The following is a 72,089-nucleotide window of genomic DNA, read 5'->3' as shown; positions in this document are numbered from 1 at the left end:
ACTTGACAGGTCTAAAACTTACCTTTTACTACATGTAAGTCAGCCCTAAGGTAGGCCCTCGGTAGCCCCATGGGCAGGTGCAGTGTATTTAAAAGATAGGACATGTACTGGTGTGTTTTACATGTCCTGATAGTGAAATACTGTCAAATTCGGTTTTCACTATTGCAAGGCCTATCTCTCCCGTAGGTTAACATGGTGACTGCTTTGGTGTGTGCCTGGGGCCAGGCCTGGGCAAGGCAGGATCTTGTGAACAACAGTGACTTTCCTTTGAATTTTGCTCACTTCAAAGGCAGAAATGAGCATGAGAAGTGGACCCAAAACCCCAGATTTTTAGAATACCTCTGGATCAAGAGGAATCTCTGCCAAGGGCATTAGCTGAAGAGATGGGTGAGGAGTACTGCCTCTTTGCTGTGTGTGCTTTGCTGGGTTGGCCTGCAGTTGCTGCTTCTGCCTTAAAGAGGATAAAGACTGGACTTTGCTGTGTATCCTGCTTGTGAAGTTTCTCCAAGGGCTTGGACTGGGCTTGTCTCCTGTTAAGACGTCTCAGGGACAGCAAATAATTCACCTACCAGCCTCTGGGTTCACTTGCTGTGGACTCTATTTCGTCAGGTGGTGCCTAGTCCAGTTTCTGGGCCCTTAGGAGTGAAAGCTGGCCTAAAAACAAGAAGAACCCGGTGCACCGACTCCGGGCGACTCCAGGACCAACGCTGCTGTCTGACTCCGTGACACCGCCTGCACCTGAAGCTGTGGTCCCCGCTGGAGTGCGACAACCACAACTGACTCCACAGACCCTATGCAGCCGCAGCCCCGCTGACATCCTGTGACTTTATGAGTCCTGAGTGCCGTGTCACCAACGTTAGTGACACCTAACTTCACCGTGGCACCTGCAGTCCTGTGGCGTGACCACGACCCCGTGAGGTCACTCCACCACGTCTTGACCCGCCGGATTCAGCGACTTTGCAGGAATGTAAGGAACCGACGATCTACACTGACGCCACATCATCTCCCCTGCTCTGCAGTAAGAAACCGCTGTCGCACTGGATCCAGCGACGCCTCACCTCCCCGACTCATTGCACTGGGTTGTTTCCTCGTTACCAAAGGTACTGTACCTGGGGGTCTGTGCGACTCCGTGACCAGCGCCATTGTCGTCAGATTGTTGGGAACGAGTTCGTCACGACGTCGTGTAGCACCAAATTGAAGCATTTGTTTCTAAGGGCTATATTGAAGTTTAACCTTTGAAAATTCATATCTTTGCCTGTGTATGTTTGATTTTTGTAGTTTTCGTCTTGTTTTACTCACATAAATATTGGCTATTTTTCTAAACTGGTGTGCATTGCTTTTGTGGTGTTTTCACTGTGTTACTGTGTATGTTTGTACAAATACTTTACTCATTGCCTCTGAGATAAGCCTGACTGCTTGTGCCAAACTATCAAGTGGGTAAGCAAGGGTTATCTGAGCTCTGCATCTCTCTTACCCTGACTAGAGTGAGGGTCCCTGCCAGAACAGAATGCAAACTGATTGCCAACCAGATACCCCATTTCTAACACCAGGCAACAGGGCAACAAAAGAGAGCAGTCCAGATGAGTCCTTTGTGCAGTCCAGCAGTCCTTCTGACAGAGGTTCGGTCCCAGTAGCAGAAGTGCTCTAAATATTAGGGGGCTACAGCCCCTGTACTTATACTTCTAGGGCCAGATTTACAAGGCCCTAGCACCACCGGAAAATCACTTTTTGTGTTGTTCCGGTGGTGCTGTGCAGTACGCCACATTTACAAAGCCACGTTTTGTTCTTAACGGCACCTTGTAAATATGGGCCCCCAACACAGTTTTCTGCATCAGAGGGGCGTGCAATGGGTGTTGCTGTGGGTGTTCCACTGCAACACCCTCGCTTTAGACACTGCCACAGATTTATAAGAAGGTGTAAATCCGTGACAGCGCTGAAAACTAATGCCACCCCAGGGGTGGAGTTAGCATGGCGCAATGAGGAGTAATACTTTTATTCCTTCTCATTTTTGCTTTTTCCATGTGTGCTGCATTTTGCAACACACATAGAAAGAGCAAAAGTCCACAAATAATTGTTTATGTGCAGGAAGGTGTCCCTTCCTGCACATAAATAATAATTCAAAAATTACAGTTTTGTACGTCTATGTGTGCTGCATGATGCAGCACTCATAGAAGTGCCAAATCGCTATTGTAGATTGTTTATGTGCAAAAAGGGACACCTTTCTGCACATAAACAATTATTCGGGGACTTTTGCACGTTGGTTTAAAGACGTAAAAACTAGACCACATAATGATCAAATTTTATGGTAGCTTGGTTAAGCAGTTAAGCTAATTTTGGAGAAGTGCAAAGTATTTGTTGGATTCATAGTATTAATAAGCAAGACACACATTCAAAAGAATAACTTGAGACCAATTTACAAACATACTTTAGATTTAAATAACATTTTTAAGACCAAGGTCATCAAAATCGGGTAAGTACTTTTTAAGATTTGAATTTTTGAAGTTTAATCAAATTAGTCTTTTTATGCGTTACTACGCACCATAGGAATCAATGGTGGATAACCTGTAAAAATGCATATAAAATCAGGCAGTGAGTTTACCAAGTTCTTCTATTACAGGTATGTCAAGGTTGTCGGTGGCCACTTTGTGCCAGCTGGAGAAATTCGGCGGCTTCCGGTTCTGGCAGAAGCAATGGGAGAAAGTCTCTGGAGCTGGCGCCAGACCGCTGCGTGGGACCACTTGGAAACGTGCTGTACAGGTAAACTTAGAGGTAAGTCTTGTAGGTCCCCTTGGAGTGTCAAGGTCACAAGGGGAGGGGGACCCTTAAAGCAAAGTGGATCTTCAGTGCAGGGCACAGGGTAACCAAGTGCAAAGCAAATCGGTGAGCCAGGAACTGTGTGCAAAGATGCCCTTGGAAGCAGGAGGTTGGTCTCTTTGAGGGTTGCTTGCAGGTCAGCATGGGCACTCTGTTGGGAGGTACTGATGTTTTCTGAAGTCTCTCAACTAGGGCTTCCTCCTGGTCCTTTTCCTGTCCGGAGTAGACTGTTTTTCTTGGTGTCTGATGTGTAGTGACCACTGTCAAGGGCAATGGTACGGTTTGGCCACTGGAGGGCACAGTGCTACCAAACTTGAGACACTAGGAGGGTTTATCCTAATGGTTTGTGGTGTGGAGTTTGGTTTAGCAGTGGTGTCCAGTTTGGTGATCAGCAGCAAGTCAGTGAAGTGGACCTCACTGGCTTGTTGGTTTCTTGGGGTTACAGAGTGATGTCTTCACTCTGGAGGAAGATCTTTGGTGATTTGTGAAGAGGGGAGCTCCTCTGAGGATTTCTAGAGTCCTCCCAGTGTCCAAGCAACCCCTCAGTGGTGATTGTCGAGTCATAGGTGCAGCAGGCGGGGTTTGGCGACTTTTCTGTGTGCAGCAGGTGTTCAGTTCTCGTACCTTGGGTCTTTTTTGTTTCTGATCTTCTTGTGTCCTTAGAATCTGATTTCTTCGTCTAGGGATGCCCACTAAATACTAAATTTAGTGGGCATTTTAGGGGATACCTAGTAGTGATCAATGAGTCAGCTACCTTAGGGTGGCTACACCCACTAACTGACCCCTTCCGGTGGGTAGAGGTCACTTCAGTAAACCTGATTGGCTATTTTCCTTCCATGCAAGATGGAGGAAAATAAAATGGAGAGGTCACCTCACATGCAACACCTTAGGGGTGGTGCAAGCCAGGACTGACCACTCCTCCTGCCCTTTGTCTGGTTTCCTGCTGTTGCTCACGCCAAAAAGGGGGGTTTGCGACAGCGATGGCTAATTGCTTCTAGCAGCAGGCCTTGGGGTCGAGTTCCAAGGCGGTAAGCCTTTTGAAGCTCACCGCAAGGGCAGTGCACATTCCTGAGTAAGGGGAAGACGGTACAACACCTCCACCCAAGAAGGGCTTTGTTCTGAGTCCCAGAGAGCAGGATCTCTCACCCCAGGGGCTCAGATTTTTTGTTTTGTGGTGGGAGGCGGGTTGGGTATGAAGATACCTGAAGAAATGTTCACAAGATATTGAGTTTAGGAACAGTGGTTATTTGTAGATCTGAGAATGTGTCAAATGATTCAGAAGGCATTTTGCATAATGTATTCTTTCTTGCACACAGGCTTAGGTTTGGAAGCCAAAAATAGAGAGAAGTCCAGCTGATAATAACAAGCATTCTGTTATTCGACTATCATTCCATTATTTACACTTCTCACAGTAAAAATGCTATTCGCTTGCGTGGCTCGGCCTGGCACGCATGACAGAAAAGGCCCCAAAACACAATGTAGAAATATTGCATTTTTATCATGAAAAGTTACCCATTTTGATAATGTGGGTAGCGCCTAATTTATGCATTTTTCTATAATTCCTGTGAGGGGAAGTTCCAGAATATCAGGAGATCCACAAAACTCCTACCATCCAGAGTTCCCACACTTCTTAAAATAAAAAACAACAAAACAGTTATGAACCCATTATGGGTGGAAACCCCCACAACATCTTTTGTTTTTGGCCATTTTCCCTGGTGTTTAGTGGGTTTTCTGACCTCATGGGGGGGGACAGAAATATCCCCATGGATGGGGTCAAAAAGACTGCTTAGGGGCAAAGTTATGGCGACCCACCTAATGGCACAGTCTGCTTTTACTGTGTTTTGCTGTAACATCTGCACCTTGTGCATGCACACATCACAACAAACCAATAACAAGCTAATTTGGAACATAAGCAAGCCTTTTCTTCATGTTCCAACGTTGATTTCTAAAAAGAAAACCCTTCTAGTGCTCGCAGCAGAAACAAGTTCTTTCATGATGCCTCGGACGATTGATTGACATCCTTTGCAAACGAGTGGATGTGAATGGACCATCCACTGCACTTAAGTGGATAATTACTCACTGTGAGATGAGTGTAGGAGGCTGGCCTGGTTTGTAGTGGGTACCAAGGGGTACTTACACTCTGCACCAGGTCCAGTTATCCTTTATTAGTGTATAAGAGGTGTTTCTAGCAGCTTAGGCTGATAGAAGGTAGCTATAGCTGAGCAGCTTAGGCTGAAATAGGAGACATGCAAAGCTCCTACTATACCACTGGTGTCATATGCACAATAGCATAAGAAAACACAATACACAGATATACTAAAAATAAAGGTACTTTATTTTTATGACAATATGCCAAAAGTATCTCAGTGAGTACCCTCAGTATGAGGATAGCAAATATACACAAGATATATGTACACAATACCAAAAATATGCAGTAACAGCAAAAGGAAGTAATGCAAGCAATGTATAGTCACAATAGATTGCAATGAAAGCACATAGGTATAGGGGCAACACAAACCATATACTCCAAAAGTGGAATGCGAACCACGAATGGACCCCAAACCTATGTGAGCTTGTAGAGGGTTGCTGGGACTGTAAGAAAACAGTGAGGGTTAGAAAAATAGCCCACCCCAAGACCCTGAAAAGTAGGTGTAAAGTACACCTATATTCCCCAGAGAGCACAGAAGTCGTGATAGGGGAATTCTGCAAGGAAGAACAACACCAGCAATGCAACCAAAGTGGACTTCCGGACGAGAGTACCTGTGGAACAAGGGGACCAAGTCCAAGAGTCACGACAAAGTCAGGATTGGGCAGATGCCCAGGAAATGCCAGCTGAGGATGCAAAGAAGCTGCCACTGGATGGTAGAAGCTGTGGATTCTGCAAGAACAAAGAGGACTAGGAACTTCCCCTTTGGAGGATGGATGTCCCACGTCGTGAAGAAGCTTGCAGAGGTGTTCCCATGCAGAAAGACCGCAAACAAGCCTTGCTATCTGCAAGGGTCGCGGTTAGGGTTTTTGGATGCTGCTGTGGCCCAGGAGGGACCAGGATGTCACCAATTGTGTGAGGAGACAGAGGGGGCGCCCAGCAAGATAGGGAGCCCTCACAGAAGCAGGCAGCACCCGCAGAAGTGCCGGAACAGGCACTACAAAGAAGAGTGAACCGGAGCTCACCCGAAGTCACAAAAGGAGATCCCACGACGCCGGAGGACAACTCAGGAGGTTGTGCACTGCAGATTAGAGTGTCGGGGACCCAGGCTTGGCTGTGCACAAATGAAATCCTGGAAGAGTGCACAGGAGCCGGAGCAGCTGCAAATCACGCGGTACCCAGCAATGCAGTCTAGCGTGGGGAGGCAAGGACTTACCTCCACCAAACTTGGACTGAAGAGTCACTGCACTGTGGGAGTCACTTGGACAGGGTTACTGAGTTCCAGGGACCACACTCGTCGTGCTGAGAGGGGACCCAGAGGACCGGTGATGCAGTTCTTTTGGTGCCTGCGGTTGCAGGGGGAGGATTCCGTCGTCCAACGGGAGATTTCTTCGGAGCTTCTAGTGCAGAGAGGAGGCAGACTACCCCCACAGCATGCACCACCAGGAAAACAGTTGAGAAGGCGGCAGGATCAGCAATACAAGATTGCAGTAGTCGTCTTTGCTACTTTGTTGCGCTTTTGCAGGCGTCCTGAGCAGTCAGCGGTCGATTCCTTGGCAGAAGGTGAAGAGAGAGATGCAGAGGAACTCTGATGAGCTCTTGCATTCGTTATCTAAAGAATTCCCCAAAGCAGAGACCCTGAATAGCCAGAAAAGGCGGTTTGGCTACCTAGGAAGGAGGATAGGCTAGCAACACAGGTAAGAGCCTATCAGAAGGGGTCTCTGACGTCACCTGCTGGCACTGGCCACTCAGAGCAGTCCAGTGTGCCAGCAGCACCTCTGTTTCCAAGATGGCAGAGGTCTGGAGCACACTGGAGGAGCTCTGGAGACCGCCCCTGGGAGGTGCAGGTCAGGGGAGTGGTCACTCCCCTTTCCTTTGTCCAGTTTTGCGCCAGAGCAGGGCTGGGGGATCCCTGAACCGGTGTAGACTGGCTTATGCAGAGATGGGCACCATCTGTGCCCATCAAAGCATTTCCAGAGGCTGGGGGAGGCTACTCCTCCCCAGCCCTGACACCTTTTTCCAAAGGGAGAGGGTGTAACACCCTCTCTCTCAGGAAGTCCTTTGTTCTGCCTTCCTGGGCCAGGCCTGGCTGGACCCCAGGAGGGCAGAAACCTGTCTGAGGGGTTGGCAGCAGCTGCAGTGAAACCCCGGGAAAGGTAGTTTTGGCAGTACCCAGGTCTGTGCTAGAGACTCGGGGGATCATGGAACCGTCTCCCCAATGGCATTGGGGTGACGATTCCATGATCTTAGACATGTTACATGGCCATGTTCGGAGTTACCATTGTGACGCTGTACATAGGTAGTGACCTATGTACAGTGCACACGTGTAATGGTGTCCCCGCACTCACAAAGTCTGGGGAATTTGCCCTGAACGATGTGGGGGCACCTTGGCTAGTGCCAGGGTGCCCACACACTAAGTAACTTAGCACCCAACCTTTACCAGGTAAAGGTTAGACATATAGGTGACTTATAAGTTACTTAAGTGCAGTGGTAAATGGCTGTGAAATAACGTGGACGTTATTTCACTCAGGCTGCAGTGGCAGGCCTGTGTAAGAATTGTCAGAGCTCCCTAGGGGTGGCAAAAGAAATGCTGCAGCCCATAGGGATCTCCTGGAACCCCAATACCCTGGGTACCTCAGTACCATATGCTAGGGAATTATAAGGGTGTTCCAGTATGCCAATGTGAATTGGTGAAATTGGTCACTAGCCTGTTAGTGACAATTTGGAAAGCAAAGAGAGAGCATAACCACTGAGGTTCTGGTTAGCAGAGCCTCAGTGAGACAGTTAGTCATAACACAGGTAACACATTCAGGGCACACTTATGAGCACTGGGGCCCTGGCTGGCAGGGTCCCAGTGACACATACAACTAAAACAACATATATACAGTGAAATATGGGGGTAACATGCCAGGCAAGATGGTACTTTCCTACCATGAGGGTCAGCATCATGTATGGAAGCATGTGACTGTAGATCCAGGAGCAATTCCTACACTGCATTTTTGTTCCTATCAGTGGTGCAGGGACCTGTAGGCAGGTTGCCAGATGAAGAGCGTGGGGCTGTTGCACAGTTTCTGCTGGAGCTAAGATCTGAAATGGTAACTCCTCCCACCTGACACTATGTTGCAGGGGTGTGTATAGAATATCTTCCAGAAGAACACTTCTAAATGACTGTGAAATTTGTCCAATGCCTATTTTAGTTTTTGAGCTGCTGTGTCTGGATTCCTGATTTCTGGAATGTATTCAGCATACACCATCCTCGCAGGAGAAGCCCTCTAATGAGCAAATCAGAAGTGGAATCAGCATTAGTAAAAGTCAAAAATTAGTCTAATGTGGTTTCATATCTATTGTTATACTATACTTTGTGATGGGATTTCTGGTACAGTTTCTTCAGATATTTATTTAATTCTGCAGTCAAATTTTCACTCACAGGAACAGTCTGTGAACATTCTGACTGAATCCTGTGAGTTGTCAATACTGAACACCACTAAATGCTTGCTAAGTTCATTGTATTATTATGGAGACGGTGCAGAGGGCAAGATTGCTTTATTATTGCTCATTTCGGTGCCTGTTAATCTGTGCTAGGACCTGGTTGGTCTCTAAGGGGTTCGGACTGGGAGATGCTGTAAAGAAGTCAATCACCCCTTCAACCATCACATGGTTGAAGTGAGTCTTCCCAGCTCTATGTCCTTCCCAGCCTGGTTCACATCTCATCAGTTCTCATTCCCAGGTTCTGGAATGTGATTATCTATACTCATGACATAGCACCTACTCCTAACCCCCAATATAAGATCCCACACATGTTCTTTCACATAGTCAACAGGTGCGTGGTCCGCGGTGACTTTGGACGTTGCACTGGTCTGCTGTATAAGATGGGCCACATGGTACGGCCCATCTTATTGTATTAATGGGCACCACCGACCTTCTTGTCCTCACAGCCAGGAGTGGTAAAATCACTGTTCTTATCAGTGGTGTAAAGAAACTTGAGGGGGCTCCCCAGCAAAGTGGATGGAGAGGGGACCCCTGCCCTGGCCCACCACCTACCACTTTTGTTGAGGGCCCCCCACTCCACAGAGGATGTGGGGGCTTATGTTACGCCACTGGTTCTCATTGCTTTAATTTCTAATATCAGCACAGGCTCTCGATAGACAGGTCCAAACTCTTCCATCAGTCCCTGTCCCTCTACCACGTCCTTGGTAATCTTTGATAACCAGCCTGTCACAGGATAAAACACTAGGGTCCTCATTTATGAGCACCTAGCTGCACACTGCCCACAGGAGTGTCATTGTTTTACGCTCTGGTAGTGCAGTGTGCTGGGCCACATTTGCAAGGCCACCCATAGCCACCTTACGTGGCTTTTCACGGCCTTGTAAATATAGACCCCTTTCACGCAACACACTGCGTGAAAGGGGTGTTGCTGTGGGTGTTCCCATGCAACACCCATGAAATCTGATGCATTCCCAGATTTACCAGGTTGGGAATGCATCAGATTCCAAGGCCACCTCCGGGGTGGCGTTAAAGTGGCGCAGCATGGAGAAATAACATTATTACTTATTAGAAATGTCATTAATGATTGTTTATGTGCAGGAAGGTGTTCCTTCCTGCACATAAACAATCATCCCTGCAACACAGACACTTGTACACTGTGGTGCAAGGGTGCCTGCATTGGCGCTAGGCAGCAGATTGTGCGCCAGTGCAGAGGAAAGTACAGGGATGCGTCACATTTCTGTAAATACAACGCATCCCTGCACTTTCCTAATGGCTCAGCTTGTCAGCAAGCTGGTTTGCGCTGCTACTCTGCGCCATTTTTTGTAAATGAGCCCCTAGAATTGTAGTCGGATTTACACTATTCCAGGTGAGCTAAACATCCTGTAACAGGCCAGAATGTCACTGTTCATACAGATCCTTCCAGCTTGGAAGGTCCATTACATGCATTTCTACACTGAACAGCGCTTCATACAGAGTACAGTTCAAAAAACATCTCAGTATTTCTTGGTACTGTGTACGTTACTAAGCCGAGGTGCATCATCATTCAAAACTCTCACAGTCAAGCCTTGTTTTAGCACACAGTTTGCTCTCTCGACGACTGGAGGCTTACTCCCACCTAAGCAAGTGCATCTGCTAATAGCCAGCTGTGCACCAGGATTATCGAAACCAGAATATCGATCGCACAGATTATCAAGGACTAGGGGCCTGATTGATGAAAAGTTAGCGTCACCGTTACGTCATTTTTTTATGCAAAAGCGGCGCAAACTTACAAAATATGCCGCTTTTGCATCAAAAAATGACGTGAAGGCGGCGCTAACTTTTCATAAATCAGGCCGTAAATATCAAAACCGAAATGCCAATAAATAATTAAGTATAGATTTTCCCCCCACCCCTCCTCAGCGCCTTGAGACCCTCACGGGTGAGTAGTGCGCTTTACAAATTCCTGATTGATTGATTGATATACCTAGAGCCACATATATGTACCTTGTTGCTATATATATATATATACATATATATATATATATATCTATCTTCAAGGTATATTAAAGTGGAGTTAGAAATAAGAAATCTATACTTCCCTACATGCACTTCCTATATGCACTTATCTTTTGATATTTTGTCCAACACAGTCTTGTAGGTTGATATTTTGGGGGTCAGTATTCAGCAGAACAACCTAATAGCCTAAAAGTAAACGTTGACACTTGATGGGAGTGTGTGAACTCCACACATAACTACTAAGCTTAACAAGACTTTTGGGACAACAGGGGTCCTGACTTGGTTCTCAAATATGATTTGGAAGGGGTGCAATGTCTTCTTCAAGGTAGTTGGTGCTGGCATTACGATTGTGGAGTATTTCATTTGTTGGCAGAGTTTGCATAGTAATCCTGACTTCTTTACTTGCTTAGACATGAAAGGACACCAATATTGTTCCTGCAAAAAATGCAGAGTAGCTGAGGTTCCAGTATGTGTAAGTCCTATCCTTTCGTGAGCAGCTTTCATCAATTTCAAATGGTCAGACTAATTGGAAATACTGGGCCCCAACCATCTTGTCCCAGGAAGTAGTTGTACTTCTGTGGAAAGCCAGGAGGGTCCTTCCTAGTGTGGTGTGATTGAACTGATGAGTTTATTTCAAGGTGGATCTTAGTTTGGGACTGGGCTACTGCTGCTACTATACAAACCTGCATATGCACTGCTGATTATACAGTTTGATCAGTCACTGAAGAGTGGTTTCTGGAGTCAATTCCCTCCTCCTGGGGTGCCAGTGTTTGCTGCAGGTCCACCCATGGAAACAGCGACATTCTTCACACCCGGGTTTAGCAGCTCATGTGAGGGTGAGTGCCACTACGTAGAGTGTGTAACAAAACCTCCTTTGATTGGAAACACTAAAGAGAAGCTAAAAAATATCACTGCAAGAGAATAGAAGGATACAGCTGAGGAGTGGAGAAATAAAACTAACCAGAGAGCACAGAAGGGAGGGAGAGAAGAAGTAAGAAAGAGAAGGATGGAGAAACAAAAGGTCAGGTGGCACGAATGACGGATGGATGGGTGGGCAGATGGAAGGTTGGGTGGATGGATTGAAGGACTGATGGATGGACAGGCAGAATAGTCAATGGAAGGATGGATGGATGGACGGTCAGACGGATGAGTGGGTGGATAGATGGATGGATAGACAGACAGGTGGATTGATGGGGATGGATGGATAGATAGATTAAAAGAAGACTGGAATGGTGAGTGGATGAAGAAAAGGATGGGTGCATGGAGAGAAGAATATAGAAGGATAAATGGATGGATGACCAAATTCACTGCGAACTGCGGTGCAAAATATTCCATTTAGTGTCCTCATAATTCCTCTGAGGGAGCATCTGGATGAGTGCCAGGTTCGCTCACCTCACTTGCTCACTCATTGTCATTCGGGATATGGTTGAAATGAGGCTGGTTTCTATTCCTGGCTGCATCCTTGTTTAGAGGACAGCTGTGTAAACCGTAAGATGTCTCTCTGTCTTTAATGTCTCCCAATGCCTTAAATCAACATTATATCCCTGAACACAACATGTGGAGTTGGACACAATGGAAGTAGGAAGTGAGCTGTCATTCCTTTTGCTGTATGTGGAGGGCAGCATTCAGTTCAGTCATTTGAGTGGCTGAGTCACCTGAGGGCTTCACGTGTATGTGCTTAATGTTGACTTCTAAATGCTCATGTTTAACAGAACAGACATACAATGGACTCAGTGGTACTAGCTCTTGGTGGTGTAAAACTCCTGTATTTGCATTGTATGGTCATACTCAAGTTGTACATCTGATGTGGCCTAAGGCGTGTTCCATTGCTCCTTGTATACATGTAGCACACATCATTGGGAATGCATGCTTTGGTAACAGCATCTAATAAATATATCAGTGTTCCTGTAACTGATTTCTTCCCTCCTGCAGTGGCTCACTTCAGATGATAGCAGTCTTCACAGCAGTGACAATGAGTTCCTTTGCAGTGAACTGCTGTCTGCTGCAGCACACTAGATGTATATGGAGTTGGCTTTGTCTCTCCTTCATTACATAGAATGCAGCTGAACCCTGGCTGACAAGGTAGGGACTATTCTCATCACAAACTAGGTGTATTGTCCTGTATTTACAAATGTGCTGCTGTGATCATGTCTTAGGAGGAATCAATTGTTATAACGCTCCTACTCTCTCTGCAGAATCTAGAAGATGTGTCCTCTAAAGTTCAGGAGCCCTGTTAATGTTTGCAATGTTTTAAGAGTCTCAGAGGGTTCAAGAGTGAAGGTAAAGTTTATGCTACATCCTGCTTGCAAAGTAAACATGTTGCACAGGACTAACTTTGAGGGAATTCAGGTCTTCAGAAACAAGTCTCTGCAAAGGGATTCAGTCTTGGAACAGGTGGTCACCGCTGAGGTAAGACTAAGGGCCTGATTTGGAGTTTGGCAGATGGGAATACTCCTACACAAACGTGATGGATATCCCATCCACTGTATTACGATCTATTGTATCCTACGGTAATCATTACATGGTGGACGTGAATACTCTGTCACAAACGTGATGGCTATCCCATCCACTGTATTACGATCCATTGTATCCTACGGGAATCATAATATGGTGGATGGGATATCTGTCTCTTTAGAGACGGAGTAAGCCTTCGGCCAAGCTTTAAATCTAGACAGTGCTTGCTCTGGGGGAACCCATTCATTCTAGGGTCCCCTCAGTAGAGAGGATTGCCAGGGAAAGGGGGGGGGGCTGGTAGCTGGGAGGCCAAGACTGTGGCACAGCAAAGGGGAGGATGGTTGTTATTGAAGTTAAGGGGGCTGCTGTGGGGCCCCAGACAAAGACACTGTCTCTCTGCCTCTATGCACTTCATCAAGCCCCGCTTATGCTCAACTGCCCACAGACTGTAGGTAGTCTGCCAGCTTTACACCATGTGCTCTGTGTGCCAGTCTTCCACTGGGGCAGGTACAGGGTACCGCCTGTAGACATGGTGCAGCATAGTGGTGACATCCATGTTTCCACCTCCACTGTTCCTTACTTGCTTGATGATTTGGAAGCCAAGCCCAGAGCTCTGATGGTCACTTCTTGCTGAACTTGTCTCCACATTCTGGGGTGTCTGCCTCATGTCTCCTGACCCAACAGAGGGTGGGCCAGTCCAAGCTGTGGTAGCACCATGGCATCTGCATCCATGGCACCCCTTGAATGACTGGTGATTGTTTTATCTTCAGAGCCACTCCCTAGTGTTACCCGTAAGGCCTGAGGATGACTCTGATTCTATCTGTGGTCCCTGAGCCCATAGATCAGGGGGTCCTGGCTTCCCAGAAGACTCCCTGACAACCCGTCTTCATAAATTACAACCCACCCCACCCCGGGGGACATGGGTAAAGGGTGGAGTAACTTCAAACTCCTTTGAGAAGGTCCATAGGAAGCCACCGGTAAAAGACCTTTGCGACTCCGAATGATTGAGTTGGAAACATTGTTCATATGAAGCTCAAGGCAGGGAAGTTTACTCAGCCAGAAGAATCATTAGTAGCACAAAGGAGCAGCTCATTTCTAGGTTTATCCTGACCATGGGAAGACAGCAAGGACATTCCTAGGACTCTTATGCTGAAGTACAGAGGTCACAAGAACTCAAAATAACTCAAAATAAAACAGCAGAACAACGAAGTTAGACTTCCTTATGATTAACTGTGATGACATAGTCAATATTTTACGTAATTGGCTCTTTGATGTAGAACTTCATCAAATATGAGTTTAAACCACCTGAAGATGACCCCAAAGGGTACAGGGGGGTACTGGGATGTTTTAAGACTTTGCAGGAGTTTGAGGAACTCAGTCTATCAGCAGCCTTTTGGCCCTGGTTGGAAATGTACTTTGGCTAAACAGGTGACGACCCATCGGATGACAATGTGTGAACCTTCTTCTCTGAGACTTGTAAGACCTACTCAGTTTGACATACCTTTAACCCATCCTTTTCTATACATCTCTCATCTATCTGTACATATTTGAATAATGCTGAATTGTGTGGTTGGAGTGGGGGGAGCACAGTGCTCAGCTCGCGAGTTGCGTGTGTGGCTCAGTTATCAGGGTAGGATACAGTAGGAGTGACCGGGGAGGGCACAACATTTAGGTAATGGTCCTGGATAAATTTGAAGCTTCTCAATGTCAATAACTCTGGCTAATTTAATTTTGAAGTTTGTAAGAACTGCCCTAGCCGACATCAATTATTACTCACAGTTGTAAATGTTTCTTTGTTTTATTGCAAAATGTCTGCAAGGCACACTAAGAGAAAATATATAATGAACAATTACTGTACAAAAGACAGATGTCTCTCAAGGTGTGGGTGGGTGCTCTATTTGTTGTAGAGTCTGCAGCTGGCCTGATGGTTCGACAGGTGGTCCATGTCCTTCTAGAGCTCAGTAGACAGGCTCTATTGACAACCAATGACTAACAGGCATTTTCCATCGACATTTGCTGGGCAGATGGACATACGCCTTCCCTATGACATCCCTTTGATGGCTACATCTACTTGACTCCGTGCATCCATGTCTCTTTATTCCCCCACGCTCTCTCACACCGAGTGTCATGTGGAAATCTTGATCCCGGATATTCTTCCCTCTTCCTCTTCTTGTTCTAAATTATATTAACTTAATATGCATTGCACTGTCCTAAACTTGATAGTGGTTTCCCTTGTTGCCTGGCCCCAGGCAATACTCGGGCCAGCGCTGTGCTCTAAGTGGTGTGATGGGAGATACATGCAGGAGAGGTCTCCTGGAAACTGGTCCAGATGATGCGGGCAGGCGGATCTTCAAGGCTCTAACTCATCAGACGGGTCTCAAAGACACTCTCGAGTGTGGGATCTGGGCTCTCACCGGATCCCCATTCATAGTCCATGCTGTGCACGCAGGGCAGGCTGGGGTTGGCTTTCTGTACAACGGAGACCTGGCAGGTCTGGGCATCATAATGGGCTTCGCACCAGTCAGGGAAGTCAATAGGATGCTGGGTGCTGAAAAGAAGCAATGAAGATATGTCAATCACTTTCTGCTCAGAATGAATAAGGGCCCAAGCACAGAAGATGAGAATCCTAGCACAGGGAGTCACTGGAGTACAGAAAGCATCATTAGAAAGATGTTGTTTGTATAATACATCAAGCCAGCCCATCTGATTGAATTCCCATTGATCATATAGGGAATCAGTGGGACAGCACAATACTGATCTGTGAACAAGTCTTTGCACCACGAGGCCGCCCTTCTTAAGATGATCCATCATGATACACTCTCCTCCTTTCATAGGCTGTTGTATGTTTACAATCCTCAATGTATCCTCACCTGTTCCTTGCTACAACCCCTCCGCACAGGTTCTCTTATATATTGTTGCATCCTTAGTGGCTTCCACTTTCCAATCTGTCACTTCATCACCCACGGCCTGGTTAACATTTCTTAATCCTGTCAGCTTCTCCTTAGTTATTTAACAACTCTTTCATGTTATCTTTCTGAATTATAAATCGTTCTTTTCTTTTTTAGTACCTCTTTCCAATTTTTTTTTATGTTTGTTCCATCATCTTCTCCCTTTCTAACAGTCGCGGCTCGCTGCGCTCTGAAGGGGCGGGGCAGCATGCTAGGGGGAGGTGGGAACATTTAACAAAAAAATAGAAATAAAAAAACGTACCTGCTCTGCCGCCGCTCCTCTTTCCCTCGTCACTGCACGCACAGAGTCCCAGCCTGCCCTTCGGCCAATCCTGATGCTACTCAGAGCAGTGTTAGGATTGGCTGGGAGCGCCCAACGAGGGCACTACGATGCAGACTGGGAGCCTGGGCCTTTTCTCTCCAGTCCGGCAACACAGTGCCGGGCTCGAGAGCGCCTACTGTGCATGTGTGGTTGGCTGACCCAAGACCGCCGGCCAAACACACATGCGCACTGAGGTGAGTGCACAGTGTACTCCCCTCGTCCCCTTTGCCCCTCATGGCACCGCCCTTTAACAACAAAACAATAATAATACAATTTATTAATATTTCATCGTTAAAGGCTTGTAGCTGCTGCTGATCGCGGGGGAGGGGTGATGCTCCTACGCCATAGCGGAGGAGCCGTTGCTGCTTTCTAAGTTAAGTACAATGCAACACCACATTGCCTGTTCACCAGTTCTCCATTAACACATTTTCTGTTGTATAAAACCCAATATTTGACTATCACATCCTCGTCAACTGTTTATCACCACTACCTACTACTGCTCAGGTTGTATCTTTCTTCACAATGTTCTCTTGCCTCATCTTGACTTCACTAACCTTCTCTTACACTTTCCAGTTGCTTGTGTTACTTTCCTACCCTAACATGTTACTTCCTTGTCTATTTGTAGTTATTTACTTTTAACGCATACTGTGTCACAGCCTTCTCTTGAATGTTGAACTATTGACTGTTCTTTTATCACCTCTTCAAGTCTTGTTTTTTTTTTTGCCTACATGAACTGCTGGACTAGCTGCTTCCGATGTTTTGGTTCATTTCCAGTTATTATTTTATTCTGAATTCTTAACCTTTCCTCACAAAAGCATGTGTTACTTCATTGGTGATGGTAGATACATCTACTGTCAAAATATAGGAGTTTGCACCATTTTTTGGATCCGTGACCCTACCTTGCGTCAATGAGATGCAGGGTAGGCGTTCCCATCTAAAAAATGGTGCTAACCCCATAGCCCCATACTTATCCCCCCATGGGGGACGCACAGGTGGGAGGAGGGGCCAAATAATGGTGCAAAGCTTGATTTGTACCATAATTTAATGCCTGGGTCAGACCAGGCATTAGGGGACCTCTGGACCCATTTCCATGGTCAGATACCATGGAATGGGTCCACAGGTGCCCCCAATTTCAAGCCCCAGAACACCCCACCAGAGGGACACCGGAGGATGGGGGACCCCATCCCAGGTAAGGCCAGGTAAGTATTTATTTATTTACTTTTTTTTTGCCATCGGGGGCCCTAACTTGGGGCCCCCTGCATGGCACAGGTTGCATTGTCCATGCCCAGGTGCCACTGGTCCCCTGTGCTGGCCATTGAGGTGGTGGGCATGACTCCTGTCTTTTCTAAGACAGGAGTCATGTTTTTGGTGGATGTGCGCAAGGAAATGACGCTAGTTTGGTTAGAGGCATTTTGCTTCTAACCAGGCTAGCGTCATTTTTTGACACACAACCCCCTCCTTCCCTACCGCCACCCCCAGCCGGTTAGCGTCTTTTTTGAAGACAGTAGCCCAGGTTTAGCCCGGCTTGCGCCATTCCTTTAATATGGTGCCCGGCTGGCGCTGTGTAATGGTGCAAGCCGGCGCTATACTTTTTGCCGCAAAACTGCGTTACATCTGGGCCCGAGTACCTTGTTAAATGACATAATGCAGTGGTCTTAACAAGCCTACTGAGGGAGTGACCACATAAGATGGCCTTGACAGTGTTGGCTCTTGTGGGAGCCCTCCTACTTGGTGGTTTGGGAGAGGAATCTAAGAGTGAGAGATGACAAGACAAGTAAACTGGCCAGGACATGGGCTTGTGGGCATCCCCTTTTTGGAGATGGCCATTTCTGAGTCCTGTACAGCTCAACTTGAAGTATGGACTATTTAATTGACTAGGCTGTGCCATTAACACCTTTCCAATGCTCCCCCCACCACGTGGGTCAGGCTGACTTGCATATGGTTTTGTTTTATTTCCTCTGTAATATCTGGAACTAAACACCTTTTGCACTTCTTAAATGTCTGTTACTTCAGCATGTTTTACCTTGTCAATGCTGTTTGAAATGCCAGTTATCTGAGAAGTCCCGGAATGCTCAATAAAAATGTCCAATACTCTTAAAAGTCCCTGTCATGTTCACTGATATTTTATTCAATTCATCGGCACTGTTAAAGTGCCTAATACTAGACTGTCATCCAATGTGATTTAAATTCCCAGTACTGTAGAATTTCCAAGAGCTGTACAATTCTCCAGTGCTGTTACCTTTGCCGGTGCTGTTATATTCCCTAACACTAGTACATTCACCTCTGCTGTTCACATCACATATAATGTAAACTCCCTACACTGTTACATTTTCCAATGCTTGTAGGCCACCTTTACTCTCTTGGAACAGGGCTGTTGTTAAAATCCACCAGTTGTTAAATTAGTCAATGCTTCTGAATTCCCTAATTCTGTTCGATGCTTCTTTTTGTTGACTTCCCTGATACTATTCAGTTTCCAAAGCTCTGATATATTCTCTAATTTCCAAACACAGTTAAAGTGGATGCAATTTTGGTAAATTCCACAATGTTTTATCATTCTTCAGTGCTCTCTGAAGTTCCCTAATGCTATTAAATTCCTGAATGTACCTTAAATCCACAGTCTTATTAAATTCTCCAAAGTGATTACTGACTTGCAAATATTTTGAAATTTTCCAATGCTGTGAAAGTTCACACACTACTGAGTTCCCTGAAGTTCTGTTAAATTCTCCTGTGCTGAGTCCCTCAAAGTGCTGTTGAATTCTCCTGTGCTAGTCAGTCCCCCAAAGTGCTGCTGAATTCTACTGTGCTAGTCAGTCCCCCAAAGTGCAGTTGAATTCTCCTGTGCTGAGTCCCTCAAAGTGCTGTTGAATTCTACTGTGCTAGTCAGTCCCCCAAAGTGCAGTTGAATTCTCCTGTGCTAGTCAGTCCCCCAAAGTGCAGTTGAATTCTCCTGTGCTAGTTAGTTCCTCAAAGTGCTGTTGAATTACCAAGTGCTAGTGAGTTCCCCAAATTGCTGTTAAATTATCCAGTGTTAGTGAGTTCTCCAAAGTGCTGTTAAATTACCCAGGTTAATGAGATCCCGTAAGTGTGTTAAATTACTCAGTGTTAGTGAGTTCCTCAAAGTGCTGTTACATTCTCCAGTTGCTCTGGCGCTTCCCCCACATATCCTCAGAATGTTGCTACTTTCCAATCCCTCTGCTCTGGGCCGGATTAAGACCTTTAGAGGCCCTAAGCACTTAAAAGGCTTTGGTGTCCCCATTTATATCAAAATCAACATATAAACAATACTGAACCGTAAAATAAAATGTATTTTTCGAAATGAAACAAAACTTACAGTAAGATGGAAAATAATGTTTATTTTTGCATACTTCCTGTTAGAAATGGGGTCTCTTGTTGGCAGTCAGTTTGCAAGCTGTCCAAGCAGGGACCCTCACTCTAATAAGGGTAATGGAGATAACCCCCGCTCACCCACTTGGTAGCTTGGCACATGCAGTCAGGCTTATCTCAAAGGCAATATGTAAAGTATTTGTACCAACACACACAGTAATAAAGTGAAAACACTACAAAATGGATGCCACACCAGTTTAGAAAAATAGCCAATATTTATCTAAATCAAACACGACCAAAACCACAAAAATCTGACACACAAGTAAAGTTATGAATTTTTAAAATTAAAGAGGGTTACTCAATAGAAAACAATGGAAGCGTTGTTATTACACAAAGTACCTGGTTTGCATCAAAAATAAAGCCGCACAGGCGAGCGTGTGTCGGAAAAGTCAGCGATGCATCGATTCCTTACATTTGAGGCCATGCTTCGTTTCTTCGCCAGTTAGGTAGGTGATGTGTCATTTTTTCTTTCCCGCAAGAGAACGATGCGTCGATTTACGGACGGGTACCTCAGTTCTGGGCAGGTTTACATCGATTTTGACGCCCAGTGATGTTGCGTGCAAGATCCTGCCGCATGATGACCGCACAATGACAAGAATCCGCGCTGCGTGGGGTTTGCGTCATTTTCAGCAGCCACAAGTGGATGTTGCTTCATTTCTCCAGCCGCGATGGAGGTGGTGCGTCGATTTTTCAGCTGCGATGCAGGTGGTGTGTTGATTTTTCAGCCATGATGCAGGTGGTGTGTCGTTTTTACAGCCGCGCTGCAGGTGGTGCGCTGACATTTTCCCCGCATGGCTCCTGTTTGTGGATTTCAGTCTTGGCTCCACCAGCTTCACCTTTCAGGAGCCCAGGGACTGGATAGGAAACCACTTGGCAGGGTAGGAGTCTCAGCAAGAGAGTCCAAATGCTGGCCCTGAGACTTCAAAACAGGAGGCAAGCTCAGTTCAAGCCCTTGGTGACACTTCACAAGCAGGAATACACCACAAAGTCTAGTCTTTGTCCTATTTCAGGCAGAAGCAGCATCTGCAGGCCAACTCAGCAAAGCACATTTAGAGGCAAAGGGGCAGTACTCCTCCATCAGCTATTCGCTTTGGCATAGGTTCCTCTTGAATCGAGAAGTAATCTAAAAGTCTGGGGTTTTGGGTCCACTACTTATACCCCTTTCTCCCTTTGAAGTTGGCAAACTTCAAATGGAAAGTCTCTGTTGTCCAAAAGATCCTGCCTTGCCCAGGCCAGGCCAGGACCCAGACACACACCAGGGGTTGGAGGCTGCATTGTGTGAGAGTAGGCACATCCCATTCAGGTACAAGTGTCAGCTTCTCCTTTCATTCTAGCCCAGATGCCCCATCAGGATATGCAGGCTACACCCCATCTCCCTTTGAGTCACTGTCTAGAGGGGATTCACAAACAGCCCAACTGTCAGTCTGACCCAGACAGGGAATACACCGGCAGGCATAGTCAGAGAATGGTTTAAGTAAGAAAATTCCCACTTTCTAAAAGTGGCATTTTCAAACTGACAATTAAAAAAACAACTTGACCAAAATATGTATTTTTAAAATGTGAGTTCAGAGATCCCAAACCCCAAACCTCTATATACTCCCAAAAGTAAACCGCACTTAAAAGTTAATTAAAGGCAGCCCCCATGTTAACCTGTGAGAGAGATAGGCCTTGCAACAGTGAAAGACGAATTTGGCAGTATTTCACTGTTAGGACATGTAAAAACACAACAGTACATGTTCTACCTTTAACATACACTGCACCCTGCCCATTTGGCTACCTAGGGCCTACCTTAGGAGTGCCTTACATGTATAAAAAGGGAAGGTTTGGGCCTGGCAAGTCGGTACACTTGCAAGGTCGAATTGGCAGTTTGAAACTGCACACACAGACACTGCAGTGGCAGGTCTGAGTCATGTTTACAGGGCTACTATTGGGGGTGGCACAACCAGTGCTGCAGGCCCACTAGTAGCATTTGATTTACAGGCCCTGGGCACCTATAGTACATTCTACTAGGGACTTACTAGCAAATCAAATATGCCAATTATGGGAAGCCCATCAACAATACAATTTACACAGAGAGCATATGCACTTTAGCACTGGATAGCAGTGGTAAAGTGCCCAGAGTAAAAAAACCAGCAAAAGCAAAGTCCAGCACACAGTCAAAACATGGGAAGCAGAGGCAAAAAGACAGAGGAAACCATGCCAAGAATGCCAGGTCTAACACTCCTGACATAGCTTGCTGTGGCCATCAAAATGCGGGCATGGCCTGAGAGTGGAGGCCACTGTCCGCTGTTGGAGATAGGACAATATGTGGTGAGTCTCTTCACCCCGCCCTGGGCCCCTCTTCCTGATCGGCTCTCTGTGGGAGCTCCCACCCCTTGCACCAAGGGGCGGGAGGGGGAGAGGCAAGCTGTGGTGCCTTGGTTGGTGGCTGCTGTCTGGGCATGAGGTGGGCGACTAAGGGGCAGACAAGGATGGGGTACGAGGGCCCTCCTGCCTGCAGATTGTGACTTTTGGGGGCCCGGTGAGTTGGGCGGTCTTCCCCCTGGGCCCAGCTTCTTCTTCTTTTCTTTTTCTCCCTCCTTTGGACTGCTCCGGGTGAGGGATCCTGGGCCTGTGGGGTGGGGAGGAGAAGAAGGAGGCGAGCGGTGAAGCACTGCATACCCGGCCCAAATGGGGCCTGCTGGGGAGATTGGAGACACGGGTGGAGCCCGAGTGTGACAACAGGCCACCCACCACACATGCTAGAAGGAACTAAATGGTGGAGGCCTTGGACCCCCGTGCTTGTCGAGGTACATCCCGGAGAGAGCAATACCTGTGAGATATCCCAAGTCCACTGCAGGGAATTCTTAAGAACTGAACAGATCCTGGTTCTGGGGTGCAGCATAGAGAAACGTGCCTGGTCCAGCACTGCTGCAGAGGTTAATGGAGAGTGTAAAGGCCCCCCCTTACTTCTTAGAAACCAACACATGAGGACTGGGGGCCACCCACAGAGCTGGGCCCTGAGAGGTTGTGTCCCGGAGTGGAGTGGTACATTTCAGATGGGATAGGAGGAGATTGGATGGTGAATAGCGGCCCCTGGCACCGCTTTTTGGGTGGGTATTGACCAAAGAGCTTGAGCCTGGTACGACATGTGCACAGTGGAAATTTTGGAGCTGGAGGTAAGTCTTCTTCCAGAAGCCTTGCAGGATGACGAGGGCGCTCTGGTGGGAGGTCAAAGGTGTTCCTGAAGTCCTTCGACTGGGGCTTCCTCCTGGTCCAGTTGCAGCTCTGGGTGAGCTGTTTTTTGCTTTTGTTTTAGGTGCACTGACCATTACCTGGGGTATTGGCACGACTGGGTCAAGGGAGGGCGCAGTGCCACCAAAGTTAGCACACTTGTAGGGCTCGGCCGGGCTGCCGTTAGTGTGTTGTGAGGCCTGGCTGCGACTTCCGGTTGCAGAGATATCAACCAGTCAGTGAAGTGACCCTCACTGGTTTGCTGGTTCTTTGCAGGTTTCTTTGGTTTCTTGCGTGGCGCCTCCACTCAGGAGGGAGATCCCAGGCTATTTATGAGGCTTAGAAGTCCTCTGGGTCTTTTGAGGTTGGTCTTAATGTGTTCCCTGTGTAGTGCCTAACTGTGTCACTGAGGCTCTGCTAATCAGAACCTCAGTGGTTATGCTCTCTCTGCCTTTAAATTTGTCACTACAGGCTAGTGACTACATTTACCAATTTCCATTGGCATACTGGAACACCCTTATAATTCCCTAGTATATGGTACTGAGGTACCCAGGGTATTGGGGTTCCAGGAGATCCCTATGGGCTGCAGCATTTATTTTGCCACCCATAGGGAGATCTGACAATTCTTACACAGGCCTGCCACTGCAGCCTGAGTGAAATAACGTCCACGTTATTTCACATCCATTTACCACTGCACTTAAGTAACTTATAGGTCACCTATATGCCTAACCTTCACTTGCTGAAGGTTAAGTGCAAAGTTACAAAGTGTGAGGGCACCCTTGCACTAGCAAAGGTACCCCCACATAGTTCAGGGCTATTTCCCCAGCTTTGTGAGTGCGGGGACACCATTACACGCATGCACTACATATAGGTCAATACCTATATGTAGCTTCACAGTGGTAACTCCGAATATGGCCATGTAACATGTCTAAGATCATGGAATTGTCCCCCCATGCCAAATCCGGTATTGGGGAGCCGATTCCATGCATCCTGGGGGCTCCACCATGGACCCCCAGTACTGCCAAACTAGCTCTCTGAGGCTTGCAATGCAGCTACAGCTGCTGCCACCTCACAGATAGGGTTCTGCCCTCCTGGGGTCTGAGCAGCCCAGTCCCAGGAAGGCAGAACAAAGAATTTCCTCTGAGAGCAGGGTGTTACACCCTCTCTCTTTGGAAATAGGTGTAAAGGCTGGGGAGGGGTATCCTCTCCCAGCCTCTGGAAATGCTTTGAAGGGCACAGATGGTGCCCTCCTTGCATAAGCCAGTCTACACCGGTTCCGGGATCCCCCAGACCTGCTCTGGCGCGAAACTGGACAAAGGAGAGGGGAGTGACCTCTCCCCTGTCCATCACCACCCCAGGAGTGGTGCCCAGAGCTCCTCCGGTGTGTCTCAGATCTCTGCCATCTTGGATCCAGAGGTGTGAGGGCACTCTGGAGGCCTCTGAGTGGCCAGTGCCAGCAGGTGACGTCAGAGACCCCTCCTGATAGGTGCTTACCTGACTAGGTGGCCAATCCTCCTCTGAGGGCTATTTAGGGTCTCTCCAGTGGGCTTTTCCTCAGATTACTACTTGCAAGAATTCATCAGGGTTCCTCTGCACCTCTCTCTTCGACTTCTGCCAAGGATCTACCGCTGACTGCTCCAGGAAACCTGCAAAACTGCAACAAAGTAGCCAGAAGACTACCGGAGACATTGTAACACCTAATCCTGCCGGCTTTCTCGACTGTTTCCTGGTAGTGCATGCTCTGGGAGATTTCACCTTCACTGGATGCCACGAAGAAATCTCCTGCGTGTCGACAAAATCTTCCCCCTGCTCCAGTAGGCACCAAACTTCAGTGTCACCGGTACTCTGGGTCCCCTCTCATCCTGATGAACGTGGCCCCCTGGAATGCAGGTAGTGGACCCAAGTGACCCAGACTGTCTAGTGGTCCAACTGTCCAAATTTGGAGGAGGTAAGTCCTTGCCTCCCCTCCCCAGACAGTAATCCTGTGCACCGTGTGAACTGCAGCTACAAGGGCTTCTGTGCACATTTCCAAGAAATCCTGCATGCACAGCCGAGCCTAGGTCCCCAGCACTCCGTCCTGTGATGCTCAGCTCCCTGAGTTGATCTCCAGTGTCGTGGGACCTCTCTTAGCAGTGTTGAGACGACTGCTGTGTTCAGACTTCTTGAACCCATGTTCAAGGACTTCTGTGGGTGCTTCCTTCCTGTCAGTAGGCTCTCTACATTGCTGAGGGCCCCCTCTGTCTCCTCTCCCAAGTGGCGACATCCTGGTCCTTCCTGGGCCCGGGCAGCACCCTTTTTCTCCAACCGTGACTCTTGCAGCTAGCAAGGCTTTTTTGCGGTATTTTGCCAAGGAAACAACTCTGGATCCTCCAGCACGCCATGGGACATCTTCTGCATGAAGAAGAACTTCCTACCTTCTTTCGTTGTTGCAAAACCTGCAGCTTCTTCCAACCAGAGGCAGCCATTTTGCACCTTCATCCGGGGTTTAGAGGGCACCTGCCCCCCTGGACACTTTAGCGACTTTTGGACTTGGTCCCCTTCCTTTGCAGCTCCTCAGGTCCAGAAATCCATCTTCAGTGCTTTGCAGTTTGTTGTGGTCCTTGCAAAATCCTTTATCACGAGTTTAGTGTATTTCTGGGGAAATAGTGGTACTTTACTCCTACTTTTCAGGGTCTTGGGGTGGGGTGTCCATTAGACCCTTAGTGTTTTCTTACACTCCCAGAGACCCTCTACACACTACACTAGCCTAGGGGTCCATTCGTGGTTCGCATTCCACTTTCTTAGTATATGGTTTGTGTTGCCCCAGGCCTATTGCATCCTATTGTACTCTACAGTGTTTGCACTACTTTTCTAACTGTTTACTTACCTGATTTTGGTTTGTGTGTATATTTTCTGTATTTTACTTACCTTCTACAGGAGTATATCCTCTGAGATATTTTTCGCACATTGTCACTAAAATAAAGTACCTTTATTTTTAGTAACTCTGAGTATTGTGATTCTTATGAAATAGTACCTATATGATATAAGTGGTATAGTAGGAGCTATGCATGTCTCCTAGTTCAGCCTAATCTGCTCTGCTACAGCTACCTTTATCAGCCTAAACTGCTAGAAACACCTCTATTCTACTAATAAGGGATAACTGGACCTGGCACAAGGTGTAAGTACCACAAGGAACCCACTATAAGCCAGGCCAGCCTCCTACACCTCTCATCCTCACTGTCTCCCCTCAGTGTCCTCTCATCCCCACCGTCCCCCTCACCCCTGGTGAAGTTAACCACTTACATTTCACAGCACTCCACGCCGATGGGGTACAGGCAGGTGCAGAGCATGTAGTCAGGGCTCAGCCAGGACTCCCCCAGGGTGTACTCTCTACCCTCAGTGCCCTCTCACCCTTACCGTTCCCCCTCACCCCTGGTGAAGTTAACCACTTATATTTCACAGCACCCCACGCCGATGGGGTACAGGCAGGTGCAGAGCATGCGCTCAGGGCTCATCCAGGACTCCCCCAGGGTGTACTCTCTTCCCTCAGTGCCCTCTCACCCTCACCGTCCCACCTCACCCCTGGTGAAGTTAACCACTTACATTTCACAGCACCCCACGCCGATGGGGTACAGGCAGGTGCAGAGCATGCGGTCAGGGCTCATCCAGGACTCCCCCAGGGTGTACTCTCTCCCCTCAGTGCTCTCTCACCCTCACCGTCCAACCTCACCCCTGGTGAAGTTAACCACTTACATTTCACAGCACCCCACTCCGATGGGGTACAGGCAGGTGCAGAGCATGCAGCCAGGGCTCAGCCAGGACTCCCCCAGGGTGTACTCTCTCCCCTCAGTGCCCTCTCACCCTCACCGTCCCACCTCACCCCCGGTGAAGTTAACCACTTTCATTTTACAGCACCCCACGCCGATGGGGTACAGGCAGGTGCAGAGCATGCAGTCAGGGCTCAGCCAGGAGTCACCCAGGGTGTACTCTCTCCCCTCAGTGACCTCTCAACGCCCCCCCTCACCCCTGGTGAAGTTAACCACTTACATTTCACAACACCCCACGCCGATGGGGTACAGGCAGGTGCAGAGCATGCAGTCAGGGCTCAGCCAGGACTCCCCCAGGGTGTACTCTCTCCCCTCAGTGCCCTCTCACCCTTACCGTTCCCCCTCACCCCTGGTGAAGTTAACCACTTACATTTCACAGCACCCCACGCCGATGGGGTACAGGCAGGTGCAGAGCATGCGCTCAGGGCTCATCCAGGACTCCCCCAGGGTGTACTCTCTTCCCTCAGTGCCCTATCACCCTCACCGTCCCACCTCACCCCTGGTGAAGTTAACCACTTACATTTCACAGCACCCCACGCCGATGGGGTACAGGCAGGTGCAGAGCATGCGGTCAGGGCTCATCCAGGACTCCCCCAGGGTGTACTCTCTCCCCTCAGTGCTCTCTCACCCTCACCGTCCAACCTCACCCCTGGTGAAGTTAACCACTTACATTTCACAGCACCCCACTCCGATGGGGTACAGGCAGGTGCAGAGCATGCAGCCAGGGCTCAGCCAGGACTCCCCCAGGGTGTACTCTCTCCCCTCAGTGCCCTCTCACCCTCACCCTCACCGTCCCACCTCACCCCTGGTGAAGTTAACCACTTACATTTTACAGCACCCCACGCCGATGGGGTACAGGCAGGTGCAGAGCATGCAGTCAGGGCTCAGCCAGGAGTCACCCAGGGTGTACTCTCTCCCCTCAGTGACCTCTCAACGCCCCCCCTCACCCCTGGTGAAGTTAACCACTTACATTTCACAACACCCCACGCCGATGGGGTACAGGCAGGTGCAGAGCATGCAGTCAGGGCTCAGCCAGGACTCCCCCAGGGTGTACTCTCTCCCCTCAGTGCGCTCTCACACTTACCGTTCCCCCTCACCCCTGGTGAAGTTGACCACTTACATTTCACAGCACCCCACGCCGATGGGGTACAGGCAGGTGCAGAGCATGCGGTCAGGGCTCATCCAGGACTCCCCCAGGGTGTACTCTCTCCCCTCAGTGCCCTCTCACCCTCACCGTCCCACCTCACCCCTGGTGAAGTTAACCACTTACATTTCACAACACCCCACGCCGATGGGGTACAGGCAGGTGCAGAGCATGCAGTCAGGGCTCAGCCAGGACTCCCCCAGGGTGTACTCTCTCCCCTCAGTGCCCTCTCACCCTTACCGTTCCCCCTCACCCCTGGTGAAGTTAACCACTTACATTTCACAGCACCCCACGCCGATGGGGTACAGGCAGGTGCAGAGCATGCGGTCAGGGCTCAGCCAGGACTCCCTCAGGGTGTACTCTCTCCCCTCAGTGTCCTCTTACCTTCACCGTCCCCCCTCACCCCTGGTGAAGTTAAGCACTTACATTTCACAGCACCCCACGCCGATGGGGTACAGGCAGGTGCAGAGCATGCAGTCAGGGCTCAGCCAGGACTCCCCCAGGGTGTACTCTCTCCCATCGAAGTCACAGGGCACTGGAAGGAAAAAGGAGGCGTTAGAAAGTGCACTCACCAGTGTCATCCTCAGCCAATGTGAACTCACTACTGCACACACTGTGGCTCGTCCACCCTCCCTGCTGTCAGAGCCAAGTCTGAAGGTCACTCCACAGGCACCTTGAGGCAGATGCAGGAGCTACGAGGGTGGCTCTGGAGGCACTGCACAGGAGAGGTGGGGGCAGACCCCCCCAGTCCTGTAGCTGCACCCTCCACCAACCAAAGCTACAGGCTGTAGACACACTAGTGCGACATTTACACAAGATGCATAGCGCTTTCTCTGAGCACTGTGCTGGGCGCTATGTGCTGATTGATAAAGCACACACCTCGGCGAGGAACCAACGATGCTGCGTTGTGTAAAGGGGGAGGGCGGAGGAAGGCTTTATCTACAAAGGTGTGCAATGCTGCTCCCTTCCCATGCACTGGTGCACACACTGGCTGCTGAGCACCACACACACACGTGCAGCACAGTGCAAGGGGTGCGTGTAATGTCTGTCACAGGTCTGTACTGGGAGGGTATCCTTCCAGTATAAAGCGCCGTGCTTAGACAGTTTCAAACCTTTCTCAGTTCGTGTTTGTGGTGCACAGTGCAACACACTAAAAGGCACAAAAGTGTGGGGGGAAAAATCATTTATCAGGAAACTCTCTCTGCCTTTTACAGGCCCCGTCCACCCTTTTTACATAGAGGACTCTGTGCCAAAAGCCATGGGTGCGTCCAAGTACCACCCGTGGGGGCGCCTTCACAGAGAATAGCGCCAACCGCTTCTTTGTGCTATTTTAGCGCTGCTTTTCAGCGTAAATAACAAAATAAGATAAAAATAAGTGAAAATTGTCCTGAAGTTTGCTCACAGGTTCCAGGAGATGGGCTCTTATGGGGTTCACAAAGAGTCCCCGGGGTACACAGGTGTGACATTTAAGAACAGTTTCTTTATTCAGGTGGATAATTTTACATACGGAAATCTAACATGAATGGGTCTTTGCACGTGTGGGTATTTATTTCTCTGTTTTGGTTTGTTTGTCTCTGTGTATCGGTTCTTTTCCTCGTAGCCCGCTGTTTGTTTTGGAGGAAAACAAGTGACTCTATTCAGGAAGAGGAAATAGAAACGTATTTATGCATAAAAGAAGGGATTAATAGCTCAACAAAAACCGCAGGAGATCATGGGCCATATTTATACTCTGGTTGCGCCGAATTTGCGTCGTTTTTTTCGACGCAAATTCGACGCAAAACTAACGCCAACTAACGCCATATTTATACTATGGCGCTAGACGCGTCTAGCGCCAAAGTTCCCGGAATGTGCGTCATTTTTTAGCGTGAACCCCTTCCTTGCGTTAATGATATGCAAGGGAGGCGTTCCCGTCTTAAAAAATGACTCCCAGGCCTTTACGTGGTATTTATACTCCCGGGCAAAAATGACGCCCGGGAGTGGGCGTGGCCAAAAACGGCGCATTTGCGCCGCTTTTTAACGCCTGGGTCAGGCATGGCGTTAAGGGACAAGTGGGCTCAAAATGAGCCCAGAGTGCCCTCCCCTGCCCCCAGGGACCCCCCCCTGCCACCCTTGCCCACCCCAGGAGGACACCCAAGGACGGAGGGACCCATCCCATGGACATTAAGGTAAGTTCAGGTAAGTTTTTTTTTTTTTTGTGGCATAGGGGGGCCTGATTTGTGCCCCCCTACATGCCACTATGCCCAATGACCATGCCCAGGGGACAGAAGTCCCCTGGGCATGGCCATTGGGCAAGGGGGCATGACTCCTATCTTTACAATGATAGGAGTCATGTTGATGGGGGATGGGCGTCGTTAAAAAATGGGGCAAGTCGGGTTAAGACGATTTTTTCGACGCAATCTGACTTGCCCCATTTTAAGACGCCCATACGCCATTTTCCCCCTACGCCGGCGCTGTCTGGTGTACGTGGTTTTTTTCCACGCACACCAGGCAGCGCCGGTCTGCTAGCGCCGGCTAACGCCATTCAATAAATACGGCGCCCGCATGGCGCTTCAGAATGGCGTTAGCCGGCGCAAATTGTTTTGACGCAAAACTGCGTTAGCGCAGTTTTGCGTCAAAAAGTATAAATACGGCCCCATATGTCTAAAGCACACACAGATAATATCATTATACAATGGAGGAGGCTGGACTGGCTTGTAGTGAGTACCAAGGGGTACTTGCACCTTGCACCAGGCCCAGTTATCCCTTATTAGTGTATAGGGTGTCTAGCAGTTTAGGCTGATAGATAATGGTAGCTTAGCAGAGCAGCTTAGGCTGAACTAGGAGACGTGTGAAGCTACTACAGTACCACTTAGTGTCAAATGCACAATATCATAAGAAAACACAATACACAGTTATACTAAAAATAAAGGTACTTTATTTTTATGACAATATGCCAAAGTATCTCAGAGTGTACCCTCAGTGAGAGGATAGGAAATATACACAAGATATATATACACAATACCAAAAATATGCAGTATAGTCTTAGAAAACAGTGCAAACAATGTATAGTTACAATAGGATGCAATGGGGACACATAGGCAACACAAACCATATACTCCAAAAGTGGAATGCGAACCACGAATGGACCCCAAACCTATGTGAGCTTGTAGAGGGTCACTGGGACTGTAAGAAAACAGTGAGGGTTAGAAAAATAGCCCACCCCAAGACCCTGAAAAGTAGGTGTAAAGTACACCTATATTCCCCAGAGAGCACAGAAGTCGTGATAGGGGAATTCTGCAAGGAAGACCAACACCAGCAATGCAACCAAAGTGGATTTCTGGACGTGAGTACCTGTGGAACAAAGGGACCAACTCCAAGAAACGCGACAAAGTCGAGAGTGGGCAGATACCCACGAAATGCCAGCTGAGGGTGCAAAGAAGCTGCCACCGGATGGTAGAAGCTGTGGATTCTGCAAGAACGAAGAGGGCTAGAAACTTCCCCTTTGGAGGATAGATGTCGCACGTCGTGAAGAGGCTTGCATTGGTGTTCCCACGCAGAAAGACTGCAAACAAGCCTTGCTAGCTGCAAGGGTCGCAGTTAGGGTTTTTGGATGCTGCTGTGGCCCAAGAGGGACCAGGATGTCGCAACTTGGAGGAGGAGACAGAGGGGGCGCCCAGCAAGTCAGGGAGCCCTCACAGAAGCAGGCAGCACCCGCAGAAGTGCCGGAACAGGCACTACGAAGAGGAGTGAACCGGAGCTCACCCGAAGACACAAAAGGGAGTCCCAGGACGCCGGAGGACAACTCAGGAAGTTGTGCACTGCAGGTTAGAGTGTCCGGGACCTAGGCTTGGCTGTGCATGAAGGAAATCCTGGAAGAGTGCACAGGAGCCGGAGCAGCTGCAAATCACGCGGTACCCAGCAATGCAGTCTAGCGTTATGGAGGCAAGGACTTACCTCCACCAAACTTGGACTGAAGAGTCACTGGACTGTGGGAGTCACTTGGACAGAGTTGCTGAGTTCCAGCGACCACTCTCGTCATGCTGAGAGGGGACCCAGAGGACCGGTGATGCAGTCTTTTGTTGCCTGCGGTTGCAGGGGGAAGATTCCGTCGACCCACAGGAGATTTCTTCAGAGCTCCTAGTGCAGAGAGGTGGCAGGCTACCCCCAGAGCATGCACCACCAGGAAACAGTCGAGAAGGCGGCAGGATCAGCGATACAAGGTTGCAGTAGTCGTCTTTGCTACTTTATTGCGGTTTTGCAGGTGTCCTGAGCAGTCAGCGGTCGTTCCTTTGGCAGAAGGTGAAGAGAGAGATGCAGAGGAACTCTGATGAGCTCTTGCATTCGTTATCTAAAGAATTCCCCAAAGCAGAGACCCTAAATAGCCAGAAAAGGAGGTTTGGCTACTTAGGAGGGAGGATAAAAAGCAACACAGGTAAGAGCCTATCAGGAGGAGTCTCTGACGTCACCTGCTGGCACTGGCCACTCAGAGCAGTCCAGTGTGCCAGCAGCACCTCTGTTTCCAAGATGGCAGAGGTCTGGAGCACACTGGAGGAGCTCTGGGCACCTCCCCTGGGAGGTGCAGGTCAGGGGAGTGGTCACTCCCCTTTCCTTTGTCCAGTTTCGCGCTGGGGGATCCCTGAACCGGTGTAGACTGGCTTATGCAGAGATGGGCACCTTCTGTGCCCATCAAATCATTTCCAGAGGCTGGGGGAGGCTACTCCTTCCCAGCCCTGACACCTATTTCCAAAGGGAGAGGGTGTAACACCCTCTCTCTGAGGAAGTCATTTGTTCTGCCTTCCTGGACCAGGCCTGGCTGGACCCCAGGAGGGCAGAAACTTGTCTGAGGGGTTGGCAGCAGCAGCAGCTGCAGTGAAACCCCGGGAAAGGTAGTTTGGCAGTACCCGGGTCTGTGCTAGAGACTCGGGGGATCATGGAATTGTCTCCCCAATGCCAGAATGGCATTGGGGTGACAATTCCATGATCCTAGACATGTTACATGGCCATGTTCGGAGTTACCATTGTGACGCTATACATAGGTGGGGACCTATGTACAGTGCATGCGTGTAATGGTGTCCCCGCACTCACAAAGTCCGGGGAATTTGCCCTGAACGATGTGGGGGCACCTTGGCTAGTGCCAGGGTGCCCACACACTAAGTAACTTAGCACCCAACCTTTACCAGGTAAAGGTTAGACATATAGGTGACTTATAAGTTACTTAAGTGCAGTGAAAAATGGCTGTGAAATAACGTGGACGTTATTTCACTCAGGCTGCAGTGGCAGGCCTGTGTAAGAATTGTCAGAGCTCCCTATGGGTGGCAAAAGAAATGCTGCAGCCCATAGGGATCTCCTGGAACCCCAATACCAGTACCTCAGTACCATATATTTGGGAATTATAAGGGTGTTCCAGTATGCCAATGTGAATTGGTGAAATTGGTCACTAGCCTGTTAGTGACAATTTAGAAAGCAGAGAGAGCATAACCTCTGAGGTTCTGATTAGCAGAGCCTCAGTGAGACAGTTAGTCATCACACAGGGAACACATACAGGGCACACTTATGAGCACTGGGGCCCTGGCTGGCAGGGTCCCAGTGACACATACACTAAAACAACATATATACAGAGAAATATGGGGGTAACATGCCAGGGAAGATGGTACTTTCAAACAAATGCATCCGGATGTTAGGGGGGCGGCCTTCCCTCCCTCACCCTGGAAGGTGCCACCTCCTGCTCTTGGCACACCCACCCTCATTTCCAGGGTGAGTACCATGACAGCAGGGGCTGCTTAATTTGTAAACATATAACAGCCGGGGCCCTGGGGAGCCGCTGCCGCGTGCACCACCGTCTCCCCGGCTGTGCTGCCAATGACAGTGCCAACACCCACTAAGCATGGCCCAGCTACAGGTGGCACAATTCAGACTATTCCAGGCCACTTCATGCTACAAGAATGGCTTGAGTGGCAGGTATTGGTCCTTTTAAGGAAAATTGAAATAACAAAGCAATATTGTTCTGCACGTCTCTAAATTAGACAAACAGCGCCACCATGTGGCAGACTATAATAAACGCTGGTGTTGACAATTAAGTGCCAGTACCAAGCACCGGAAACCACTCCCTCAAATTAAGCACTGCACTGCAGGAGAGTTGTGAATATGCACAAGTGCAGTAGCCTATGATCCTCGTAGAGTTTTGAGGAGACGACTACCTTAGAGCCCTCACGGACCAGCTCCTCTGGTTGAATTTTAGTAACCACATATCCCATTTACAACGTTAAAATTATACCAAAATTAGACATATGACTCAGATCTATCAGAGCATCTACATTAAATGTACATGCACACATGCCATTCAAAAGTGGGTTCCTGATGCTTAGACCAATAGGTAGAAGCCCAAACCATGTGGCTTCAGTTTAATTGCTTTGGGCACCTACTGTTCTGCTTGTCATATAAACTCGAAAACAAACAACCACTGGCAATACTAAAAGTTCTAGCTTTCATGTGTTGGACCCTGACCTTGCATAGCCACACCCCTCACCCTGCACCCACACAGGCACACTGCTCATACAGCTCACCCTACACTCACACAGGCACACCCCTCACCCTGCACTCACACAGCACACCGCTCACCCTGCACTCACACAGGCCCACCACTCACTCTGCACTCACACAGGCACACCGCTCACCCTGCACTCACACGGCACACCGCTCACCCTGCACTCACACCCCTCACCCTGCACTCACACGGGCACACTGCTCACCCTGCACTCACACGGCACACCGCTCACCCTGCACTCACACCCCTCACCCTGCACTCACACGGGCACACCCTGCACTCACACCGCTCACTCTGCACTCACACGGTACACCGCTCACCCTGCACTCCCACAGGCACACCGCTCACCCTGCACTCACACAGGCACACCGCTCGCACTGCACTCACACGGGCACACCGCTCACCCTGCACTCACACGGCACACCGCTCACCCTGCACTCACACCCCTCACCCTGCACTCACACGGGCACACTGCTCACCCTGCACTCACACTGCTCACCCTGCACTCACACCGCTCACCCTGCACTCACACGGTACACCGCTCACCCTGCACTCACACCCCTCACCCTGCACTCACACGGGCACACTGCTCACCCTGCACTCACACTGCTCACCCTGCACTCACACCGCTCACCCTGCACTCACACGGGCACACCGCTCAGCCTGCACTCACACTGCACACCGCTCACCCTTCCCTCACACCCCTCACCCTGCACTCACACGGGCACACTGCTCACCCTGCACTCACACTGCTCACCCTGCACTCACACCGCTCACCCTGCACTCACACCGCTCACCCTGCACTCACACGGTACACCGCTCACCCTGCGCTCACACAGGCACACCGCTCACCCTGCACTGCACCCACACAGGCACACTGCTCACCCTGTACTCACACCGCTCACCCTGCACTCACACCCCTCACCCTGCACTCACACGGGCACACTGCTCACCCTGCACTCACACTGCTCACCCTGCACTCACACCGCTCACCCTGCACTCACACCGCTCACCCTGCACTCACACGGCACACCGCTCACCCTGCCCTCACACCCCTCACCCTGCACTCACACGGGCACACTGCTCACCCTGCACTCACACTGCTCACCCTGCACTCACACCGCTCACCCTGCACTCACACCGCTCACCCTGCACTCACACGGTACACCGCTCACCCTGCGCTCACACAGGCACACTGCTCACCCTGCACTCACACGGTACACCGCTCACCCTGCACTGCACCCACAAAGGCACACTGCTCACCCTGTACTCACACCGCTCACCCTGCACTCACACTGCTCACCGTAGACGGGTCAGAGAGACTACCAGGAGAGACAGAAAGGGGCAGGACGGAGACAGCCCTAATTGTGAGAGACCGGTGCACAGAGACAAACCGTGTCTTCCCAGAGAGGGTACATTTAGCAGTAATTGGCCGTGTTTATTCCCTGTTTATCCACCTCTCAAACTTCCTGACCCCAAAGCAGACTGATGGCATCACTGACTGGGGCCAGGGTGACATCTGTCTGTGACTGAAGAACACCTTTGAGACATTCCAGCTGTTGGCTGACCCGGAGGTGGTTAAGTGCTGTGACCGGGTCTCTTTCTCCTGGACAGTGTGGACACAAAGGTCAGGCCCCGGTTGCAGTATTTCTGAGCATCCCTCAAGGAAGGCCCTTGCGAAAGCGACACCTGCGGCCCTGAGCCCATTAGGGGATAGGATCGCCCGAGCCCCCTCTGTGATCCGGGGGTCTGGGGTCTCACATGAGGCACCGAGGGGCCCACCCTTCACCAACAGATGAGTCTAAAAGAAACCCTCGGGTTTGGGCGCTGAGAGAAGAGACTGAACTCGCACTGAAGTCCAATCTGTCCAGATCATTCCCTCACCTGTAGCAATGCTGTGCAGCACAGCCTCTGCGCCCCGATAGGAGGGCCTTTTCCTCTGCGCTTGGGGCCATTTTGCGTCTCAGCGCTATAAATACTGTCGAGCGGCTCAGGGGAGACCAGCACTACCGCGTACAGCTCCCCGGACACCCCCAGAGCCAGCCACAGGGTGGGCACTGCCAGGTCCACCGAGGGCAGAGCCAAGGACCTGGGTACAGCAGCTGGCAGCGCGGGGCAGAGCACCCTGGGACCAGGGGCCAAGCCTCAGAGATGCGACCGCCCAAAGGGGCCCCAGTGCTCCTCACCAGAGCCACAGGGGCCCCATGGCCTCTCACCAGCGCCACAGGGGCCCCATGGCCTCTCACCAGCACCCCACGTAGAGAGGCATCCAGCCACAGGGCCCCAGGGCCTCTCACCAGAGCCACAGGGGCCACAGGGGCCCACGTGGAGAGGCATCCAGCCACAGGGCTCCAGGGCCTCTCACCAGAGCCACAGGAGCCCCATGGCCTCTCACCAGCACCCCACGTAGAGAGGCATTCAGCCACAGGGCCCCAGGGCCTCTCACCAGAGCCACAGGGGCCCCATGGCCTCAACATCACCCCACGTAGAGAGGCATCCAGCCACAGGGCCCCATGGCCTCTCACCAGCGCCACAGGGGCCCCATGGCCTCTCACCAGCACCCCACGTAGAGAGGCATCCAGCCACAGGGCCCCATGGCCTCTCACCAGCACCCCACGTAGAGAGGCATCCAGCCACAGGGCCCCAGGGCCTCTCACCAGAGCCACAGGGGCCCCATGGCCTCAACATCACCCCACGTAGAGAGGCATTCAGCCACAGTGCCCCATGGCCTCTCACCAGCACCCCACGTAGAGAGGCATCCAGCCACAGGGCCCCAGGGCCTCTCACCAGAGCCACAGGGGCCCCATGGCCTCAACATCACCCCACGTAGAGAGGCATTCAGCCACAGGGCCCCATGGCCTCTCACCAGCACCCCACGTAGAGAGGCATCCAGCCACAGGGCCCCAGGGCCTCTCACCAGAGTCACAGGGGCCCCATGGCCTCTCACCAGCACCCCACGTAGAGAGGCATCCAGCCACAGGGCCTCTCAACAGAGCCACAGGGGCCCCATGGCCTCAACATCACCCCACGTAGAGAGGCATCCAGCCACAGGGCCCCATGGCCTTTCACCAGAGCCACAGGGGCCCCATGGCCTCAACATCACCCCACGTAGAGAGGCATCCAGCCACAGGGCCTCATGGCCTCTCACCAGCACCACAGGGGCCCCATGGCCTCTCACCAGCACCCCACGTAGAGAGGCATCCAGCCACAGGGCCCCAGGGCCTCTCACCAGAGCCACAGGGGCCCCATGGCCTCAACATCACCCCACGTAGAGAGGCATCCAGCCACAGGGGCCCCATGGCCTCTCACCGGCACCCCACGGAGAGAGACATCCAGCCACAGGGCCCCAGGGCCTCTCACCAGAGCCACAGGGGCCCCATGGCCTCTCACCGGCACCCCGCGTAGAGAGGCATCCAGCCACAGTGCCACAGGGCCTCTCACGTGAGCCACAGGGGCCCCATGGCCTCAACATCACCCCACGTAGAGAGGTGTCCAGCCACAGGGTCCCCATGGCCTCTCACCGGCACCCCGCGGAGAGAGGCATCCAGCCACAGGGCCCCAGGGCCTCTCACCAGAGCCACAGGGGCCCAATGGCCTCTCTCCAGCACCCAAGGTAGAGAGGCATCAAGTCCACAGGGCCCCATGGCCTTTCAACAGAGCCACAGGGGCCCCATGGCCTCTCACTAGCACCCAAGGTAGAGAGGCATCCAGCCACAGGGCCCCATGGCCTTTCACCAGAGCCACAGGGGCCCCATGGCCTCTCACCAGCACCCCACGTAGAGAGACATCCAGACACAGGGGCCCAGGGCCTCTCACCAGAGCCACAGGGGCCCCATGGCCACAACATCACCCCACGGAGAGAGTTATCCAGCCACAGGGCCCCATGGCCTCTCACCAGCACCCCACGTAGAGAGGCATCCAGCCACAGGGGCCCCATGGCCTCTAACCAGGACCCTACGTAGAGACTAAGCGTCAAGGACCCCATGGCCTCCACGGGCGCCACAGGTGCCCAAGGGCCTCTCACCAGCGCCCCACGTAGAGATGCATCCAGTCTCAGGGGCCCCATGGCCTCTCGCCAGCACCACAGGGGCCCCATGGCCTCTCACCAGCACCCTACGTAGAGAGGCATCCAGCCACAGGGCCCCAGGGCCTCTCACCAGCGCCACAGTGCCTCTCACCAGCACCCCACGTAGAGAGGCATCCAGCCACAGGGCCCCAGGGCCTCTCACCAGAGCCACAGGGGCCCCATGGCCTCAACATCACCCCACGTAGAGAGGCATCCAGTCACAGGGGCCCCATGGCCTCTCACCGGCACCCCACGGAGAGAGGCATCCAGCCACAGGGCCCCAGGGCCTCTCACCAGAGCCACAGGGGCCCCATGGCCTCTCACCGGCACCCCGCGTAGAGAGGCATCCAGCCACAGTGCCACAGGGCCTCTCACGTGAGCCACAGGGGCCCCATGGCCTCAACATCACCCCACGTAGAGAGGCATCCAGCCACAGGGGCCCCATGGCCTCTCACCCGCACCCCGCGTAGAGAGGCATCCAGCCACAGTGCCACAGGGCCTCTCACGTGAGCCACAGGGGCCCCATGGCCTCAACATCACCCCACGGAGAGAGGCATCCAGCCACAGGGCCCCAGGGCCTCTCACCAGAGCCACAGGGGCCCCATGGCCTCTCACCAGCACCCAAGGAAGAGAGGCATCCAGCCACAGGGCCCCATGGCCTTTCACCAGAGCCACAGGGGCCCCATGGCCTCTCACCGGCACCCCGCGGAGAGAGGCATCCAGCCACTGGGCCCCAGGGCCTCTCACCAGAGCCACAGGGGCCCCATGGCCTCTCACCAGCACCCAAGGAAGAGAGGCATCCAGCCACAGGGCCCCATGGCCTTTCACCAGAGCCACAGGGGCCCTATGGCCTCTCACCAGCACCCAAGGTAGAGAGGCATCCAGCCACAGGGCCCCATGGCCTTTCACCAGAGCCACAGGGGCCCCATGGCCTCTCACCAGCACCCCACGTAGAGAGACATCCAGACACAGGGGCCCAGGGCCTCTCACCAGAGCCACAGGGGCCCCATGGCCTCAACATCACCCCAAGGAGAGAGTTATCCAGCCACAGGGGCCCCATGGCCTCTAACCAGGACCCTACGTAGAGACCAAGCGTCAAGGGCCCCATGGCCTCCACGGGCGCCACAGGTGCCCCAAGGGCCTTTCACCAGCGCCCCACGTAGAGATGCATCCAGTCTCAGGGGCCCCATGGCCTCTCGCCAGCGCCCCACGAGAGACCCAGTCTCAGGGGCCCCATGGTCTCCCACCAGGGCCCTACTTAGAGGCCGAGTGTCAGAGATGCATCCAGTCTCAGGGGCCCCATGGCCTCTCACTGGGCCCCACTCAGAGCAGGCACTCTTGCTGACACAGGGAGCGCCCTCCACCTCTGCCTCACGTGCGCATACATCCTCAGTGCAGAGCACAGCGCCTTGTTCGCTGCCTCTAGCCGCCTCCTTCGGGGAAGGGAGCAGCGGCCTTCGCCTTGGACCCAGAGCTTCACCTTCATACCGTGCAGACGCCGTACTAGGTAAGGAGGAAGCACTCTCACCCCACAGCAGTACTACACAGAGGGGGGTTCCAAGGGGCTTTAAGTGGGCCGGGTCCCTCCTGGTCGCGGATCCGGTAGTATTTAAAAACGAGCGTTGAGACGGGTCCCTTTCAGGCCCTAATTTCATGTCCTTAACACTGCTAGTATATACACTGATTGATTCTGAAGACTGAATGTAAAAAGTGTGAAGGTAATCATTGTTAGCTAGTCACTTCCTTTTTATATGTCTCAGCTATTTCTATCATGTTGCGTCTTTCTATTTTTTCCTGTATTACATTAATCTTGTATAGGGCAGACATTGAACTCAGTCACCTCCAGGTGATTATAAGTGGCCATGACTGACAGCTCTGGAGCAAGGCTGAAGGCTGCGAGGTTCTCAGTACCTGTCAGTGGGTACTAAGGGGTCCAGGATACACGGCCATCCAATCCTTGGCCTCTCTGCGCAGCGCGCAGGCCTGAGGGAATACAATACCGGTCGGCTGCCACACTTTGGGAATTACAGGAATGAAGTTTGCCAGATTAGGCCACGCCCCCTTTAAAGACCTCCCTCCTCTTTTTAAATCCCACTTCAAGCCCTGGAGTTTCACCTTGCAGCCCTCCAAGTTATGACTTTTGAATGTTAAGTACTGGGAATTTTGGTTGACAGGAGTCTGAAATCTACCTCTGATCAGTGAAACTCTTAGTTACCAGACACCCCCAAGCCCAGCTTCACTGACTGAAACCTATTGTCCACAGAGCCTATGATTTGAACAAATGACATTGTATAAGGGCATTTGACGGAGCTATGTCAGCGAACGCGTGGTCTTTGAGGAGGAATGGACATGTGTGTGGGCGACTGGCAGCCTGTGTTGTATGTACGTGTGGCACAGGACATACCATTTGTCATATGTGGCACCTTTACATGTATAACACAAAGAAACATTTTTTTTAAAGGGAGAACTTTAAAGTGCAGAAAAATTTCCCAAAAAAATGTTCATAATATGGAACATTTTTCTGAACTTTAGACTTCTCCCACTTAAGATATGGCTGCAGTTCTCAGTTAGAAGGATGAAACCCTATCTACCAACCATGGGGAGCAAGATGCCTACTGTGTGCAAAGAGGAAACTTTTAAATTGAAAAAAATATCAGCTGAAGAGTTAATTTCATTTGACATGCATTACATAAAACCCATCATTCAGATGTTTCCCCCATTTCCAAGTGTCACATTTACAAACAGCAGGCATCTTGCGTCCAGTGGCCTGTAGACACAGTGCTCCTGGGCGTCCATGGGGAGGGAGCAAGCGGGGCGCTTGCCACCCTCTAGATTTAGGAATAGCCTGGTACACAGACTCACAGTGCAGCGTAACACCACGACTGCCGTAATGTTACGCGGCCGCACTAGTAAGGCTGCGGCTCCTGCCAAAAACAGTCCGGGATGCCACGGACCATGGCGGATGGGTCATGTCGGTGCCCCCCACTGAAAAAAGTTCTGCAGATGTCCCTGACAGTGCCATATTTATAATTGAAAAATATAGGTAATTTTTTTAAATGGGAGGAATTGAAATTGAAGAAATATGCTTCATAAAACATTAGGGCGTAATTGGTTTAATTGAAAGTGGAGAAAAACATTAAGGGCCTCATTACAAAGCTGGCAGTCTTCAGACCACCAACCCCGCGGTGGTGGTCAGGACCGCTGCTGCTGTCTGACTGCCACATAAAGCCCCTGGAGGTCAGATCGTCAGGGTTCCGCCAGCAAAGCCGGGATCCCCGACGGCCTGGCAGTGGCGGAGACTGTACTGTAATCCACCAGGGCAGCTCTGCCCTGTGGATTATAACCTCATTCTCCGCCAGCCTTTTCATGGCGGTTTCACCGCCATAAAAAGGCTGGCAGAGAACAGATACAGGGGGTCAGAGGGGGGCCCCTGCACTGCCCGTGTACTTGACATGGGCAGTGTAGGGATCCCCCTGCCCAGCATTGTTGCAATGTTCACCGTCTGCATAAGTGCAGGTTTGCAGCAAAAAGTATAGCACTGGCTGGCGCCATTCCATGACGCCGGCCGGGCGCCATATTTACGGAATGGCGCTAGCCGGCACTAAGGCCCTGTTAGCATCCTTGTAAAGGACGCAAACAGGGCCGGGAAGGCGTAGGGGGAACCGGGGCTTGTGCACCAAATTATGGCGCTACACTGTTTAGAGGCAAAAAAATTGCCTCTAAGCAGTGTTGCGCCATTTTCTGGCGCACAAGCCCCATGGACATAGCTCCTGTCTTAGTAAAGACAGGAGCCATGCCCACCACCCCAATGACCATGCCCAGGGGACAAATGTCCCCTGGACATTGCCACTGGGGCCAGTGCCATGCAGAGGTCCCCAAGTCAGGGCCCCCGAGCGGCGCTGGCCAAAAAAAAAATACTCACCCGGACTTACCTTCGGATGGGTCCCCCGTCTGGTGTGGGTAGGGGTGGGTGGGAGTGTCCCTGGGGACAGGGAAGGGCACCTGTGGGCAATTTCCATGGTCTCTGACCATGGAAATCTGTCCACAGGTCCCCTTACGCCTGCCCAGACCCTGGCGTTAAATAAAGGCGCTAAGCAGTCTTAGCCCCATTATTTAAGGCCCTCCTCCTCCTGTGCGTGATTTTTGCATGGGAGGATAAATAAGGTGCTAGGGCCTTTGAGGCATTTTTTGCCTGGGAACGCCTACCTTGCATCTCATTGACGCAAGATAGTTTTCTACAGGCAAAAAATTTTGTTAACTCCAATATTTTGGCGCTAGACATGCCTAGCGCCAAAATATAAATATAGAGTTACATTTTTCCGGATTTGTGTCAAAAGAAATTACGCAAATCCGGTGCAAACAGAGTATAAATATGGTCCCTAATAGGTCCGGTGGGGTGGTCACCACTACTGTGGCGGCCACCCTGTATGGAGTTTGACGGATGGGTTTCTCGTCTGTCAAACTCGTGGTGAGGGCCCATGACTTAATGTTTCAAATAAATATGTCTCTTCACCTTACATTTCCGCCCATCTAAATGACTGCATTTTTCAGTTATAAGTATGGCACCAGTGTCGACTGGCCACTGAGAGCAAGTGCCTGCTGCTAGTAAATGCAACACTTTGAAGTGGGAGAAAATGAAAACGAAGACTTAACCTAATCACCTAGGCAACTTTTCATTTTATTTTTTTCTCATTTAACAGCATTTATAAACCGTGTTTTGCCCTCACACTCCAATATTGAGTTGACAAGGGCTTTATTTGAGAGTTAAGAGCCTCAGTGCTTCAGTTCTTCACCTCTGTGCCCCGTCTGGGTCATAAATCTGCTCATTATCAGACCTTACTGTCTCCAGCCTGGAGACAATATTGTAAAATAAACACAGGCTCCTCATAACTTTAAAAGAACAAGCACTTGCAATGCAATGGGTCTCACGTGTGCTCGAGTTAGCGTTGTAAATTCCTAACCAGACTTTTCTTGCGACATAAATTGAAAATGAAAAGTAAAACAGTTGACAAAAGCGAGCCGATTCAAAGTGCCACGTCCGCCATGAGCGTGAGCACGAAGGAGACACACAAAAGGAAAAATAAGTTTGCTCGCAGTCAAAGTTATCGGCAATCGTGCAATTATCCATGCAACAAGGTCGATGTCCAAGGCAGTAACAAGCCCACCCCAAGCAGGGACAAACGTAAAGCATTTACCAATGATAACAAAGGATTTTTGAAAGGCAAGCCCACGAACGAGCGATAGTGATGGGTGTGCGGTGGGCATGGTTAAAAGCCCACAAGATTTACAACAGGTCAGAGCGCTTGCGCACTCTACCTAAAAACATGACCTTGTGCTAATTTAAAAATAAGCTTGAGGCTGTGAGCTACTCTGAAGGTTTCTGGGAGCTACTGGAAGCTCAGGATTGACTGGTTGTAGACACCGGCTTGTTTTAATTACCATGTGCGGTGTGCATGACACATGCATGAAACTACGACCTGCACCATGTGGTGGGGGTCCCTCTAGCTGCCTGCACCAGGGTGGCTTGTGATAAACCCTGCCTCCACCATGGCTGCACCCGGTGTAATAGCGCAGAGAGGGCAGGCCCTGATGCCACTGCGCTGTAGTGCCTTGTGCCCTAGTGCAGTTGTGTGCAGTGACCCACAGCAGCATCCCATGCACTGGCACTGCCGCCTATGCCCTTTATCAAGGTCTTCCGAAATATGTGGCAAATCCCGCGGCATGGCCATGGACGTATGAGGAAAACTTATGCCAAATTATGGAGCACACAGAAGGTATTAGTGGATATATTTCTGTCTTTTGTGTATTTATTTGTGAAGGTTTCTATGACATTATGAAACATTTAGAAAAATGACCAAAAAATTATTTTTGATCGATTGGTTGAATTCAGTAGATTGTGTGCCACGAGAGGACGGATTATGCGGTAAGGGACACTTTAGGTTCTATTAGGAGAGCCTATGAAATGCCTCACATTTATTGACATGTAGTATCTTGTCAAAGTGTGGGGAATAACAGTTCGGTCATAGGGAACCCCCCTGAGACTGGCTGCGCCCTCTCGCCACAGGGTGCCACCCTTACCCTCCGCCACACAAGGGTCTGTAAATTGCCAGAGAGGAGCCAGGGGACACAACACCTCTGTGGGTTTAGCGCCTGCATGGAGGCTGCTAGACACAGGCGCAAACCCTTGTGCTTCCACCAGCCCTTTCATCTCTCTGGAATCATTATGTGGAGCCCCACTGGGCTGCCTAAAACCAGGGCCACTGGAATTGTGCAGCAGTAGAAGCTTCAATTATGTGGCAGAGCTAACTGAAGGATGGGGTAATTAAATGCATGTTAAGTGGTGAGGCAGATTATGCGTCGTAGTGTATGTGGTGAGGCATATTATGTGGCATAGTATGTGTGGTGAGGCATATTATGTGGCATAGTGTATGAGGTGAGGCAGATTATGTGTCATAGTGTATGTGGTGAGGCAGATTACGTGTCCTAGTATGTGTGATGAGGCAGATTATGTGTCAATATATGTGGGGAGGCAGATTATGTGTCGTAGTGCAGTGGTTCCCAACCTGTGGTCGGGGGACCCCTGGGGGTCTGCGAAGCCTTCCCACGGGGTCCGCGACTGCTTAGAAAATTAAAAAATATTAACAAATATTGACAAATTAGGTCCCAAACATCCAGTAATGACTCAGTGGGGGGGTCCCCAGATTCCAATGATGATTCAGTGGGGGTCCCTGGGTTCCATTAATGATAAAGTGGGGGTCCACAGAAATCAAAAGGTTGGGAACCACTGTCATAGTGTATGTGGTGAGGCAGATTATGTGTCATAGTATATGTAGTGAGGCAGATTTTGTGGCATAGTATGTGTGGTGAGGCATATTATGTGGCATAGTATAAGTAGTGAGGCAGATTATGTGGCATAGTATGTGTGGTGAGGCAGATTATGTGCCATAGTATGCCACTGAGGACAAATAATACAAACCAGTATGTGGTAATACCACTAGCTACTGTTACATTTCAACAAAGTGGTGCACAGGCGTTCCAATGCTATTAAAACATATATATTGATTAAGAGCGACGCTCAGTAGATAAAAAAGTTACTGAAAAAGTTATTCACCCCAGTTCATAATTTTATCTGGCACGGAAACAGGAACGGCATCGAGCAGTGCCCTCCCTACCTCCAAGAGTGAAACACGCACCCAGGTGTTCAGAAGCCACATATGCCACATACCTTTTGTAATTAGAGGGTCGCCTGCTCGAGTGTGCGCGACCTAGTTATGTTTCAAAGCCTGTTTACAGGTTCGGCTCCACCTCATCATCAAAAGATAGCGCCTCTCTACCTCATAATCACAAAATAGCGCCTCTGTATCTCATCATCACAAGATAGCGCCTCTCTACCTCATAAGCACAAAATAGCGCCTCTTTATCTCATCATCCAAGATAGCGCCTCTTTACCTCATCATCACAAGTTAGCGCCTCTCTACCTCATAATCACAAGATAGCGCCGCGTTATCTCGTCATCACAAGATACCGCCTCTTTACCCCATCATCACAAGATACCGCCCCTCCACCTCATAATCACAAGATAGTGCCCCTTTATCTCATCATCACAAGATAGCGCCTCTCTACCTCATAATCACAATATAGCGCCTCTTTACCTCATCATCATAAAATAGCGCCTCTTTCCCTCATCATCACAAAATAGCGCCTCTCTACCTCATAATCACAAGATAGCGCCTCTTTACCTCATCATCATAAGATAGCGCCTCTTTCCCTCATCATCACAAGATACCGCCTCTTTACCCCATCATCACAAGATACCGCCCCTCCACCTCATAATCACAAGATAGCGCCCCTTTATCTCATCATCACAAGATAGCGCCTCTCTACCTCATAATCACAATATAGCGCCTCTTTACCTCATCATCATAAAATAGCGCCTCTTTACCTCATAATCACAAGATAGAGCCTCGCTACCTCATAATCACAAAATAGCGCCTCTTTACCTCATAATCACAAAATAGCGCCTCTCTCTCTTAATCACAATATAGCGCCTCTTTACCTCGTAATCACATTCCAGCGCTTCGGGAAGCAGCTCTTTCCAATAAGGAGGTAATTTGCGGGGCAGGACAGGGCCCTCGCGTTTATCCCCTTGGTCGGGACCTTCAGGGCTCGAGAGATTGTCCTCAGACAGCGGTGGGACATGTCTGAGAGACTGAGTGACCTGTGACATCAGTACTCCTTAAAGAGCAGCGCCTGTCCTGTGGGCACCAATGTATGTGACGTCTGGAGCACAACGTGTTCCAGGTACATTTAGTAACTGCGCTTTTCATGTTCTACTGTGGACAAACGTCCTTCCTCCAGTTCACACTCTGAGCAGAAGTGTCACATCTTCCAGTGCCAGAATCCCACAAAAGCCACTGTTTAATGTTTCTAGTATAAGACTCACCATTGCACCCGGGGTTCAGTCATTTTAATGATTCTGATCCCTTTGTGTCTCTGGGTTCGTGCTGCGCCCCTTGCTCCAGGTTACCCACCTCTAAGGTTACCTCTTTGTCACCCACTCCAAACTGCCCAGCTCTGCTTTCCCACCCGACCTCTACCCCGACTCCGGCGCGCAGGTGTGTCGCGTACCCACATTTGGACCTGCTGCCCCGTGGCTTCGAGCTGCCCATCTCTGGCGTGTACCCTATCGATGCCTCGGAGTCCCTGCTGCCCAGGCTTCAGCTTCGCCCACCCATACCTCTGGAGCCCCTCGGACCAGTGTGCCATCCCTGCCCAGACCTCAGGTGCGCACACCTACACCTCTGTGGCCCCTCTAGCCAGTGTCCCATCTCTGTCCAGGCCTCAGGTACGCACACCGGTACCTCTGTGGCCCCTCTGGCCAGTGTCCCATCTCTGTCCAGGCCTCAGGTACGCATACCTGTACCTCTGTGGCCCCTCTGGCCAGTGTCCCATCCCTGCCCAGACCTCAGGTGCGCACACCTACACCTCTGTGGCCCCTCTAGCCAGTGTCCCACCTCTGTCCAGGCCTCAGGTACGCACACCTGTACCTCTGTGGCCCCTCTGGCTAGTGTCTCATCGCTGCCCAGACCTCAGGTACGCACACCTGTACCTCTGTGGCCCCTCTAGCCAGTGTCCCATCTCTGTCCAGGCCTCAGGTACGCACACCTGTACCTCTGTGGCCCCTCTGGCCAGTGTCTTATCGCTGTCCAGGCCTCAGGTAAGCAGACCTGTACCTCTGTGGCCCCTCCAGCCAGTGTCTCACCGCTGTCTAGATCTCAGGTACGCACACCTGTACATCTGTGGCCCCTCTAGCCAGTGTCCCATCGCTGTCCAGGCCTCAGGTACGCACACCTGTACCTCTGTGACCCCTCTAGCCAGTGTCCCATCGCTGTCCAGGCCTCAGGTACGCACACCTGTACCTCTGTGGCCCCTCTAGCCAGTGTTCCATCTCTGCCCAGGCCTCAGGTACGCACACCTGTACCTCTGTGGCCCCTCTAACCAGTGTCCCATCGCTGTCCAGGTCTCAGGTACGCACACCTGTACCTCTGTGACCCCTATAGCCAGTGTCCCATCTCTGCCCAGGCCTCGGGCACGCACACCCGCACCTCTTTCCCACCGGGCCAGAGTCCCATCGCTGTCCATGCCTCAGGTACGCACACCTGTACCTCTAAGCCCCTCTATCCAGTGTCTCATCGCTGTCTTCACCTCAGGTACGTACACCTGTACCTCTGTGGCCCCTCTGTCTAGTGTCCCATCGCTGCCCAGGCCTCAGGTACGCACACCTGTACCCCTGTGGCCGCACTGGGTAGGGTCCCATCTCTGCCCAGGCCTCGGGCACGCACACCCGCACCTCTTTCCCACCGGGCCAGAGTCCCGCCGCTGCCCAGCCCCGGGGGCACTCACTCACCTCTCGCTTGGAAGTAGCACTTGGCCTGGGACTCCCTGAGTGGGAGGATGAAGGAGGCGGCCAGACGCGCGAGCAGCAGACCCTGCAGCACGCGCAGCTTCATGGCGCGTCCGGACGAGGCCTCCTCCCTTTGTATCTTTCTTTGAGTTTTACTCCTTCTCCTTCCCCAGGTCTCCGCTGTGCCTCTCTGCGCGTCTTCTTGCTTCTACCCCTAAATCTTTCTGATTTGCTCTGGTGTCTGTGGATTCTCTGCACTCCTCACTCTGTGCCCTGTGTATCTCGGTGCCCCCTCGCCCTCCCGTGGACAGCTGACAGGCTCTCTCCTGACCGGAGATATTTATAAAGTTCCGCAGTGGCGCACGGGCCACGGGCTGGCACCCACTGGAAAGGTTGTAAAACTCATTTCCTCCGCTGATAGGCACGAAAACACCAGGACGGGTCGAGGGAACGTTTAACAAGCTGTGAAGCTGTGATTCATGCCCTCCAGGGCAGTCTCTGTTCCCCCTGGAGCCCCAGGGGGCGCGAGGCTGTGCCATGAGGTAAGAGAAATGCCACCTCGAGCCCTCTCTTCCAGGTTCTTCACAAAACCCAGCCTGTCGGGGCCACTTGTAAATATGAGTGTGAGAGGCGGAGTGCCAGCTATTGTGCCAGTCGGAGTGACTCTGAGGGTGCCCTGCTGTTCTGCAAACAAACTGCACCCGAAGAGGGAAGGGGCGCCTCCCATGGCGCTAGCACAGAATCCTGTAAGGATGGGGACCCCCACACAGATTGACACCTTCACACCGGGGTCGGGTGGGCACCCCTGCCCATACAGCACCTTCACAGACTGACACCTTCACACCGGGCCGGGTGGGCACCCCTGCACACACACCACCTTCACAGATTGACACCTTCACACCGGGCCGGATGGGCACCCCTGCACACACAGCACCTTCACAGACTGACACCTTCACACCGGGCCGGGTGGGCACCCCTGCACACACTGCACCGTCACAGACTGACACCTTCACACCGGGCCGGGTGGGCACCCCTGCACACACAGCACCTTCACAGACTGACACCTTCAAACCGGGCCGGGTGGGCACCCCTGCGCACACAGCACCTTCACACCGGGCCGGGTGGGCACCCCTGCACACACAGCACCTTCACAGATTGAGGCACCTTCACACCGAGCCGGGTGGGCACCCCTGCACACACACCACCTTCACAGATTGACACCTTCACACCGGCCCGGGTGGGCACCCCTGCACACACAGCACCTTCACAGACTGACACCTTCACACCGGGCCGGGTGGGCACCCCTGCGCACACAGCACCTTCACACCGGGCCGGGTGGGCACCCCTGCACACACAGCACCTTCACAGATTGAGGCACCTTCACACCGAGCCGGGTGGGCACCCCTGCACACACACCACCTTCACAGATTGACACCTTCACACCGGGCTGGGTGGGCACCCCTGCACACACTGCACCGTCACAGACTTACACACAATCACACAGGGTCTGTGCGCCACCTCCGCAGACGGTGTACCCTCATGTGCCCAGAGTTAAATATCTGCAGAGGGGCACCCCTAATGTAAAATACTCCTTCACAGATTGACACACCGTCACAAAGGGTGCCCTTTCTATTCATAGCACCTGTATGTATGCATGTATGTATGTGTATCTATGTATGTGTGTATGTATGTGTGTATCTATGTATGTATGCATGTGTGTATCTATGTATGTATGTATGTATGTGTGTATCTATGTATGTATGTATGTATGTATCTATGTATGTATGTATGCATGTGTGTATCTATGTATGTATGTATGTATGTGTGTATCTATGTATGTATGTATCTGTGTATCTATGTATGTATGTATGCATGTGTGTATCTATGTATGTATGTATGTATGTATGTGTGTATCTATGTATGTATGTATGTGTGTATCTATGTATGTATGTATGCATGTGTGTATCTATGTATGTATGTATGCATGTGTGTATCTATGTATGTATGTGTGTATCTATGTATGTATGTATGTATGTATGTGTGTATCTATGTATGTATGTATGTGTGTATCTATGTATGTATGTGTGTATCTATGTATGTATGTATGCATGTGTGTATCTATGCATGTATGTATGTATGTGTGTATCTATGCATGTATGTATGTGTGTATCTATGTATGTGTGTATGTATGTGTGTATCTATGTATGTATGCATGTGTGTATCTATGTATGTATGTATGTGTGTATCTATGTATGTATGTATGTGTGTATCTATGTATGTATGTATGCATGTGTGTATCTATGTATGTATGTATGTGTGTATCTATGTATGTATGTATGTATGTGTGTATCTATGCATGTATGTATGTGTGTATGTATGCATGTATGTATATGTGTATCTATGTACGTGTACGGCATTTCTATTGCACAAACCTAGCCAAAAGGCAGCGAAGAACTGTACAGGGTCCAAGAAAACACCTTCAGACTCACACACCTTCACACAGGGCCCCTTTCCCTTTCACAAGACTCCCAGAGTACCACGCACCTGCACGCCTTCAAATCTACAGACTCATGCGCCTTCACACAGGGCCACTGTAGGAAAGTACCCTCTATCTGGGCATGGTCACCCCCTTTTCTGCCTGATGTCAGTGTGCTTGACTGTGATCCTGGTAACCAGGACCCCACTGATTATGCTCTCTCCTTTTAAATGGTTGTTGGATAATGTGAACACAGTATTTCGTCCACAATTGTCATACTGGTGCCCCCCTGTAAGTCCCTAGTATATGGTATTTAGGTACCCAGGGCACTCGGGTTCCAGGAGATCTCTGTGCAGTATATATTTTGCTTCCCATAAGGAGCCCATTCAAAGGCTTCTGCAGGACTGCCATTGCAGCCAGAGTGAAAGTGTGCATGCACCCTTTCACTGCCATTTACACTGCACCAGGTCACTTATAAGTCACCTATATGTTAGGCCTTCCTGCTCTGAAAGCGGGGTGCAGAGCACCTGGGTGTGAGGGTACCCCTGCACTAGCATAGGTACCCCCATGACCTCCAAGACCATTTTCCTGGACTTCGTGAGTGCGGGGACGCCATTTTACGCGTGTACTGGACATGGGTCACTACCTATGTCCGGCTACATATTGGTAATTCCGAACATAGGCATGTTTGATATCAAACATGTAGAAATCACACCCCATACTTTTGCAAGCATCAGTTGTATGATCCCATGCACTCTTGGGGCTCCTTAGAGGACCTCCAGTATTGGGGTGTTCCAGCCTCTTCCTTTGGAAATAGGTGTTACAGGCTTGGGAAGGGTACCCTCCCCAAGCCACTGGAAATGCTTTGAAGGGCACACTTGGTGCCCTCCTTGCGTAATCCAACCTACACCGGTTCAGGGACCCCCAGTCCCTGCTCTGGCGTGAAACTGGACAAACGAAAGAGGAGTGACCACTCCCCTGTCCATCACCACCCCAGGGGTGGTGCTCAGAGCTCCTCCAGAGGGTCCCTGGGCTTTGCCATCTTGGATTCCAAGTTGGTAGGGAACTCTGGGAGCATCTGAGTGGCAAGTGCCAGCAGGTGATGTCAGATCCATCCCCTGATAGGAGCTTACCTGTGTACCTGACCAGTTCCCCTTTCAGGGCTATTTAGGATCTCTCGGTGGTTCTTCACATTTGGATTGCAAGACTCCAACAGGAATCCTCTGCATCCTCCACTTCAACTTCTCACTGAAGAAACTGCACCTGTACCCTCCAGGAACTCTGCAAACTGCAACAAAGAAGCAAGATGCCTTCTACAACATTGTATCTTCAGCTACTGCCAGCAACTTCAACCGTTTCCCAGTTGTGCATCCTCAGAGGACAGCCTGTCTTCAGTCTCCACCAGAAGAGCGAAGGAATCTCTCTTGGGGTGAAGGAGTCACCCCCGTGCTTCAGCAGGCACCTACTGCATCGACGACCAGTGGCGTGGATCACCTCTCCTGATGAGCTGCGTGGATCCTGCATCACAGGTGGTAGACTGAAGTGGTCCTGATGGCCCTGATATCCCACTGTCCAACTTTGGTGGAGGGACGAGTTTGCCTCCCCATGCAAGACAGTACCCCCGTGCAGCGCATGTTTTGCTGTTGCCAAGGCTTGTTGGCATCCTTCCACAAAGTTCTTTGTGCACCGTGCAGCTCCGGCCCACAGCACTCTATCTTGTGACGCACGGTTTCCTGAGTGGCTCTCTGGCAACGTGGGATCCTTTGTAGTAGTGCTGCATGGGTCTCCTTTTGCACCTCCTTTGTCTCTGTGCTGTGGGACTCCTGTGCACGCTGCCTGGTCTTCTGTGGGCTCTCTGAGTTGCGATGCAAACCAGACTGCAATCCTCCATCCGGCATGGGACATCATCTACACCAACCAGGAACCCACATCCATCTTCTTCACAGTTGGTTCTTCTTTTGCACCTTCATCTGGGTTAGCACGGCCTCCTGTTCTCCCTGGACTCTTCTGTGCTTCTTGGACTTGGTTCCCTTCTTCCACAGGTCCTCAGGTCCAAGAATCCATCATTTGGTGTCTTGCAGTCTCTTCTGGTTCTTGCATAATCTTCTTTCTCATGTTCTTGTGTGTTCTAGGAAACTTACTGTGATTTGCTCCTGCTTTCCTGGGCACTGGGGTGGGTTCTAGTACTTGCCCTTGGTGTCTTCTAATACTTCCAGCGCCCCTCTACACACTACACTTGCCTAGGTGGAAACCGACATTCGCATTCCACTTTCGTAGTATATGGTTTGTGTTCCCCCTAGGCCCATTTCTAACTATTGCGATTTTCACTAATTGCACTGTTTTCTAATTGTTTTTATGCACATTTCAGCATACTAGTGTATATAATTTGTGTATTGCTTACCTCCTAAGGGAGTATAGTCTCTATGGTATTTTTGGCATTTGTGTTTCCAAAATAAAGTACCTTTATTTTTGTAACACTAAGGAGGTCATTCCGACCCCGGCAGGCGCTGCCCGCCGGGCGGAAACCGCCCAAACACCGCCCGCGGTCAAATGACCGCGGGGAGCATTCTAACTTTCCCGCTGGGCCGGCGGGCGATCTTCAAAAGATCGCCCGCCGGCCCAGCGGGAAAGCCCCAGCAAAGATGAAGCCGGCTCCGAATGGAGCCGGCGGATTTGCTGGGGTGCGACGGGTGCAGTTGCACCCGTCGCGATTTTCAGTGTCTGCCAAGCAGACACTGAAAATCTTAATGGGGCCCTGTTAGGGGGCCCCACGACACCCGTTCCCACCAGCCTCCTCCTGGCGGTGTAAACCGCCAGGAACAGGCTGGCGGGAAGGGGGTCGGAATCCCCATGGCGGCGCTGCTTGCAGCGCCGCCATGGAGGATTCCTTTGGCCAGGGGAAAACCGGCGGGAAACCGCTGGTTTCCCTTTTCTGACCGCGGCTTTACAGCCGCGGTCAGAATTGGCCAGGAAGCACCGCCAGCCTGTTGGCGGTGCTTCCGTGGTCGTTGGCCCTGGCGGTCAATGACCGCCAGGGTCAGAATGACCACCTAAGTATTTTCTTTCATGTGTGTGAGCACTGTGTGACTACAGTGATATTGCATGAGCTTTGCATGTCTCCTAGTTAGGCCTTGGCTGCTCACCCACACTACCCTTAGAGAGCCTGACTTCTAGACACTGCCTACACTTCACTAATAAGGGATAACTGGACTTGGTATAAGGTGTAAGTGCCATAGGTACCCACCATACACCAGGCCAGTCTCCTACATTGGTGGTGCAGTGGTGGGATAAGTACTTGCAATTGCCTTATCACTCAGTCACCGGTGCTTTCCACAGGAAAGTTTACTCTATACCTAGAGCTATACACATGTATCTATGATAAGCGTCTAGTCTCTTACCTTCCTTTTCAAGAGATAGAGGTTAGGTAGGTTAGGTTCTCCCTACACCACCCTAACACACACATCATGTGTACTGCTGGGCGTAGCTCTGCAGTCAGGGGTACTCCCTATGAGGGCATGACCTTCAAGGAACTGAAGGGGCTTTGTACAGACAGGAAGATGGATGTGGGGAAGAACCCTAACAAAAATTTCCTTTTGAGCCTCCTTCTCCAGGATGACCAGGAGCATGCTGGTGGCCAAGAGGAGGAGGGAGATTCTGACCCCATAGAAACAGAAAATCATCCTTCAGATTCAGGGAAGGGCTCTTCCAAAGATCTTACACCTAGCAGACCCACTAGTCTAGCTGGTAGTGGGAGGGGTAGTCACACAGGAAGGGCTCCCTTCACACCCAGAGGTCAGGTCACTAGGGTCACAAAAGCTAGGGAAAGATCTTCCTCTACACATTCCCATATCACCTCAATGTCTGAGGGATCCAGTGGTACAACTCCAGGAGATGACTCTATAGATAGGGAGCTCAGGAAACTGAGACTGGAGGAGGCCAGACTGAGGCTGCAGCAGCAAGAGCTAGCCCTAGATAGGGAGACCTTGGCAGTGGAGAGGGAAAGGCAGGGGTTGGCGTTAGTTCCCCTTGGTAGCAGCAGCAGTAGCTTCAGGGATTAGAGAGTCAGGGAGAAGTCCATAGATTCCAGGAACCTGCACAAAATTGTTCCCCCTTACAGGGTGGGGGGTGACATCTACAAGTGGTTTGCTGCACTTGAGAGGGCCTGTAAAGTACAGAGGGTCCCTCAGATGCAGTGGGCTGCTATTCTCTGGTTGCCCTTCTCTGACAAGGGGAGGGATAGACTTCTCACTGTCAGAGAGGAAGATGCAGACAACTACAATATTCTAAAAACAGCACTGTAGGAGGCTTGCCTGGCTTGTAGTGGGTACCTGATGGTACTTACACCTTGTGCCAGGTCCAGTTATCCCTTATTAGTAGATTAGTAGTGTTCTAGCAGCTTAGGCTGATAGAGGTAGCTATAGCAGAGCAGCTTAGGCTGAACTAGGAGACACGCAAAGCTCCTATTATACCACTTATATCATATAGCACAATATCACAAGAAAACACAATACTCAGAGTACTAAAAATAAAGGTACTTTATTTTAGTGACAATGTTCCAAAAATATCCCAGAGGATATACTCCCTTTGGAGGTAAGTAAAATACACAAAATATATACACAAACCAAAATCAGGTAAGTAAACAGTTAGAAAATTAGTGCAAACACTGTAGAACACAATAGAATGTAATAGGAGACAATAGGCCTAGGGGCAACACAAACCATATACTCTAAAAGTGGAATGCGAACCACGAATGGACCCCTGGCCTAGTGTAGTAGGTAGAGGGTCGCTGGGAGTGTAAGAAAACACTAAGGGTGTCCAAGATACCCCACCCCAAGACCCTGAAAAGTAGGAGTAAAGTGACCCTACTTCCCCAGAAACACACTAGTCGTGATAGGAGATTCTGCAAAGGCCACAACAGACTGCAAAGCACTGAAGACGGATTCCTGGACCTGAGGACCTGTAAAGGAAGGAGACAAAGTCCAAGAGTCACAAAAGTGTCCAGGGAGGGGCAGGAGCCCACTAAATCCCGGATGAAGGAGCAAAATGGCTGCCTCCGGGTGGAAGAAGCTGAAGATTCTGCTACAACGGAAGATGCCAAGGACTTCTCCTTTGCACAGACGATGTCCCATGGCGTGCTGGAGGATGCAGAGTTGTTTCTTTGGAGAAAGACCACAAACAAGCTTTGCTAGCTGCAAAGGTCATGGTTGAAGAAAAAGGGTGCTGCCCGAGCCCAGGAAGGACCAGGAGGTCACCACTTGGAAGAGGAGACAGAGGGGGCCCTCAGCAACAAAGAGAGACCACACAGAAGAAGTACTTAAAAACGGGTTCAAGAAAACTGAGCATGGCGGTCATCTCAACACTACAAAGGAGGGTCCCACGAAGCTGGTGGTCAACTCAGCGAGTTGAGCAAGACAGAACGGAGTTCTGGGAACCTGGGCTATGCTGTGCATGAAGGATTCCTTGCAAAAGTGCACAGAAGCCCTAGCAGCTGCAGTTAACGCAGTACACAGGATTACTGTCTGGCAAGGGGAGACAAGGACTTACCTCCCCCAAATTTGGACAGAGGGACCACTGGACTGTCGGGGTCACTTGGATCCAGCACCAGTGTTCCAGGGACCTGCTCGTCAGGATGAGAGGGGACCCAGAGGGCCGGTAAAGCTGAAGTTTGGTGCCTGCGTTAGCAGGGGGAAGATTCCGTTGACCCACAGGAGAGTTCTTCTTGGCTTCCAGTGCAAGGTGAAGGCAGACAGCCCCCAGAGCACGCAGCACCGGGAAACAGTTGAGAAAGGCGTCAGGATTAGGAGCTACAATGTTGCTGGTAGTCTTCTTGCTACTTTGTTGCAGTTTTGCAGGCGTCCTGGAGCAGTCAGCGGTTGATCCTTGGCAGAAGTCAAAGAGGGAGATGCAGAAGAACTCTGGTGAGCTCTTGCATTCATTATCTTAGGAAAAGCCCACAGGAGAGACCCTAAATAGCCCTCAGAGGAGGATTGGCCACATAGTCAGGTCAGCACCGATCAGGAGGGTTCTCTGACGTCTCCTGCTGGCACTGGCCACTCAGAGGCCTCCATTGTGCCCTCACACCTCTGGATTCAAGATGGCAGAGGTCTGGGACACACTGGAGGAGCACTGGGCACCACCCTGGGGTGGTGATGGACAGGGGAGTGGTCACTCCCCTTTCCTTTGTACAGTTTTGCGCCAGAGCAGGGCTGGGGGTTCCCTGAACCGGTGTAGACAGGTTTATGCAAGGAGGGCACCATCTGTACCCTTCAAAGCAATTCCAGAGGCCTGGAGAGGCTACTCCCCTCAGGCCCTTAACACCTTTTTGCAAAAGGAGAGGGTGCAACACCCTCTCTCAGAGGAAATTCTTTGTTCTGTCTTCCTGGGGCTGGGCTGCCCAGACCCCAGGAGGGCAGAAGCCTGTCTGTGGGTTGGAGGCAGCAGTAGCTGCAGTGAAAACCCCAGTGAGCTGGTTTGGCAGTACCCGGTGTCCATGTTGGAGCCCTGGGGATACATGGGATTGGCACCCCAATACCAGATTTGGCATGGGGGGACAATCCCATGATCTTAGACATGTTACCTGGCCATATTCGGAGTTAGCATTGTGAAGCTACATATAGGTATTGACCTATATGTAGTGCACGCGTGTAATGGTGTCCCCGCACTCACAAAGTCTGGGGAAATTGTCCTGAACGATGTGGGGGCACCTTGGCTAGTGCCAGGGTGCCCTCACACTTAGTAACTTTGCACCTAACCTTCACCAGGTGATGGTTAGACATATAGGTGACTTATAAGGTACTTAAGTGCAGTGGTAAATGGCTGTGAAATAACGTGGACGTTATTTCACTCAGGCTGCACTGGCAGGCCTGTAGCAGAATCCCAGTGAGACAGGCAAAAACAAACTGACATACATGTAAAAATGGGGGTAACATGCCAGGCAAGATGGCACTTTCCTACAGGCACTCTTAGATAGTTTTGGTCTCACCACTGAACAATATAGGATCAGGTTTAGGGAGACCAGAAAAGAGGCCTCACAGGATCGGGTTGACTTTGTGGACTGTTCTGTTAAAGCTTTAGAAGGCTGGTTACATTTTCTGTTGAGAGAGCATATTTTGAATAACTGTATATCTGACTTGTTTCACCAGTACTTGGTAGACTCAGATCTGACCTCTCCCCAAGAATTGGGAAAGAAGGCAGACAAGCTCATACAGTGCGTGAAAAGGACAAGAAGAAAGAAGGTGATTGGTCCACAAAACTCCTCTGGGGTGAGAATAAAACGTCTTCTTCTTCTGCACACACTAAAAAGCCTTGGTGCTATGTGTGCATCACTAAAGGCCATAGACCAGGGGGACAAATCCTGTCCCAGTAAACCCCCTGAGCCTACCACCACTAATACATCCACTTCCACTCCTAGTGCCCCTAGCAGTAGCGGTAATAGTGGTGGGACTACCTGCAGTAGTCAAAGCAAAGGTGTGGTTGGGTTCACATTTGGGTCTATTATAGAAACTGGGGTAAGTGTAGAAACCCCCAAGACAGTTTCTGTCTCACCAGGTGGCATTGGCCTTGCCACCTTACCTACTTGTCCCCTTAATATGGATAACTACAAGCAGTCAATTCAGGTAAATGGTGTTGAGGCCCAGGCCTACAGGGTCCTAGGTGCCAGGATCACTTTAGTGACTTAAAACTTGGTGTCACCTGCACAACACCTCCTTGGACAGAAGTACCAAGTTACTGATGTCAACAATTCCACTCAGTCTCTCCCCTTAGCTGTAGTGCAATTTAGTTGGGGTAGAGTTACTGGCCCTAAGCAGGTGGTGGTATCACCTAGCTTACTTGTAGACTGTCTCTTATGAAATGACCTAGAAGCCTCAGGTTGGGCTGAGGTAGAGTTTAGGATCCATGCATCCATGCTGGGTATTCCCAAGGAATTGTTTCCTTTAATCTCAAGAGAGATGTAGGAAAGTACCCTCTTTTTGCCATGGTTACCCCCATTTTCTGCCTGATGTCAGTGTGCTTGACTGTGTTCATTGGGATCCTGCTAACCAGGACCCAAGTGATTATGCTCTCTCTCATCTACATTTTGCCACTGCATACTGGTAACCCAGTATTTCACCTGAAAAGGGCATGCTGGTGCTCCCTTATAAGTCCCTAGAATACGGTACCTAGGTACCCACGGCATTAAGGTTCCAGGGGATCCCTATGGGCTGCAGCATTTCTTTTACCACCCATAGGGAACCCATGCAAAGGCTTCTACAGGACTGCCATTGCAGCCTGCGTGAAAAGGTGCATGCACCCTTTCACTGCCATTTACACTGCACCAGGTCACTTATGAGTCACCGCTATAGCAGGCCCTCCATCCCTGAGGGCAGGCTGCAGAGTACCTAAGTGTGAGGGCACCCCTGTACTGGCAGAGGTGCCCCATGATCTCCAGACCCATTTTCCCAGACTACGTGAGTGTGGGGACTCTATTTTACGCGTGTACTTGACATAGGTCACTACCTATGTCCAGCTACATAATGGTAACTCCGAACATAGGAATGTTTGCTATCAAACATGTTAGAATCATACCTCAAGGCTTTTGCAAGCATTGGTTGTATGATTCCATGCACTCTGGGGGCTCCTTAGAGGACCTCCAGTATTGCCATTCCAGCCTTCTGAGGTTTTCCAGGCAGCCCCCAGCTGCTGTCACCTCTCAGACAGATTTCTGCCCTCCTGTTGCTTGAGCAGCTCAAGCCCAGGAAGGCAGAACAAAGGATTTCCTTTGGGAGAGAGGTGTTACACCCTCTCCCTTTGGAAATAGGTGTTACAGCCTTGGGAGGGGTAGCCTCACCAAGCCACTGGAAATGCTTTGAAGGGCACATTTGGTGCCCTCCTTGCATAATCCATTCTACACCCATTCAGGGACCCCCAGTCCCTGCTCTGGCACGAAACTGGACAAAGGAAAGGGGACTGACCATTCCCCTGTCCATCACCATCCCAGGGATGGTGCTTAGAGCTCCTCCAGAGGGTCCCTGGGCTTTGCCATCTTGGATTCCAAGTTGGCAGGGAACTCTGGGAGCATCTGAGTGACCAGTGCCAGCGGGTGACATCAGATCCCCCCCTGATAGGTGCTTACCTGTTTAGATGACCAATCCCCCTTTCAGGGCTATTTAGGGTCTCTCTCTTGGGTGGTTCTTCAGATTCGGATTGCAAGACTCCAGCAGGAATCCTCTGCATCCTTTACTTCATCTTCTACCGACAGATCAACCGCAGAACTGCTCCAGGAACTCTACAACTTGTAACAAAGAAGCTAAGACGACTTCTGCAACATTGTATCTTCAGCTCCTGCCAGCAGCTGCAACTGTTGCAGGCTGAAGACTGCTGAGGACTGCCAGTCTTCAGCCTGCACCAGAAGAATCAAAGGAATCTCCCTTGGAGTGATGGAGTCACTTCCCTACTTCAGCAGGCACCTCTCTGCAGCGATAACCGGTGACTTGGGTCCCCTCTCCAGATGACAGGTGTGGATCCAGCAACATGGGTGGTGGACTAAAGTGACTCCGTTAGCCCCAACGTCCAGCTGTCCAACTTTGGTGGAGGTAAGAGCTTGCCTCCCTATGAAAGACAGTACCCCGGGTACTGCGTGACTTGCCGTTCCCAAGGCTTCAGTGCGAGCACAGCTTTGGCCCCCAGCACTCCATCCTGCAACGCACATCTTCCTGAGTGGTTCTCCAGCGGCGTGGGAATCCTTTGTGTCCTGCTGCGTGGGCCTCCATTTGCACCTCCTTTGTCCCCGTGCTGTGGGACTCCTGTGCGCGCTGCCTGGTCTTCTGAGGGGTCTCTAGGTTGCTGAGAGCCCCCTCCTTCATATGTCTCCCCTTCCTGGGTAGAGGCCACCAGGTTCCTCCTGGTCCTGGGCAGCGCCATTTTTTCGCTTACCGTGAGCTTTGCGGGTGCCAAGGCTTGTTGGCAGAATCCAATGACGCAAACCAGACTTCATTCGTCCATCTGGCGTGGGACATCTTCTGCACCAACCAGGAACCCGCATCTGTCTTCTTTGGTGCAATACTGACTTTGTCTTCTCACCGGTGGTTCCAATTTTGCACCTTCATCCGGGTTAGCAGGGGCTCCTGTTCTCCTTGGACTCTTCAGTGCTTCTTGGACTTGGTCCCCTTCTTCCACAGGTCTTCAGGTCCAGGAATCAATCATTGGTGTCTTGCAATCTCTTCTGGTTCTTGCACTGTTTTCTATCACGACTTCTAGTGTGTTTTAGGAAACTTGCCGTTTTGTACTCCTACTTTCCTGGGCTCTGGGATGGGGTATTTTACTTACCTGTGGTGTTTTCTTACACTCCCAGCACCCCTCTACACACTACACTTGCCTAGGTGGGAAACCAACTTTCGCATTCCACTATTTTAGTATATGGTTTGTGTTCCCCCTGTGAGAAAGTAGCCTCTTTCTAGCCTTGTTACCCCCACTTTTGGCCTGTTTGTGAGTGTATGTCAGGGTGTTTTCACTGTCTCACTGGGATCCTGATAGCCAGGGCCCAGTGCTCATAGTGAAAACCCTATGTTTTCAGTATGTTTGTTATGTGTCACTGGGACCCTGCTAGTCAGGACCCCAGTGCTCATAAGTTTGTGACCTATAGGTATGTGTTCCCTGTGTGATGCCTAACTGTCTAACTGAGGCTCTGCTAACCAGAACCTCAGTGGTTATGATCTCTCTTTACAAATTGTCACTAACAGGCTAGTGACCAATTTTACCAATTTACATTGGCATACTGGAACACCCTTATAATTCCCTAGTATATGGTACTGAGGTACCCAGGGTATTGGGGTTCCAGGAGATCCCTATGGGCTGCAGCATTTCTTTTGCCACCCATAGGGAGCTCTGACAATTCTTACACAGGCCTGCCACTGCAGCCTGAGTGAAATAACGTCCACGTTATTTCACAGCCATTTTACACTGCACTTAAGTAACTTATAAGTCACCTATATGTCTAACCTTTACCTGGTAAAGGTTGGGTGCTAAGTTACTTAGTGTGAGGGCACCCTGGCACTAGCCAAGGTGCCCCACATTGTTCAGGGCCAATTCCCCGGACTTTGTGAGTGCGGGGACACCATTACACGCGTGCACTACATATAGGTCACTACCTATATGTAGCTTCACAATGGTAACTCCGAATATGGCCATGTAACATGATTATGATCATGGAATTGCCCCCTCTATGCCATCCTGGCATAGTTGGCACAATCCCATGATCCCACAGGTCTGTAGCTCAGACCTGGGTACTGCCAAACTGCCTTTCCCGGGGTTTCACTGCAGCTGCTGCCAACCCCTCAGACAGGTTTCTGCCCTCCTGGGGTCCAGCCAGGCTTGGCCCAGGATGGCAGAACAAAGGACTTCCTCTGAGAGAGGGTGTTACACCCTCTCCCTTTGGAAAATGGTGTGAAGGCAGGGGAGGAGTAGCCTCCCCCAGCCTCTGGAAATGCTTTCATGGGCACAGATGGTGCCCATTTCTACATAAGCGAGTCTACACCGGTTCAGGGACCCCTCAGCCCTGCTCTGGCGCGAAACGGGACAAAGGAAAGGGGAGTGACCACTCCCCTGACCTGCACCTCCCCTGGGAGGTGCTCAGAGCTCCTCCAGTGTGCTCCAGACCTCTGCCATCTTGGAAACAGAGGTGCTGCTGGCACACTGAACTGCTCTGAGTGGCCAGGGCCAGCAGGTGACGTCAGAGACTCCTTCTGATAGGCTCCTTCAGGTGTTGCTAGCCTATCCTCTCTCCTAGGTAGCCAAACCCTCTTTTCTGGCTATTTAGGGTCTCTGCTTTGGGGATTTCCTTAGATAACGAATGCAAGAGCTCATCCAAGTTCTTCTGCATCTCTCTCTTCACCTTCTGCCAAGGAATCGACTGCTGACCGCGCTGGAAGCCTGCAAAACTGCAACAAAGTAGCAAAGACGACTACTGCAACTCTGTAACGCTGATCCTGCCGCCTTCTTGACTGCTTTCCTGGTGGTGCATGCTGTGGGGGTAGTCTGCCTCCTCTCTGCACTAGAAGCTCCGAAGAAATCTCCCGTGGGTCGACGGAATCGTCCCCCTGCAACCGCAGGCACCAAAGAACTGCATCACTGGTACCCTGGGTCTCCTCTCAGCACAACGAGCGAGGTCCCTTGAATCCAGCAACTCTGTCCAAGTGACTCCCACAGTCCAGTGACTCTTCAGTCCAAGTTTGGTGGAGGTAAGTCCTTGCCTCCCCACGCCAGATTGCATTGCTGGGAACTGCAACTTTTGCAGCTACTCCGGCCTCCGTGCACTCCCGGCGGAAATCCTTTGTGCACAGTCCAGCCTGGGTCCACGGCACTCTAACCTGCATTGCACGACCTCCTAAGTTGTCCTCCGGCGACGTGGGACTCCGTTGTGCGACTTCGGGTGAGCACCGTTTCACGCATCTTTGTAGTGCCTGTTCTGGCACTTCTGCGGGTGCTGCCTGCTGCTGAGAGGGCTCCTTGCCTTGCTCGACGCCCCCTCTGTCCCCAGACGCAATTTGCGACATCCTGGTCCCTCCTGGGCCACAGCAGCATCCAAAAACCCGAACCAAACAAGTTGCAGCTAGCAAGGCTTGTTGGCGGTCTTTCTTCAGGAAAACACTTCTGCACGACTCTCCACGGCGTGAGGGATCCGTCCTCCAAAGGGAAAGTTCCTAGCCCTTGTCGTTCCTGCAGAATCTTCAGCTTCTACTGTCCAGTAGCAGCTTCTTTGCACCCACAGCTGGCATTTCCTGGGCATCTGCCCATCTCTGACTTGCTTGTGACTTTTGGACTTGGTCCCCTTGTTCCACAGGTACCCTCGACTGGAAATCCATCGTTGTTGCATTGCTGGTTTGTTTCTTTGCTGAAGAATTCCCCTATCACGACTTCTATGTCCTTTGGGGAACTTTAGTGCACTTTGCACTCACTTTTCAGGGTCTTGGGGTGGGCTATTTTTCTAACCCTTACTATTTTCTAATAGTCCCAGCGACCCTCTACAAGGTCACATAGGTTTGGGGTCCATTCGTGGTTCGCATTCCACTTTTGGAGAATATGGTTTGTGTTGCCCCTATCCCTATGTGTCCCCATTGCATCCTATTGTAACTATACATTGTTTGCACTGTTTTCTAATACTATTACTGCATATTTTGGTATTGTGTACATATATCTTGTGTATATTTGCTATCCTCATACTGAGGGTACTCACTGAGATACTTTTGGCATATTGTCATAAAAATAAAGTACCTTTATTTTTAGTATATCTGTGTATTGTGTTTTCTTATGATATTGTGCATATGACACTAGTGGTACTGTAGGAGCTTCACTCGTCTCCTAGTTCAGCCTAAGCTGCTCTGCTAAGCTACATTATCTATCAGCCTAAGCTGCTAGACACCCTATACACTAATACGGGATAACTGGGCCTGGTGCAAGGTGTAAGTACCCCTAGGTACTCACTACAAGCCAGTCCAGCCTCCTACACCCCCCTAGGCCCATTGCAACCTATTGTGATTTTCACTATTTGCAATGTTTTCCTACTGTGTACTTTCCTGTTTCTGGTTACTAGTGTATATATTGTGTAATGTACTTACCTCCTAGGGAGTCTAGTCTCCAAAGTATTTTTGTCATTGTGTGACTAAAATAAACTACCTTTTTTTTTGTAACACTGACAATTGTCTTTTATGTGTGTAAGTACACTGGTATTGCAAGAGCTTTGCATGTCTTCTAGTTCAGCCTTGGCTGCTCAGATACAGCTACCCCTAGACAGCCTGGCTTCTAGACACTGACTAAATTTCACTAATAATGGATAACTGGACCTGGTATAAGATGTAAGTATCTTTGGTACCTACTACAAACCAGGCCAGCTTCCTACATCTGTTTGAAAATGCCACTTTGAGAAAGTGGGCATTTTCTTGATTATACCATTTCTGTGACTCTGCCTGTTTGTGCATTCCCTGTCTGGGTTAGTTTGACAGTTGGGCTGGTTGCACCTCCCATTAGACAGTGACACAAAGGGAGCTGTGGTGTAGCTTGCATATCCTGATGAGCCATCTGTGCTAGGAGGGAGGGGAGGAGTGGTCACTTACACCTGAAAGGGCTGTGCCTGCCCTCACACAATGCAGTCTCCAACCCCTTGCAGTGTGTCTGGGGCCAGGCCTGGGCAAGGCAGGATCTTGTGAACAACAGAGACTTTCCTTTGAAGTTTGCCTACTTCAAAGGCAGAAAGAGATATAAGAAGTGGATGTAAACCCCAGATTTTCACATTACTTCTGGAATCAATAGAAACGTCTGCCAAGGAGAAGAGCTGAAGAGGTGGAAAAGGAGTACTGCCCCTTTGCCTGTAACTGTGCTTTGCTGAGGTGGCCTGCAGTTGCTGCTTCTGCCTGAAAGAGGACAAAGAATGGACTTTGTGGTATATTCCTGCTTGTGAAGAATCACCAAGGGCTTGGATTGAGCTTGCCTCCTGTTTTGAAGTCTCAGGGCCATCAAAGACTTTCTGTGCCAGCATCTGGACGCTCTGCTGATACTCCTGCACTGCCAACTGGTGCCCTATCCAGTCCCTCGGCCCTTGAAAGGTGAAGCTGATAGAAAAAGGACTGAAATCCATGCACAGGACGCAGTGCAAGGAACATTTTGACACACCACCTGCATCGCAGCTGTAAAACAACGCAACCCCTCGCAGCGCGGTTCTTCTTTCACTGTGTGGCCAAATTTCTCATGCATCGTCACTGGGCATCAAAATCATCGTGAACCTTCACGAATCTGAACTTTCCCATCCGGAAATTTATGCATTGCTGTCTTGCAGGAGAGAAAAACTACGCATTGCCTACCTGAACGGAGAAGAAACAATGCACGGCCTCACTTGAGAGTAAGGAATCGATGCATGGCTGACTTTTCCAACGCACGCTTGCTGTGAGAAAGTAGCCTCTTTGTAGCATGGTTTGTCCTGACATTTTTGGCCTGTTTGCCAGCGTTTGTCAGTGTGTTTTTACTGTGTTACTGGGATCCTGCTAGCCAGGACCCCAGTGCTCATAGTTTCAGACCTACTTGTCAATGTGTTTTTACTGTCTCACTGGGATCCTGCTGGCCAGTGCTCATAGTTTGTGGCCTATGTGTGTTGTCGGTATGCTTGATTGTGTCACTGGAGTTCTGCTAACCAGAACTCCAGTGCTTATGCTCTCTCTGTATACCAAATTTGTCACTATAGTTTAGTGACTTCATATTCCAATTCTGATTGGCACACTGGACCCCTCTTATAGGTCCCTAGTATATGGTACCTAGTTACCCAGGGCATTGGGGTTCCAGGAGATCTTTATGGGCTGCAGCATTTCTTTTGCCACCCATAAGGAGCTCATACAAACCTTTCTTCAGGACTGCCACTGCAGCCTGAGTGAAATAGTGCACACACTATTTCACAGCCATTTTTCACTGCACCAGGTCACTTAAAAGTCACCTATATGTCTAACCCTTATTTATTGAAGGCTATGTGTAAAGGTACTGTGTGTGAGGGCACCCTTGTACTAACAAAGGTGCCCCCACATTGTCCAGGGCCAATTCCCCGGACTTTGTGAGTGCGGGGACCCCATTATAAGCGTGCACTACATATAGGTCAATACATATATGTAGCTTCACAATGGTAACTCCGAATATGGCCATGTGAGGTGTCTAAGATTGTGGAATTGCACCCCCAATCCAAATCTGATATTGGTGGGGCAATTCCATATACCCTGGGGGCTCCACCATGGACCCCCAGTACTGCCAACCCAGCTCTCTGAGGTTTCCACTGCAGCCCCAGCTGCTGCCACCTCACAGACAGGTTTTTGCCATCCTGGGAATTGAGCAGCTCAATCCCAGGAAGGCAGAACAATGCATTTCCTTTAGAAGAGGAGTGTTACACCCTCTCCCATTGGAAATAGGTGTTACAGGCATGGGAGGGGTAGCATTCCAGAGCCTCTGGAAATGCTTTGAAGGGTACAAACGGTGCACTCCTTGCATAAACCAGTCTACACTGGTCCAGGGACCCCCAGTCACTGCTCTGGCGTGAAAATGGACAAAGGAATGGGGAGTGACCACTCCCCTGTCCATCACCACCCCAGGGGTGGTGCTCAGAGCTCCTCCAGAGTGTCCCTGGCGTTAGCCATCTTGGATTCCAAGGTGTGGTGACCCTCTGGAGACCTCTGAGTGGCCAGTGCCAGCAGGTGACATCAGAGACCCCTCCTGATAGGTGCTTACATGGGTTGGTAGCCAATCCCCATCTCAGGGCTATTTAGGGTCTCTCCTCTGGGTGTTTCCTTAGATTCGGTTTGCAAGATTCCTCCAGGACTCCTGTGCATCCTCTGCTTCAGCTTCTGACCATCAGATCAACCGCAGACTGCTCCAGGAACCGCTGTAACTGCAACAAAGTATCCAGGAAGACTCCTGTGACCTCCAACTTCAGCTCCAGCCAGCAATTGCAACAGTTTGCAAGGTGTGCACGGTCTGAGGACTGCCTGTCTTTACCCTGCACCAGAAGAACCGAAGAAATCTCCAGTGGAGTGACGGAGTCACTTCCCTGCTTTAGCAGGCACCTCTCTGTGACGACAACCGGTTCTCTGGGACTCCTCCCCTGTCAACGAGCGTGATCCCTGGAACACAGGTGGTGGACCGAAGTGAGCCAGACTGTCCAAATTTAGTGGAGGTAAGAGCTTGCATCCCCGTGCATCGACAGTACCCCTGTACACAGCGTATTCTGCAGATCCTTGGGCTTCTGTGCACTTCTTCCAAAAGTTCTTCATGCACAGCATAGCCCAGGTCCCCAGCACTCCATCCTGTGACGCACAGCTGTCTGAGTTGTTCTCCAGCGGCGTGGGATCCTCCTGTGTAGTGCTACGACGACTGCTCTTTGCAACTCCATTGTCCCAGTGTCCTGGGACTCCCGTGGGTGCTGCCTGGTCTTCTGAGGGCTCTCTGAAGTGCTTTTGCCCCTTGTGCGCTCCCCTTAGCCGCGTTTCCCCGCCACTGCCTCCCTTGCGGCCCGCCCCCTCGCGCCCCCATTTGCCACTCCCTCCCGCCTCCCAGCTGCTCCTCCCAGAGGCAAGCCCGTCTGCGCCCATCCGCGCCTGGACCGCACCCATCGCCACCCCCCCTGGTCCGCACGACCCCCGCACCACCAGATGCCGCTACTCGGCAAACCAGCTCATCGCCCTCAACACCGGCTGCTCCACAACGTGCTTCCAGGCCTCACCAAAGAACACCAAAGGACCCTTCTCCTGCCGCGCCTTCAACTTCACCTGCAACAGAACAAGGAAACCTGCAACAACCGGCACAAACCACCTCCACTGCATACTCCACAACACACGCTCCGCACGCAAGCACGCCATCGAGCTCTGGGACCTGCTCGACACCACCGCCCCAGACGTAGCCTTCCTGACCGAAACCTGGTGGAACGACTCCTCAGCACCTGACATCGCCATAGCCATCCCGGACGGCTACAAGATCACCAGAAGGGATCGCCCCAACGGAATCGGAGGAGGAATAGCCATCGCCTACAAATCCACCCTCAAAATCCACACCCACACGGACGACACCCTCATGACTGCCGAACACCTACACTTCCGGATCCACACTGACCCGAACACCACTCTCAGGGGAACGCTTATCTACAGACCCCCAGGACCGCGAGCACCTGTCAGCGACCCCATCGCCGACCTCACTAGCACCCACGCGCTCCATTCTACGGACTACATCCTCCTTGGAGACCTCAATTTCCACTTAGAGAACAACAACGACACCAACACTGCATCGCTGACTGACAACCTCTCCAAACTCGGCCTCAGACAACTGGTCAACAAACCCACCCACATCGCCGGCCACGCGCTTGACCCGATCTTCTCCGCAAGCAACCACGTCACCTTTAACCACACCACCGAACTTCACTGGACCGACCACCACTGCATCCACTTCACATTCAAGAAGCACATCGAGCACCACCTCACCCAAATACCACCACACCGCCGCTGGAGCAAAGTCACCGATGACCCGCTGACCAGCACCCTCACCCAGAACCCACCCACCAACTCCACCGACCCAGACACTGCCGCACTCAACCTACGATGGTGGATCAACGACTGCGCCATCACCCTCGCACCACTCAAGAGGTCCACCGACAACCAAGAAAGGAAAAAAAGCCACCTGGTTCACTGACGAACTCCTAACCTCCAAACGCGTCTGCCAGAAACTAAAGAAGAAATGGCTCCTCGAACACACACCCGACAGCCTTTCAGCCCACAAGGAGGTCACCCGCAAGCACGACCAGCTAATCAGACTCGCCAAACGATCCCACTTCACAGAACGCCTGAACAACAACGCACACAACAGCAAAGAACTCTTCTGCATCGTGAAAGAGCTCTCCAACCCCAGCGCCAACGTCAACGACATCCCACCATCCCAAGAACTCTGCGACGCCCTGTCCACCTTTTTCTATCAGAAGATCGCTGACATCCACGACAGCCTCAACACCACGCCTCCGTCAGACCCCACCCCCAAAAACTCCACCTGCACCAACCGCTTGACCGCCTGGACCTACGTAGACGACACTGAAACACGCAAGATCATGAACTCCATCCACTCAGGATCCCCTTCAGACCCATGCCCCCACCACGTTTACAACAAAGCCGACTCTACCATCGCCCCCCAACTTCGAAAGGTCATCAACTTATCCTTCGAAACCGCAACTTTCCCGGAAAGCTGGAAGCACGCCGAAATCCACGCCCTCCTTAAGAAGCCCAAGGCAGACCCCAACGACCTCAAAAACTTCCGACCGATCTCCCTGCTCCCCTTCCCGGCGAAGGTCACCGAGAAGATCATCAACGCTCAGCTTACCCACCACCTCGAGGACAACTCCATCCTGGACTCCTCCCAGTCCGGTTTCAAACGCAACCACAGCACCGAGACAGCACTCCTCGCCGCCACAGATGACATCAGACAGCATATGGACAACGGCGAAACATCAGCCCTCATCCTCCTGGACCTATCTGCAGTCTTCGACACGGTCTGCCATCACACCCTGTTAACACGCCTCCACGAAGCCGGAATACAAGAAAAAGCCCTCAACTGGATCTCCTCATTCCTCTCCGGCAGAACCCAGAGAGTCCGCCTCCCACCCTTCCGCTCCGAAGCCACCAACATCATCTGCGGCGTACCCCAAGGCTCCTCACTGAGCCCGACGCTGTTCAACATCTACATGGCCCCCCTCGCACAACTGGCCTGTCAGCACAACCTCAACATTCTCTCTTACGCCGACGACACCCAGCTCATCCTCTCCCTCACCAAAGACCCACACACCGCCAAAGCCAACCTCCACGAGGGAATGAAGTCCATTGCCGAGTGGATGAGATACAGCCGCCTGAAGTTGAACTCTGACAAGACGGAGGTCCTAATCCTCGGACGCACCCCCTCCGCCTGGGACGACTCCTGGTGGCCCACCTCGCTGGGAGCCCCGCCAACGCCAGCCAACCACGCACGCAACCTGGATTTCGTCATCGACTCCGCCCTCACCATGTCCAAGCAGGTCAACGCAGTTTCCTCCTCCTGCTACAACACCCTCCGCATGCTCTGTAGAATCTACAAATGGATCCCGACGGAAACCAGAAGAACGGTGACCCAGGCCCTCGTCAGCAGCAGACTAGACTACTGCAACGCACTCTACACAGGCATCCCAGCAAAAGACATCCGACGCCTCCAACGCATCCAAAACGCCTCCGCCCGGCTGGTCCTCGGCGTACCCCGCCGCTGCCACATCTCCCACCACCTGAGAGACCTCCACTGTCTCCCCGTGGACAAGAGGATCACCTTCAAGCTCCTCACCCACGCTCACAAGGCAATCCACAACGCCGGACCAGCCTACCTGAACAACAGACTCAACTTCTACGCCCCCATCCGCCAACTCCGCTCTGCCAACCTCGCCCTCGCCATCGTTCCCTGCATCCAGCGCAAGACCTCTGGTGGCAGATCCTTCTCCTACCTTGCCGCCAAGACCTGGAACACCCTCCCGACCTCCCTGCGACAGACCCAGGACCTTCTCACCTTCAGGAGACTTCTTAAGACCTGGCTCTTCGACCAGTAGCAGCACCCCCCCCCCCTTTCAGCGCCTTGAAACCCTAACGGGTATGTAGTGCGCTCTACAAATGTGATTGATTGATTAATTGAGAGCCCCCTCTGTCTCCTCAGTCTGAGTTGAGACCCCCAGGTCCCTCCTGGGTCCGGGCAGCTCCTCTTTGACGCAAACTGCGTACTTGCGTGAACCAAGGTTTGTTGGCGGAATCCAGCAACACACACAGCCTGCATCCAACAACTCAACATGGGGCATCTCTTGCACCAAGCAGGAACCTGCAGCCATCTTCTTTGGTGCATTTCTGTACTTTTCTTCCAACCTGAGAATCCACTTTTGCACTTTCTTCCAGGTGGGCAGGGGCTCCTGTTCTTCCTGGACTCTTCTTCGACTTCTCGACTTGGTCTCCTCTCTCCACAGGTCTTCAGGTCCAGGAATCCATAGTTGGTTGCTCGCAATCTTGCTTGGTTCTTGCATAATTCTTCATCACGACTTGTAGTATGTTCTGAGGAAACTTGCTGTACTTTACTCCTGCTTTCCTGGGCTCTGGGGTGGGGTACTTTACTTTTCTTTGGTGTTTTCTTACACTCCCAGTGCCCATCTACACACTACACTTGCCTAGGGGGGAATTCGACGTTCGCATTCCACTATTTTAGTATATGGTTTGTGTTGCCCCTAGGCCCATCTATGCCTGTTTACTTACCTGATTTTGGTTATTAGTGTATATATTGTGTATAATTCTTACCTCTAGAAGGAGTATAGCCTCTAAGATATTTTTGGCCTTGTGTCACTAAAATAAAGTACCTTTATTTTTGGGAACAGTGAGTATTATCTTTTATTGTGTATAAGTACTGTGTGACTATAGTGGTATTGCAGGAGCTTTACATGTTTCTAGTTCAAACCAAGCTTGCCTCCTACACTCACCTAGGTGTTTTTTTTTTTTTTACGCAAACCAGGTACTTTTGTAGTGTTTTCACTGTATGACTGTGTGTGTTGGTACAAATAGTTTACACATTGCCTTTGAGATAAGCCTGACTACTTGTGCCAGGCTACCAAGGGGGTGAGCAGGGATGATCTTAAGTGTGTATCTCCATTGCCCTGACTAGAGTGAGTGTCCCTGCTTGGACAGAGTGCAAACTGACTGCCAACCAGAGACCCCATTTCTAACGCAGGGGAAGGCAGAACAAAGGATTTCTTGTGGAAGAGGGAGGTAACACCCTCTCCTTTGGAAATAGGTGTGAGAAGGCTTGGGAGGGGTAGCCTCCCCAAGCCACCGGTATGCTTTGAAGGGCACATTTGGTACCCACCTTACATAAAAC

At 50.9% G+C, this 72,089-nt stretch overlaps 1 protein-coding gene across 1 annotated transcript; it reads right to left on the bottom strand.

The window, feature by feature from the left end:
* Window positions 1-14,688: 14,688 nt before the first annotated feature.
* On the bottom strand, window positions 14,689-48,642 carry MSMP (microseminoprotein, prostate associated). The gene is made up of 3 exons (XM_069235347.1): window positions 48,209-48,642; window positions 28,139-28,247; window positions 14,689-15,443 (listed from the first exon to the last, which is right to left on the bottom strand). Exons 1-3 carry the CDS (start codon window positions 48,309-48,311, stop codon window positions 15,254-15,256), a joined length of 402 nt encoding a protein of 133 aa, XP_069091448.1. The 5' UTR covers window positions 48,312-48,642; the 3' UTR covers window positions 14,689-15,253.
* Window positions 48,643-72,089: the final 23,447 nt, after the last annotated feature.

Source organism: Pleurodeles waltl, chromosome 1_2 (genome assembly GCF_031143425.1).
Source record: "Pleurodeles waltl isolate 20211129_DDA chromosome 1_2, aPleWal1.hap1.20221129, whole genome shotgun sequence".
NCBI classification, from domain to species: Eukaryota; Metazoa; Chordata; class Amphibia; order Caudata; family Salamandridae; genus Pleurodeles; species Pleurodeles waltl.
The sequence above is the reverse complement of the archived record's forward strand: the minus strand, read 5'-3'. Positions and strand labels throughout refer to the sequence as shown.

Excerpts from the sequence above, each read along its gene's own strand:
- MSMP (XM_069235347.1), bottom strand. The coding sequence starts at position 48,311 with ATGAAGCTGCGCGTGCTGCAGGGTCTGCTGCTCGCGCGTCTGGCCGCC. Across the intron at positions 28,248-48,208 it reads GTGCTACTTCCAAGCGAGAG|TGCCCTGTGACTTCGATGGG; the intron begins GTGAGTGAGTGC and ends TTTTCCTTCCAG. Across the intron at positions 15,444-28,138 it reads GGCGTGGGGTGCTGTGAAAT|CACCCAGCATCCTATTGACT; the intron begins GTAAGTGCTTAA and ends GCTTCTTTTCAG.